Here is a 72,089-nt window from a genome sequence, read left to right on the forward strand (position 1 = left end):
GATGTTGAAGCTGCAGTTAACAAACGTCTGAGTAGAAGGGGAGCAAGAGAATAACTACCTGAGAAAAGTAACTTGAACCACCTACTCAGAGCACTTGAATTGCATTTCCTGTATTTTCCAGATGTGTGTCTTTCCTTGTGTGTGTTCACTTCTTCCTAAATCAGAAGTAATTTAATTCAGTGAGAATGTGGGGTTTTTTTGATGACCAAACCCCTATTTAAAACAAGAAGAAAAAACCACAAACCACCCTCTCTGAAAACAAAACTTTAAGTAATTCCAACTCATAAGTGAGTGGAAATATTATCTAGATTAAATCAGGGCAGCACATTAAGCTGAACTCATGGCTTCCTAGCAACATCTAGGAGCCTCAGAAACAGAGACAATAGGAACATTCAGTCTACGAAAAGCAGCTCATGATTCCAAAAGCTGGGAAGGACCTCAAGGCAGCCAAACCTGTTCATATTTGTAGGACAGGGAAGGTCTGAGGACGTTTTCTCTGTGCTCCATGTGCCACAGACTCCTCATTCAACCTCTGTCCATCTGCAGAGCAGATCCAGGTTTCAGAATAAGATTGTGAGGAGGGAAGAGGAGCAGGGATCTGCTGATTTGGGAAATGACACCACAGAGAGCTGATAGCTCCCAAGGAGACCTTTGAGCTCCTGTGGGTGTCTGGTTCTCTGCAAAGAGAGTGGCAAAGTCTAAGCAGGCCTGTGGCAAGGGGTGACCTGCTAGTATAAAATGATCAGTGCAAAATTAGCTGTTATAGAACAAATGTCAGTGAAAATCACCAAACAAATTTCTCCTCATTTGAGATTCCTCGGTGTCTCAAATTCACGTGGAGTTTCTCTGGAAGGAGACCCAAGGAGAATGTCAGTCACAGCCTGATTAGCATGAACTCCTTAAACCAAGGCTTCATCTTTGACAACTGTGATATAAACTTATTCTTCCAAGAGTAACCAGAGGACAGGTACCTACAGATGTCATCCATCACCTTCAGATCTACTGACTTCCTTGCAACCTGCCTTCATAGACTCACTTTGTATTCCTTGACCTTGGCTAGAAATGTTTTTTTAGAGTTTGAACTCTGCTGGACAAGTTCTGGCCTGAATATGAATTTTCTTCTCTTCACAGGAAGCTGTGGAGACCTTATAATTGAGATGAAAGCTTCAGCCAGATGTGTAGTTTGTGTACATTTAAAAAAAGGCAATAAAAATGTAGTGCTGATAATTTTTTCCATGCTTTGACTAAGGTAGCAGCTTTTCAGAGCTAAACTGAGGATGTGAGAAGGAAAACAATTCTGAAAGCAAGGAGCTTTGTGAAATAGCATCTCACAATGTCACTCCGTTTCTCCTTGGGACCACTCATTTCATAAAATTTTGAAGTCAGTCATCTTCATCCACAGTCTGAGTAAATATCTGATGATAATCTTGTCTTGGGACAGGAGTTTGCTGTCATTTTTGCAGATGGGAAACATCCAGACAGTGTCGTAAAAGCCTGGTTTGTGGGGTTTGTTTGCCTGGTGTTCAGCCACTTGGGTTTTGTTTTAGACTGCCTTTAGTTAAGTCTTTAGTTTTAAGAGCACCAGGAACTTCTGAAGTTCTGGCAATCCTCACATGATCTAATCCATTAAAATTCAGGGCACCCCAGAACACTGATGTTGTGGAAATTTGAGCTTGCGTGATTAATCTAAACCTCCAGATTGGGTAGAACCCAGAAACAGAGTTGCAGTTCTGGGATTTCATGTTTTCTCTGTTCAGGGCCTTGTTCTAACCAAAGTGATGAGTGGAAAAATTCATGCCTCTTTTGTGGAGGGCTGAGACAAGTTGTTGCACTGTGTAGAACACAACACAGCTCTCAGCACCCTGCTCTCCAAAATTGCCTTCTAGCATAAGATGTCTGGCATTAAATCCGTCATAACGTTATTCATTCTTTCAGCATTTCCACAAGTTATCATGTGACACAGTTGTGACAGGGGGATGCTGCCAGGGTGTGGATTTTGGCTGCTTCCTGCCCCAAACTCATCCAGCATTTGGTGTGATTGGTGCTCTGTCCAGCTGTACATGCTCATCTGAATTTCATAAATTGTTTATCCCATTGACAAAATAAATGTGCAGTCAAAATTAAAATTATTTATTAACAGGGGGAGCTGAAAGTGCCCTGCACTAGGATGTGGTGAAATCCAAGCTCTCTCAGCTGCTCAGGTGACTGAATCCTACAGACTCTCCCTGGGTGTGTAAATAGGACTAGGCACTTTGATTTTCTTTTTGAACAGCAAATTGCTGCCTTTGCAAAAGTTTATTCCGCATACACTCCACATAATTCTTCCCAAGACCTCACCCTTTTTAGTTTCCTTCACCTCTCACCCCCCTTCTACTTTAAACACTGCCAAAAGAAGGCTGGATAGGGAAGGAAAAATTAGTTGGAAAACAAGCATCTGTACACAATCATATACTCCATCAGTGCAAATACAAGGCACTCGAGCCTTATACAATGCTGTGAACATTATGTGCCAAATTTGTTGCAGATGTAGGCAGAAGCTAGAAAATATTGAAAAACAGAAAAGACAGTTAAAAGAGGCATACCAACTTTTACGAAGAAAATACTTATGAACATGGTCCTTAGTATTAAATTCGACAGAGCTCTTTTTTTTTCTGTCTGCTTATGAAATATTGTGCAGCCATTATTTAGGGGAAAAGTAAAGCCACAAGAGGTGGACCAGGTGCCTCCAGTGGTATGGGTTTTATCCAGATGTAATTTTTAAAAATGTATCTTTGCAGGCATCAAAACTCCTGTGGGCTCATTTTTAGAGAAGTGAGTTTCTCAACATATTCCAGCTTGTTGTGAGCAGTGAGAGTGGTGAGCTTGATTTTCTTTCTGTGGTTAACGTGAGCCTGTTGTGTTATTTTATCACACAACCTAATCTAGATATAATTTCTGTACATTAGAATAATTCCTTAGAGGATCTGCTGATTTTAACAAAGAGAAGATTTAATATTTGTGTCTGCAGACTTCCTAAATTACTCTCTTTTTCTAACCTAATTTTATTTGAAAATTACTTTTACGTGCACCTTAATCCAATGAAAACAAAACAGAAAAACAAGAGGCTTCCCTCTACCTTTTTTTTTTTAATTAGACATTTCTTATTTTAATGAAGACCTTATTAAGGAGAGTTGAGCAGCAGAGTGTAGCCATAAGGTCCAGCTCCTCTGGTTGACTTTTTGTAACAGATTTGGACATGTAATCTGAAGGAGGCAAACTCTGGAAGAGCTTAAAATAAAACACCATCCGTATGTACAAATGGCAAAAAGTGGTTTCAATCGTTTTTATCTTTAATGGAGATATTGACTAACACTTCCTTTTTTAAAACAAACAAAACAAAACAGTTTGGGGAGAGAAGAGAGAGCTGCTTTTGCCATGGGAAAAGTGAAATATTTTGCCTAACATGGTATGGCTTATGTCCAAAAACATTTTAATTTTTTAGTGCATGATGGGATTTTTATTTTGGTACTTCAGGAATTCATCCTCCTCTCTGCATCAGGCTTCTTGTGTCTTCACCTAGCTCAGCAAGAAGGGATGTGATCTTGGTGCAGCCTGGGGAGTGCTGTCTGACTCAGAATCCTAATATTTAAGGGAAAATGAAAACTCTTCAGACCCTGAATTACACAAATTTCCATGCCAGTGTTCACTAAACCAACTTTGAGAACTGATCAGTTCTGTCAAAATGCCAACATTGGAACTTGGCATCTTAATTTTAGACATTTAGGTGGAATTTTTTGGATTATATAGCTATAAAATAGATGGAAGCACTTATGGGGTGGCAAGAATAGAGTGTCCTGGCAAATAGACTTTGCCCTTCAGTTTTGAGCTTGTAAAAATTACCAGAATGAGTTCCAGGACAATCCATAAATATATTTAGGGGTGCAACCTGTGTCACTTGAGCCAGGTGCAGTTTGAGGAACTTGCACTTTTTCTGTTGACAAAATTCCAGTGGGCTGCAACCTGAGTTAAATCTGTGAAAGGGATATCTACAGACTCATGGAATTCTCAGTGTGATCTAGAAGGTGAAAATGGGAAAGGGTGGGATTGGCTGGTCTATCCTCTATATACTTAGTGCAAAGTCCACCTAAAAATATAGAGCATGTTAGCAAAATATTTCATGTGGTTGCTGTGGCTTTGGAAGGGCAGGTGTTTCGTATTTCCTCCTGTATATCAAACTCACCAAAGTTGGAGTCACTCTAAGTTCTGGAACCTCCAAACAGTCATTCAAACCATCATGGGAAAAAATTCATTGGTGCTGGGGTTTTGGTGCTTAGAACTTTAGGCAGGACGCACATCACATGCTGCAAAAGCAGCTCCCACTCTGTCCAGTGGAAGTTCAGTAATTCAGAGTCTTTTCACATTAAATTGCATGAAGAGGACAGAAAAACAATCATCATTTGTGCAAGGTGAAGCAAGGATTTCCCTAGGTGCATTTGATTCTCCTCCAACACCCATTATCACCTTCCCATTTAATTAACTTAAAATTAATGGCCTTGAGTCCATTAGAAATGACAAAATTTACTAATTTACGATTTTCTTCACTTTCAGTAGGTTTGAACTTGCATCTCTAATTAATTTTTAAAATTTTTTTGCAAATCTTACTTCCAAGGTTTTCTAATGCTTCTGTTCCCATGTGGGCTTCTAAGGGAGTGGTTGGGACCTACTGTGTCACCCAGTACTAGAGGAGAGAGGCTGTGGTCTCTTTTTAGGGATTTCACTTGAGTTCCTTGACAGGAACAGCACTCAGAATCAAGTTGAGACCCAGCACAAACCTCAGGATTTTGGAGCTGCAGCTGGCAGCTCCATGTGAAAATAATTCAGTGTATTTGTCTGCATATGCAGAACACGTGTATGTATATACATACAAACACTTATATATCCTCATTTGTATGTTTTTTTTTCAAGAACTCTTTTCCTGTTCTGTATTTCAGTGTTTCCACACTCAAGAGTGACATAGTTTGGCAAAAAAATTATGATTCTCAAAGCTCTGCTGCGTAACAGTTTTGTAAGAACCACCTTAATAGAAACATCAGGCCTCTGTGTTCCAAATAATTTTATTGCAGTTAACAGCTCAGCCAGTTGTCAAGTGTGTTGTCACCATGGCCCTCTCTCTCCCTGCCAATAATGACACCAGTGAGTGTTGGATTTTTGTAGCATCTTAAACATTTAGGCACTGTCTTACAGCTGCACAGAAGCTTTTCTCTACCACTTTGGGAGGGGTGGTAGCTAAAAAGCCCTCTGTTATTTTAGCAAAAGCTATTTAGGGATGATACGGTTTCACAGGCATCAAATTAGTTGACCTGCATCAATTTGCATGAAAAATATGCCAAAACCACTTCCTGGATATTGTCTGGATGGGATTTTATTTTTCTAAACTAAATACGGGATTTTTGATAGTTGTGAGTTCCCTTCAAGAATCATTTGTGGCCTTGACCTCTCCAATGCCTCCTCCATTCCTTGTGCTTGCAGGGGTGTCTTACCAGGAACAACCTCCTTGACGTTAATACTTCCTAAATATAAGGAGAATTTATAGGTACTTTCATTTGCCTCACGTATAATCCTTAAATTTATAAACTGTGCTCATGTGAGGTTTGTAGTGTTTCAGTTATTTCTTTTTTTCTTTTAAATGTTGATTGCAATTTATCCACTTGTAAATCTCTGCTTGAACTGTACTGCATTTTTATTGCCTTTTTTTTTTTTTATGAATATGCCACAGAAATATTCTCTGTGTTTCAGCTGAATATGGAAAGGGTATTATCTCAGTCAGCCTTCAGTAGTATGCCTAAATTGTCCTCTACTTTTATTAAAAAACAGCACTTCGGGAAAAAGTTTTACATCTAAAAAATGTAGAACTGGGAATTGTGACTTAGGAGTGATATGGAGAACTTTGTAACAAACTGATCCCCAAATTTTATCCTCTTTTTTATGATGTTAAATAATATCTTGGTTCTGTGGAAATTTACCTTTAGGAAACACAACTGGGTGTGATTCATTGTGGGAAGCAGGGAATAGAAATGTTGAGTTTTTGGAAAATTTAGTCTCAGTGATAATTTTTTTTTTCCTTTATTTTCCCTCTGTTTCCCAAAACATGTTCAGCATGGTAAAGTATATTTTTTCAGAGAACAGATGTGATAATTAAGAACTGGAATAAATATCAAAAATCCACGAAAAAATAGATGTTGAGTTGGCCATGAATTGTCTACCTAGACCCTTATTCTTTTCAACCCATGATATAATATTGCTTTTTTATAAACATACATATATACGCACATATCCCCACATTTCACCCATACAGCTCTAGTATTGCTTTCTACACTAACTGATCAAATATTATGAGCTGGAAGATTATTTTGTTGATGAAAAAAGGTGTAAATCAAGTATAATAATTTTTTGTGGGGGTGCTATAAGGTTTTCGTTGCCTGCACCATAGGTAGTGCTTTTGTTGAGGACAATTAGAGCTTGAAACTCAATTTCTTAGGTGAGGAGTGATTTATGATTGCAAACATACATTCAAAATAATAAATATTTGGTAATTTTGCACATTCCTCCCATTGCTGTATATAATTATTTCCTGTGTGTAGCATTAGTGTCTCGTGAGTAAAAAGCTTCTCATAACCTGTCCTCCTGCAGCGTTGCTAAGCTCAGCTATTGAATGCAATTTTTTGTGCGGTATTAGGTAAAAAGAAAGAAAAAGTTCTTTATCTAAAAGTCTCTACAGTCTTTCTACTATGGGCAGGGGAGTTTACAAGTTGCCATTGTTTTTCAGTGCAGTAAAAATATATTGAGAATCACCAGTGTACATATAATGCGTTTAACATGGATCCACAAAAACCAGTTCCCCAGCTTGCTCTTGGTGAATTAAAAATTACTTGAATATACAGTTATGCTGTTTTTTAGCTTTTTTCAGATCTAGGAAGATGATGCTGAACCCTTAGGCACAGAGTCCTTCACAGGAGTGTCTACTCAGCTCTTTATGGTGATGATCAAGTTCTCTGTAGCTGATGTAAAGTAGTTGTAGTAACTCACAGTACAATACAGTGTTAATGATGTGCTTTGTTTCTAAATCTAAAAAAAATATATATGTATATATATTTATATAGATATTTATGAAGTGACTCCACTCCTGCAGAGCTCACACCAAGCACTTCGAAAAGACTCTAGAAAAGAAAAACAGATCCTGGTCTGATGCTTTGATGCTCTAGGAGGATTCCTAAAATCTTTATTTCTAATACTGGTGCCTTGATAAGACCAAAAGACAGGGAGATGTACAGGAAAACTTGACAAGTATTAGGAATTTCGGTTTCTGGTGGTTTAACATTCACAGATTGTCATGAAAACAGTCACCAACTAAGAGAAGAGATATCCTAAGAACATATACAAAGAATACAAATATACATATACAAGGAATAAAAGTAAATCATTGTTTTACAAGATGGCAAAGTTTAATGGGGCACCACAGTGCTCTGTTCTAAGAAATTGTTCTTTATATTAGTGTGAGGTTTGGAAAACAGGATAAAAACTGAAGTGTCCAAATTTTCAGTTATGAGAACAATTACTTTCATATATTGGCATTAAATAAAATTCTCTACTGGGAAGTGCAAAATAAAGCATCTGGGAGAAGAATCTCCTGAACTAGGTGACCCATACAGATCCAGAGAACCATTGGTCACTTTAGCACAGGAGCTTTTCCCTTCCCCAGATGCTCTTAAAGGGAAAAAAGAACGTGGGATGGTAGAATGGACAGGAGTTGGAAGCAAATGTCATGAAAAGGTGAATGCAAACCTGAAGTTTCTGATTCAGGCTGTGGATAAAGGGTGGATTATGACTTTAAATGAGAAATCACTAAGTTGCAGTGTTGGTATTCCAGCTGTTCACCTCCTGATACTCCAGGTCAGGAGTTCCTCGGGGTTTCCTAGACTTTGCCTGTCCTCAGAAGTACCCCAAACCCACGGTGTCTCTCCATTCTGTTATGAGACTGCTTTGTGCTCATGGAGTGAACCTGGTCCCCTGCTGCATCTTCCTCAGACCACCTGCAACTCCTTTAGATTCTAGTTCAGCACCACCTCAGTTTCTTTTGCCAGCAAAAATACTGAGTTCAGCTGCAGCTGCATCAATTAGCTCCTCAAGCCTGCAAAGAGTGACACCAGTGACACTTTTTTGGGTGACTGAGGGACCCACTGGCGAGTGCATAAATGTAATGATCAATCCTTCCTTTCATGTTGCTGTGTTTAAACATTCTTTTTCCACCAAGTGCTTTGCAGGTGACAATCCCCTGCTCTTCACTCATAAAACACACAAAAAATATTGTGCATCTGTCACAACCGAGCTTCACAGGTGTGCAGCAGCACAGATGCTGGTTAAAAATGACCTCTATAAATATAGATATACTTTTATATATATTTATATATTCTTGTTGCTCAGAGATAATTCGGATTTTTGGCCCTTCATGACAAGACAGACATTGAGGTGCTGGAATGAGTCTTATGAGGAGCAGCTGAGTGAGTTAGGGGTTGTTTAAGCTGGAGAAAAAGAGGTTCAGAGGAGACCATATCACCCTCTCCCTGGAGAGGAGGGTGTGGTGAGGTGGGGATCAGTGTCTTCTTTCAGGTAAGATGAGAGGAAACATCCTCAAGCTGCACTAGTGGAGGTTAGGATGGGATATTAGGTTAAAATTCCACCACCAAAAAGGTTTTCAAGCATTGGAACAGGCTGTCTTGTCGGGAAAACATCACTGAAGGTATTCAAAAATCAGGAGATGCAGTGCTTGCAGACATGGCATAGTGGTGAACTTGGAATTATTAAGTTTAGGGCTGGACTTGATGACCTTGAAGGTCCGTTCCAACCTAAAATATTCTCTGATCCTACATAACAGGTGTCTTGTGGTCACTGAATTTCACTGTGTTAGTGTTTTCCTGTGCTTGTTCCAGATAATGTTTCTCATCCCGTGTCAAGTATGTGAGCTCCCCTAGGGGGGCTGTCTTCATCCTCCCAGGATACGGACAGGACCTGCTTTTATTTGGAGTGGTTTGCTGAGGCACTATTACTTTATAAAATATCAAAACCTGCTTACTTGGCTCTTTGGCTGTACACCAGCCTGTGTTATCCTGAAAGTGGAGGTGAATTTTTGATTTCAGGGTCTAAGACTCCTGCTAATTTGCAATTTACCCAGACCAGGCTTGTCTTTCCACAGAGATTCAAGAGTTTTAACCCTCAATGTATCTTTAGAATGATGAACCCCTCTGCCTATGTTGTTGCAGCTTTTGTTTGGGTTTTGGTTTTGGGTTTTTTTAACTACTAGGATATGTTTGGCTAAAGATTTTTGAATTAAGAGTGTCTTTTGAACAAACTATTGAAGCTACTTGAACTCTTCCAGCAAGAATTAGGGTTTCATTCAGGTGCTGCAATGAGCAGTTGAGGACACTTAACTGTGCTGAGAGGGACTCAAGGACTGTAGGGGATTATTGGGATGATGGGGAGCACACCCATCAGTGAGATGATGAAAAATGGACCTCTGGAGCCCAGAGAAATGGGAGTCATTTCAAGGGCTGAGCGGATGGGTTAGGGCTGCAGCAGCAGCAAGCACCAGAGGTTTATTACTGACCTCATGGGCCACTCACTGGGGCAGGGCTGACAAGTGGAAAGAACCTGTTTTCAGTGGTTTCCAGGGGTTTGATATGTTTCTTTTCAGGCTGACAATGAAAGGAAGCAAAATTTTTCATTGTTTTTCTCCAGCTCTGGGAGATGGAAGAGTGCACATCAGGTATCTACTTTATCTTGCTGATTTCAGGCAATAATTTGTGATGGAAGAAGTGCAGACATTAAGTCCTGCTCAGCTTGACTCAGAAAAGAGGTTTTTAGTTGAGATCACTTTTGGGCAGAGCTGGTACTTGACATTCTCATTAAAAGTAACCACATGCAGTACTACTTGTTGCAGGAGTTGCAAACTCCTTTGCTCGTTTTATTTTAGTTTCAGTGGGAGGAACATCTCTTTGGCCCTCAGAGTGCCTAAACGCAGAGGAATGCTGCCTGCCAGTGTATCCACATGCCTCTCCTTACATTTAGAAATCATAATGGGGGATATACCCTGAAGTGGAAACACCAGAGGACTTATTTGTGACCCTGCAGTGATACAACTCTATCAGTGTCACAGAAATGGTGCTGATTTATACCAGAGAGCAGACCCTTGGCATCCAGAGCAACAGGGATGGTAAAAAGCCAGCCTGAGGCTTTTCTCCTTTGCTGCTTTGCTGCTTCAGGTCTCTGCCATGGATTACTTCTCACTTCTCCCTCTTCTTCCAGCAGGATGTGGATGCAGCCACTGAGGCTTTGCATAAGTGGAAAAGGTGAGCAGCTCTGTGGAGGGCCCGTGCTGACAGCAAACACATCCAACAAAACACAAGTCAGGATGGATCCCTTCCCATAATCTCCTTTCTCTCATGCAACTTGACAGAAAAGCACAGCAGAGGCAGCTGGGTTTGCTGCTGATCTCTTGCCTTTCACCTGGATTTTTGTTTCCTCTGTCCTAATGTCTCCTGTCAGCTTTTGCTGTGTCCAGCCTTCCTTTTTGCTGAGCAGCAGGCAGAAGAGAGGGGATCTAATTTAGGGGACAGCCATCAACACACTGTAAATTTGGCAGCATGTCACGAGCAGACGTCAATATGCTGTGTAATTTATAAGGCAATGCGTCCATTTTTGAGGCCAGCCCTGAATCTCAGTATATCAAAAAGCAGAAGAATAGACTGCTGCTGCCACTTATAATAACATGTCCAGAAATACACTGTGTGAAGGGTCTTGTATCTATCAATGAAAGTGTTTTAATTCTCCTTTTAGTGGCTATGTGTTTAGTAGAAGTTATGGCTAGGATGACTTCATTGGTAAAGCTCCACTTTATGCAGCAGGAAGGGAGAACAAAAGATGTAATAATCTCTGGTGTGTCATGTGGATTCTCATTGTGTGGCATCGACTTCAGTGGACTGAAAATTCTCTAGTTAGGTTTTTTTATCTGCTCCAGAGTTCCTGGCTAAATAAGAGTTCAAAAGTCAAGATTACAGCCTGATGTTTGTTGAACATGTTTGATAAAATTGAAGGGATAGAGAAGTTCTGGAGGCAGCTTTAAAACGCACCCATTGCTTTCATTGCTATTTTATCGAGGAGATTCTTCACTCTGGGCAGAACAAACCCACCCTGTGGCCTGCTTGTGCATCCCAGCCCACATCCCACAGGGATAAGCTTACCCTTTCCTCTATGAGGGAGGTGGACAGGGAATTTTTTCTCTGGCCATGGGGAGGGGAAGGAGGGTGATCTGTGCATTTCCATTCCTTTCCTGTTCTAGTCTGATGGCAAGTGCTGAAGGGCAGGGCATGACATGAATTCTACTGCTATAAAACCTTGGGTTTGTTAATTTATTTATTGTTTATCTAATTATTTATTTGCCCAGGAAGTCCAGACTATCCAGAGGATACAGAGGATATTTTGAACTGAGGAACTACCAGGACTGAATTAGCTGATGGGCCTAATCTTGAAGCCAGGCATAATTTGGTCTGGCTATTCACCTGAGTGGAGAAAAAACATTTTAAGACAAAGTATACCTTGTCGAGACTCACAAAAACCCCTAAGAACATGAAGTACATACCAAAATAACTGAACTCATAAGACAGAAGATGACTCCTCTCTCTCTCTGCCTCACTGCCTGCAGAGGAATGTCAGATTAGTGCAGAAGCCAACACAGACATGGAAAGTGCCATAGTGCAGCAGAGATTTAACACCAAATCAGTGCTGAGGGGCATCTGAGCCATCTCATTCACTGCAAAGCAGGTGGCAGAAAGCAGCCGTGTCCAGAATCCAGAGGAAGGGTTTTCAGGGCTAGAGCTAAACATGCCTTGGTATCAGACCTGGGACTTGCACGCCAGGCTAGAGGACCAGTGTCAAGGTCAGCTCAAAGCTGCTGCACTGGTGGGCTAGCACTGGAACCTTGGTACCAGTAAACTGCATGGAAACTAGAAAAATCTCCAGATATTCTGGCAGTTATTGTCTAGGAGCTTTACCCTGAACTGGTCCTGCTTACTCAGACAAGGTCAGGGAAGGTTTTCCACAAGGAAGGGTTTCATGAACTCCAGGGTCCTATCAGCCTCCTCAGGACCAGCACACAGATGCAAGCCCTGATTCATAGCTGTTGAGGAAGGGCCACTTGAGGTGCATTCATGCTCTTTTCCAACAGCTCTTTTGGACTTCTGGGAATCCAGGGGTCTGTCTCCAGGGGGAGAACAAGTCAGGTACCAAGTCTGTGGCTATTGACTCCCTCGCTTTCAGCAGGACGCTGCTGTGTTTGCCATATGACATTGCTGCAGAGGCAGACAGTCCAGGGCCAGTGAGGGATGGAGAGGTATCTGGTGGACAATGATTCCTTCGGGATTGTACTGTCTAGAAGATGGAAGAGGGCCAGGAAAGATCAAAGGCACAGCCTCTGCTAAAAAATAGTGATTACAGCTGTGTGCATGTATGGTTGTGGGGGGCATTCTGTTTTCTGTTTTGATTTAATTATTAAGCTGTTAGGAAATATAATTTCAGTTCAATTTCAAAGCAGGTTTTTTTTTTTGTGAATTAAAATTTTTTTGCTCAGAAGTCAATGTGTGCATGTATGTAATTGCAGCTTCACAAGCTGTCATTGTGGCATTGTAAAGGTAAGCTCAGTTTCTTATGCAGTAGCATTATAAAACTGTGTGTAAAACTGAAATGGTTCACTGAAAAGGAAACCATAAAACTGTATAAAGATTCATGATCCCTTACTGGTCTTATTTTAACAAGAAACTATAAAAGGAAACATTTTTTTTCTGTGCTAAAAGTAAAGGTCACTCAGTAGCTTTCAGTTTTCTTTCCTTCTTTCCCCCTTCTTGGCACTCATGTCAGTTTCTGAAAATATTTCATTCGTTTTTCTTTCATTTCTCCCCTTTCAAGCTCACCATCTTTCACTCTAACAGCTTCTTTCTTCTCTATCGTTATTTCCCAGCAAACCAATATCCTTAGGGGTTCTCCTGCCTTTTATTACAAAGAGTTCATCTCATCCAGCCCTGTGAACTGCAGGGCAGATAAGGAGCTATTTTCAGCACTGTAATGTTCTAGAGGTAGTCTGCACACCACTTCAAAAAGACTCATTCTTTAGTCATTCCTAAACTTTCTTTTCCTCAGAGCCTCTGTAGCATCTCAGAACAATGGTAGAGAACCAGTGGTCATTTGTAAAAAATGGCAAGGAAACACTGAAAATTGTGTGCTAGACTCCAAACACAGAAGTTACTGACATTTCACTCTTGTGAGGAGATACTGGGTCAGTCAATTCTTATTTTTAAGGAGTCAGATACTCTGATTATTGAATATTCAGAGATTTTATGGACTAGAACTGTCATTTCTCTAATCTCTGGGTTCTCTCCTGGGTCTTAACACTCCAGAAGTATAACATGAATGTTTGCATTTGAAGAGTGGCTTCTGCCTCTCTGGCCAAATTCTGTGCAGCCAGGTCCTGGATTTACCAAATAATTTTACCTTTTAAGGTACCAAATTTCTGATGAATGGAGGTCATGGCACCTGCAGGACCCTCTCATGGACTTTATTGCAGATGCGTGTCCAAAGCCGTGTATATTTTTAACAGGTTCTGTGCCATTCAGTAGTATAGATGTTCTCATGGGGTTTTCACCACTAAAATTTTTACTTTTCCATGGGCTGAAGAAGTCAGTGAATTACTGATTAATTATGCATTACAAAAATCTTGAAAATCTACCATTAGCATGAGATTTTTGTTTCCTTCCTCTCTTAAGATATGCTTGCTTTTATCTGGCTTTCTATTTATGTATTTGTTGTTCCTACATAGCCTCTGTAAATAAAAAAGTCTTTCTAATGTTTCCCAGTCCAGTGATTTTTTTTTTCTGTTTATTTTTTTGGCAAGAAATCTTTATTTTAAGGCAACAGCATATTGACTTTTCTAATTTTCCTTCCCTGCTCTAGTAACTCTAGTTGAGTTTTAGTGGCAGCTACTTCAGAAACCAGAGTCTTGTGACAGCTTCATAGATTTTACTCAGTAATTTATGTTGTGCTTTGTAAAGCTGCAGACCACTGGAGCTACTGCAGGTGCATGTTCTTTTCTTCTTTCTCCATTTGGAATTGAAAAGCTCTTCCTTATTTTTAGTTTATTTTTGTTAATTTTATTCAAGCTCCCTCTGGTTAATATTCTCATCATCTCTTTCTGTTTGCAAGTACCCAAGAATAAAAATAATCTTCTATTTATTCCACTATTTGTTTTTCTTTAATCACTTACTTCTATAAGAGAAATGTTTGGCTGGTAATATAGCAAAAAGGAAAGCCTTTTTTTTCTCCCTGAAAGGACTACCACAAAATTCAGGGTTATTTTAAAATCAGATATTTCAACCATCTCTAGAAAACCTTAAAATAGTGTAATTTTTTCCTTTAATTAGCTTAAATGTTATGTTTAAAAATGTGATGTGAGATAGAAATGCAACTCTAGCAGAATTCTATCTAGGGCAAAGTGGCAGCTGATAAATCTGAATTTCCAGGCAGATTTTCTCCTGAGTGCTTGCAAAGCAGTTGTTGGATGTTCTTCAGTGAGAGGGGTTTCAACAGTGTAAGACTGGGACACTTTAAAATGTGTTTTACCTGTGGAAGGTGATCTGCAGGGTTTGGCAGGGCATGGAGCACTCCCCTGGCACTGCCCTCTTGTCTTGCCCAGCCTGTTTGCCCTCTCCCAGACACACTCCCAGAGGATGCTTTGGGAAGGAGTAACCTTGGCTGTGGCTCTGCTGAGGCCCTGGCAGGGGGCTGGGGTTGCCCTTTTGAGTACAAAAGAGGAATGTCACTGCTGGTACATGCTGCTGCTGGGGGATGTCCATGTATTGGACCTGGCTCCTGTTCTGAATAGAAAATTGCATCTGCTCCCAGAGCTCATTAGGTGTTCAGGGTAACTGTGTGCATACTGAAGGAGACTCCACTAAATTATTAGTCTTGATTAATAGAATTATTATAAAAGAAAAGTTATTTCAGTGAAATTAGCCCATCATTTGTTTGATAAGAAAGCCTGTTCTATGCACGTAACTTTAAATATTGCAGGGCTAGAGGTGAATCTTCCAGGCTAACTTTACATGAAAGGTTGAACACCAGCATGGCAATGGATGAGATTTCTCCAGATGGGGAGTGTGGGGTGGTCCAAGAGGAGGGCCAGGTTCACATGCTCTTCTCATGCTGCACTTTGTGCTTCTCCTGCATTGGATGGGGCATTGATGGGATCTGTTACATGTAAGCCACTCCTCAAAGGCTCTAGTCTTAAGTTCAAGACTAGTTAAACACTTGAAAAAGTTTTGAAGGACTGGACTTACTATAACACAGCTTAGTGCACAGTACAAAATATAGTGCTTTTTATAGCTCAGACCTTTATAATTCTTCCAAAGAGGCCCAGTAGAAATCTATGAGCAATAGTAACCCAAGGAATATGCTCCTTAGTACTCGTATGGACTAAATCCAGGAGAACTGCAGCTCCAAACACTTGAGGAAATTGGGTAGCTGTGCTGAAGCAGAAAGCACCAACAATTTTGGCAACTCCTAAAATGCCACTGAGTTCAGCAGAAGAGAGCAGAGCCGCTTTCTTTTCAGCCAGCATGTCTTCTGTCTCTCTCTTTCTCACAGCTGCCTTTGTCTACTGTCTATGCAAATACCTACGCTACAAGCCTTGTGAGTTTTCTGGCCTTCTGTGTTTTTCCCAGATACTTCATTATTCCAGGGAGGTTGTGGAAGTGTTTGTGCCTGTTTGTGTGCACAGTGGACAATGCCATGGACTGTTCACTGGAGTGATAAATTGTGCTCACTCCGATGTCAGGTACCTCTCATTGACTTCAGTTTCTTCCCTATTGGATGTGTTTTAGATTAAGCAGGCATTAGGCATTAATCAAGGAGGTATCTACAAATAAATTTTTCATCATAATGAGCTGTGCAGCTGAATTAATAGTATTTGCACTCTCATTATTTGTCATGATGTATGGGTGGGGTAGCAGTGCAGTGCACCCAGCTTGGCTGTTGGTGTTGCTGTGATCCCAACTTTTAGTTCAGCAACAAATAAAATGCTCATGTAATGATAGGTCAGGACATCTTTTTCTGCCTGCAGAATATATTTCTAATGTTTTAGACACGGCATTAGAGTTTTCTCATAGCAGATACATATTTTTAGCTATTTTCATGTCTGGTATTGATAACAAAGTGGTAGGTCAAGGTACCAATGGGACAAAAACAGGGTTTTGGAGCTGGTTATGATATAGATCTTGCAAAATATCTCAGCAATAAGTGCAGGTGTTGTATTACACACATGCAGTTTTAAAATTTCACTGTACTCTGACTCTGCAAACTCTATTTGTAACAAGGAATAAAAAAAACCCTTTTTGTAGGAGCTAAGTTTTTAAAACTTAGAGTGGCTTTCACTTTGAACCAGTAACTGGTTCAAGACATTTTCATTTGTATTTTTTCTGCCTAAGAACAGGTAAGAGAACTGATGTTCTTCCTGAGATGACAACTAGTGTCCTTTGAAAGAGAATGTAATTTCTCTAATGACTGACAGAATTCTGGAAAAGAAGGATGCGTGTAAAGAACTGGTAAATGCAGACCATAGAATAAATTTTTTGTGGATAGAAGTATTTTTTACATGTTTAATATTAATTTTAATAATGTATACCCTTCCATTGAAAACAAAATTACTGTGAGAATTAACCCAAATATTTAAATCTGTTTGGTCTCAGAGTGCCCTCATAGATACACAAGAAATTTTTATTATTTTTTCACACTACTTTCATTGAAGCCTTATAGGTAGTAAAAGGTAACCTCTGAAAAGGGATGTTTGTTGAATCCTGGAATGGTTTGGATTGGAAGGGACCTTTAAAAGTAATCTAGTTTCAAACCCTCTGCAATGAGCAGGGACACCTTCCACTAGACCAGGTTGCTCAAAAAAATCCTGGGGTGGAATATGTCTGGCAAAGTTTATTCTTCCAGCAGGAAGAGTGGAGACATTTGGAAAAGTGAATCCTAATTTCAGAGGTGCAGAGCATAAACTGTAATGCTCTGTTCCTATGGAGTTGTGTGGCCTCATGACCCATTTCAGAGTTTAAACATTTGCAGCAGCCAGACAACGGTGACCATCTTCATCCTCCTCAAAAACGACATTTATCCCAGCACAGTCAGCATGGCTGTCTTTATGGATATATAAAAGAGTGATGTGATTGAGGAGAGCTTGTCCCAGGGCACATTTACGGCAGGATTTCAGTCCTATTGTGGCAATGAAAGATCACTGGGCTGTTGCAGATGAGTCAGGAATTCCTAGCATCAGGCATGGCTGTTTGAGGTGCTCTTTGAAAAATAACCAGGCTCTGGATGCATTCAGCAGAAACTGATGCTGACCTGTGGCACAGGATGAGATTAGTTTGCATTTCTGATGCATATCCTGAAGCAGCTGGGCTTCCCAGAGCAATGTATGGACTTTACAGGATATCACCAACTTTTCTTTGAAAGGCAAGTTCTATCTATGGGTGTATAAAGATTAAATGCACAGAAAAGTGCTGAGTGATCAAGTTAGCTCAGCAAACACAGCTATATGTTTTGGGGTGGAAATTAATCTCAACTTTCAGAGAGAGTAATATGGCCCCTTAAAATTCAGTGAATTAATTATCTGACAAATCTTTAACTAAACACACAGAATGTACTATGCAGATCAGAGATCCCTCCTTCTCCTTGATTACAGCCCAAAGTGGGAATGCCCTGTATGTGATGTCTGTGATCCTTCTGCAGTCATTCTCTGAGTCCCACAGCTGGTAATTTTTTTGCAGCACTTGGCAATTGATGGCTCTGGTGGTGTTGAAACCTCCCTGCTCATGGTCTGTTTTCATTCTGTGTGTGCTTGGGCTCTTTTCCTGGTGCACTGCATCTCCCGTGCTCTCCTGCAGCAGAAGTCCCAAATTTGCTGTGCCAGATCTGCTTGATGTGGAATGTGGAGCTCTGGAACAGCAGGTATGTTCCTGGAATTCTGCTTACAGGAGTAAAAGCCACAGCTTAGCAGAAGGAGTAATAGCCCCTGTTGTCACTGAAGTGTTTTGACACGTGTTCGTAAGGCTCCTTCAGAACGTACACAGAATGGATCATTTATTTTAATGAAATTCTGTCTAACCCAGGCTATTACTCACTCACCCTCCTCTGATTTCTGTGAAGTGCCAGCTCAGAGGATGCTCTTAATGATGAGCCTGAAGAGGCTTCCTGGGATTTGCAGCTATGAGCTTCTCCCAGCACGTTTGTGTTTTGAGAGAGAGATATTACTGAAGTGGCAGAAAATTCAGAGTATGGAAGTTCACCATAGAAGAGTGAGACTCCCCCAAGGGTATCCTTGTAGTTTGGTTTAGTTTTTTTTTCAGGGAAAAACTGAAAAAGAGAGGTTTATCTAATATGTACATCAAGTTTGGGTGGGAGAAAGAATGTGGAGAAGTCATTCTGCATCCTTTGAATCCCCTTGGCTTTGGGACAGAGCCTGTATCTCTGTTTTGCTCTGAGCTGCAGTGTGCAGGCAAGTCAAAGTATGATAAATACTTTTATGGCTCAGTCACCACAGCAGCCTGCAGACTTCTATCCACACAAGAACTCCTGCCCTAACAAAAGTTGTGTGCTGTGGTCATGCATGCCAAGCAATTCCTCTGTCTGGTACCATGGGTAATAAATATTTGGCTGTGCTGGAAAAACCCCGAGCACAAAAAACGCGTCCTCCCTCTTTTGCCAGGGCATCTGGTCCCCGAAAAAAAAAGTCACCTTGCTGAACAGGGTTTAAATTGAAGTGAAGTTGGGATTCCAGCTCTGATTCAGATATTTATAAACCTGTCATCTGCACTTCTGTGGAAGGAATGGGTTGACTAATAGCCAAATTGCTCCAGGAAATGCAGAGGAAGACCATTTGGAGGTCAGATAATATTTAATCAGGAAATTTTTCAGCACATCTTTGATGTCCCTATTAATTTTATCTTTTCTCCGATTCATAAATAATATCCATCTGGAGAAACTTAGATGCATTTAGTTATGTTTTATTAAGCAGGAAGTAATCCACTGGTCACACATTTTTAGGAAACCACACTTGGCTTTATCTTCTCTTTCCGTGGGGAGTAGAATACACACATGGTGAAACTCCCTCCCAGCAATGTCTCTGCTACTACCACAGATTTTTCCTGTATTTCTCTCTTGTTGGATCACCCGAGAATAAACCCAAGCACCAACAAAATTTTCTGTTTACCCTGGATGTCTTAAAATACCACGGCTCTCAGGAATTACTTTGTTGTTTTATTTAAAGGGTAGGTACTACAATTGATTCCAGCGCATCGTGACATTTACAAAAGTGCTTTTTGCAAGAAGGCCACTAATCTAGGTGAGAAAAGAAAGCATTCAGAATTTAAGGTGATTCTTGCTGTTCTGCAGGAAAATTGTGTGTGTCAAAGGAGGGAGATCTGGAAAGCACAGGGGAGAGGCAGAGCAGAGGAACCACGGTCAAGCTCATGACCTCCCCTTTGGGACAGAGGGACACACAGATCCCAGAGGTGACCCCATGCCACCCATCCTTGGAGGTGACAATGCTGTTGCTGACCTCTGTTCCCCCTGTGAGCTCATGCCTGCCACATGCACAGAGGGAGGACTCTGAACATCCTCCCGGGGTGTTGCTTTGTGTGGGCAGTGGCATGGGGTGACTTTGAGGAATTCTGCTATGGGATGTGAGGGAACCAACATTTTGCTTCCCTCACCAAAGTTCCTGTGGGAAATGATGCTGTGATGTCCCATCATAGCTGAATTTTTAAATTATTCTGGCCTCTGTAGTTGTTCATCACTTACTTTGCTAAGATATTCAAACCAAAAAAGGTAGGAAGTAAATGAAGAGAAGCTGTGGTAATTCTCAAAAATATATCTGAATAGGGGTTTTGTGCTTTGGTCTGACATCTTATGCAAGGCATTTTCCTCTTTCTGGTTGGTAGCAAAGGGAAGAAAGAAGAGAGCTTTTTAGCTTTTACATAAATGCCAGTCAGAGATCCAGAGCCTGAGGCTGAACTGAGCTCCTTTTGAAACAAGGATGATCCACTGGATCAAATAACCTGAAGTTTTCTTTTTCTGACTTTCCAGTTTAACTATTGTAAAATAAAGATAAATTTCAGATAGGTTCCTAAAGTATTTTGCAACCCACAATCATAATTTTTACTTTGTACAATTGCAAATTCTGTTTCAATTTCAAAGCAGTAGGCCCTTAAATATTCCTATCTTGTAAAAATCTTGTGCAGGTTATACTGGGAAACTTACATGCATGATTTTTAAAAATAACTTTCACAGAGTACAGATCAGGACCTGTACAATAATCCCCTGCTGAAGACTTGTAAAAATACCTGCCCTTTTTTAGATTGCTTTGTTAAAGTAGCAGGATTTATCGGCTTTTAATTTGTGATTCTCTTCTTCCTTCCACCCTCTTCTTCCTAAAAGCTGCAACACCTTTGGACTGGTTTTGGTCTGATATTACAAGAGATATGTCCAGGATATTATGTTTATTTCTGGGAGAAATAGCTGAACAAATGGAGAGATCCTATTAATGTCCCAGGAAGCAGCATGAGCTCAACCTTTACAGACCCCAGAAAGTCCACACAGGAGTTAACAGTGAGAACTGTAGGTACTGTAAAATCACAGACAAACATAATCATTTAGACAATTTGCAATTATGTTGGAATGCTGCATCTGTAAAAATTTAAACATAACTGATTTGTGGGGTTAGAGCTGTGAGTGCACAGCGTGCTTTAAATTTACTGATGAACAGCCAACAGTTTTCTGTCGGAAAATTGCTCTATAAAATTGAAATTTAAGCAGTGAGGTTTTTTCTGACCTCATCCACTGAAGCACATTTTCCATTTTTTTCTTTTTTTATTGGTAGGTGGTTTGCCTGTATTCCCTTTCAGCTTTTCCAGATAATAATTCCCTGCTTCCACCTGGCTCTAGGAGTCATTAGTGGGTGACAGCTCTCTGAGGCATCCACAGAGCTCCTCTGCCCTGCCTGTTTGAACTGCCATGTTTCAGATGTGTTATCAAGACATTGCTATTGTGCAGATACAGATTAGTTCTTGAGACTGATTTTTCTGCTTCACCAGTTCTTTTGTAGCTGCCAGAACTAATTGCTTACATTACATTACCAGTCTGGGCCTCTATCACTCCCTGGATGATGGCATCCATTGGAATACAGCTGCATACTTAAATGCACTTTTTAACTATATTTTACCGTTTCTGCCCATGTTTACAATTGACACAATTGTCCCTGATTTTTTTCCTCTGACCTCCACTACACGCCAGAAATTGTGTAACAGCTGAACTGATTCACTTGTCTTTTCTACCTCTAAAATTTCCAGATCTTTCTGGTTTAATGGCTGTTAAACGACGCTATGTATAAATTCTTTGTACAACTAACATTTCCTTGCTGAGACTGGGTGAAGAAGCAACTCAGAAGCAACATTCTAGAGACCACCGATACTTAGAAGACCTAAGGTGCAGAAAGGCAGGATGAAAATCTGGAAATGCATCAAAGCCTATCCTGCCTACATAATAAAAGGGGGCCCAGCTCTATTACATCTTCATTCCAAAATGTAAGACCCTATATCCACTCACTGTGCTATGCTGCGACACCAGCACTGGCTGTCATTATAAACTCCTGGATGATGCCTGAACACATTCAACTAATTATTTTAATTTTAGTTAAAAGTTTTCTTATAACTCAAGAGACATATTTTGTACAATACTTACCATTCCTTTCTAATGTGCATTTAGAAGGAAAGTTGTAGTCATGCTGAGCAGAAGTAAATGAATGTGTGTGTGTGTGTGTGTACTTGCATTTAGGAAAAAAACAATCCAATATTTTAATTTATCTTTTTAGATCTACAGGATCTTCAGGAATATGAAGACATTAATTTTAATCTGTTCTTTATATCACAGTTGCTCAAATGCTGAAGATTAGCTATTATTAATATTATTAATAATAATAGTTATGATGCACTTTGACACAATGTGAATAAAGTAAAGGTTTATAAATGGCATAAAAGTAAGATCATGCTATGTCTGGTGACTGCAGTTTTAAACCCTGCATACTCAAATCCAAAGTACAAAGGTGTAACTGGTGTGAAGATTCTCTCTAGGAACTGTTTGAATATCATTCATTTTTTGAGGGGTAACATTTTTGACACCAAGCAGAACAACACTTTTTCATGAAAATTGAAAAAGAATAGCTTTTAAATGTTAGGTATGAAATTTCTTAATAATCACAGTTTTCATCACTGCAGGTTATGTGGACATCAGCTGACCTTTTATTTTGAAGACAGAACGGCACTGTCCTACATGCTACCCAATACTTGTTAAACAACCTTAAAAGGCCCTCAAGGTAACTTGTTCTAGCACTGGCTTCCTTTGGACACATGATGCAGACCAATCAGTGACTGGGGACACACAGCTGGAGGCATTTCACTGGTTTATTTGCTCTCTGTCTGAATTATCAAACTTACAAGCAGGTATATGCCACAGGGAACTGAATTTGTACTTGAGTAAGGACTGAGTCCAAAGTGACAATTTTGGGTAACCCACTTTTGTTCTTGATATGTTCAGTTCCAAAGACTTTTAACTTTCTTCATCATTCCTTCAGCTTCTTCCCATCTATCCCTTTCCCTGTTCTGGTTTATTAGTTGCTAATGTATGAAATCTGATGCTTTTCCTAAATAGCATCACTCTTCTCCAAGCTGAACAATTTTTACAGAGCTGTGAGTTGAGGCACAACCTAAACTGTTCAGAATGTTTTGCTGCCTGGTTCTACATCTCACCTTGTATGAGGAGTGTTCCCAAACCTGCATGCAGGGAAGTACAACTTTCAGCGTGGGATGTTGGAAACAGGGTCCCACACAAAAAGGGAAATTGGCAGTTTTATCCCTGCTACAGAGAATATGGGACAAAGGCAGAGGAGGAGAGAGGCTGAGCAGAAGGGAATCTGCTGAAGTCATAAACCAAAATAAGCATCACAAACAAATTGTACTGTCATTTCCTACAGAATACATCTGCCCTCAGATCATTGCAGCTATTTCCTTGTGGGAGGGGGGCAGTAGAATTCATTTCAGTGGTTTCAGAATTACATTTCTCAAAGGGAGAGAGGAGTGGCGAGAAACACAAACCACTGTGGCTGTATCAGATGCTGATTTAATTTACATTTGTGGTGATTGGATTGCAGCAATTTCCCTGGGGAGCAGCTTCTGAGATAATAATTTCCAAAGAGAAGCTTAGCCATGGCAAGCTGAGGACTTCCTGAAACAGGATGGCCTACTGAGAAAAATGTCTTTTTAAACTGGTGTGGGTTCAACCAAATTTAATAGGAATTCAAAGGATAAGAGAGCATGGAGAGAACTGTCTTGCAGGCACAGCAAGTTCTTTTGTGGAAAAATTCTGTGTTGGTAAAATTGTCTGCTATAAAATGATATTTCAGGGAATTGCATTCAATATTCTTAAAAAAGAACTGTGGGGAATTTGGGAGAGATTAATAAAGGACTTTGTATGTTTTCAGTTATCCGTGACAAGTATTCAAAAATCTGCACACCCATAAAGTCCTTAGAGCACAAGAGTGGACAGGGTTTATCCATAATCACATGGTGTCACAGGAGAAAAATCTCAAGTTCTGATACTGGTTTTGGTTTCTCTCCCACTTTTGTGTCAATGTTGTCACCTGTCCCCCTACAGAGAGGGAGTTTCAGTCCTCTTCTTTACCTGGAGGGGTTCAGTCCAGTCCACCATGGTCCATCTCAGCAGTTATTAGTCATTTTTTATGAGTGAAAAGAAGGAAAGAGTGCAAACAATGAGTTCTGATTGTATGCTAGGATAAACAAAGAGTGAAACCAAACAAATCAAGAAAACTTTTATTTTCTGTCTCAGATCAGGGTAAGAGCCAGAGCCAGGTAAGGGCCAGGGTATGGGCCAAATTTGGGGGATATTTGGGCTGCTTTTTCTGGTTGCGTAACACAAGAGAGCTGAAGAATCTGCCTGATCTGAAGGCCCAGCATAGTGGGAATTCTGGCTCGGTTGCAAAATCACCTTTGGTGTCTCTCTTAATTAGGCAGCAGGGCTGTCATGCTTCCTTAGCTACGATCCATTTGTTCAACTCACTTTGATGCTAAAAATACTCTCTTCTTGTTATCTCTGGCTTCCATAGGACACCTCTTGTTTGATTTGTGGTGCTGTGTGAATAGGCAGAAAGGAGCTGCTGGACAGGCTGGTAAAAAATCAAGCCAGAAGTACTTGTAGCAAGAAAGGTGGGGGAAATTTGTGTCACACAAGAGAAAACCCTCAGGGAGACCTTGCTTCTCCTCTCCCAAGCTGTTTGCTTCTCTTCCATCCACTGCAGAATGATTGCTATCAGCAAACATCAACACTTGTCATACCCTTATCCATCAAAAGATGCCTCCAATTCACTCTGTACAAAAAGCATTTTTGTTGCTGTACACAAATAAACAGCTCCATTTCAAGGATGTCCACTTTAAAATTACCCACTTAAGATGAAAAACATCATATGAAATCCCTTCTTTTTGCATTCTTCCAGAACTTTTTTAAAACAAATGATTAATTTTTAAAAAATGAACCTATAAAATATTTCTGTGCTGTTGAATCCATTCTTTTCAAACTCATACCCAAAAGCAAAACAAATGAAAGTCTTCATATATAAAATTTCCCATTAGGCTGTGGGTGAGACCTCATGAGTTCACAGGGTCCTGGTGCAGAAAAGTGGGCATCCAGAAAAGATTGTCTGATGGGCCATCATCCAGAACTGGGTTTTCTTGGGATCTTTGCATCTTGTAAGTGCTGAAAACCCAAGCTATTTTGCCTTTATGAAAATGAGGAAGAATTGGTGTGAAAATTCTTGAAAGATTGGAAGAGGGTTATTTGACTAGGGAAGATAGTTTCAAGGTTTTAAATGTCTCAACAATACATTTGAATCCTTTGGTAACTCAGATAAAACAAGGACAAATGTTGTCCTTCATCCCAGCCTGGACTAAGACAGAGTTTGTTAGTGGGGCAAACCCTCAGCCTTCCCCAAACATGACCCAGTGGTACCAGAAAAGCATCAGCCCTTTGCTCTATTTTTGCTCCTGCAGTTTAGAGTTTGAGTCAGGCTGATTTTTAAGGCAACTGATTTCAAGCACAGACTGCACTGGTATGTGGTGAGGAGTGGCCTTTACAGCATTTCCAGATTGTTTTGCCCAGGAGAGCACGGCCATGTGCAGTCGCCAAAAACCTGTAAGAAAAAATAATAGTTTGGTTCCCAGTGAAGTCAGATTCTTTGTTAAGGGCTGACAATTTTACCTTGTTTTGCTGTCACAAAGGCAAAGCCAACACCAACTGGTAGCTCTCCTGAAGGAATCTCCTGATGGTGCCAAACAAATGACAGTGGGATCTCCAACAAAACCAAGAGCACTGGCCATGAGAGCAGAGTTTGAACAGATTTATCCTCCAGAGCAGCTCTTTGGAGGATCAGGCCATGTAAAAGGCCATGAACTGATTTAAGTGTTGCAACAGATGTAACTGAACCCCAGAGAACAGATTCATCCCTTTGGTTTTGCTTGCAGGATCCATGAGCAAATCAGTTTGGAGAGATCACAGTAATGACATTTTCTGTGTTGCATTTCTGATGGCTGGGGAAAGTACTGACACTGGGACAAGAGAGAAGAAAGGCAGAAAAAGGGAGGTGTTAGAATTAAAAAGTGACACAATGCACTGCTCTATTTTGGAGTAGATTTCTCAGAATTGTTTCCTTACCCTAATCCTAACCTTTGGAAAGAGTCCCCTCAATTTCATCTGGCTGCTCTAAGGAATTTTTACCAGGAAAAACACAACTTTGCTTTAACTAACCTCTGTTTTGTCAACGCATTTGTCATGAGGTGTTTCCTGGCCCTAGCATGGAAGTGATATATTTAATTTAAAGGATTTATTTCATCAAAGCTTTATTTTTCTTATTGATGTAGGTGCACCCAGACAGCCTGATCTGTCTAGGTTGTTGGAGAGCGATGCTTAACAATTTAAAAAACCTGGTTATAAAGAAGAAAAAACCACATGCAATCAATCTCTCTGTGCCATCCTGCTGTCTTTTATGCTCTTGCTGTCACTTAAATATCTTAAGATGGAGGTGTGACCCTTACTAATACATTCCCATACGTGTCTAACACTTCTTCTTAACAGCCCCAGACTTCCTCATGCACAGCCGTCCCTGGAAGTGTGGATTTATTCTTTTATGAAATCTTAGAAAAAGGTGCAAACTGAAGTGTAAATAGCATTCATCTCACCAAATCGGTTGGAATGAGACTGCTGCTTTTAAGGTGGATTAGAGCTTAGGGGAAAGTTGAAATTTTCTCACTAATGTTATGTAAGGGAATGCTAAAGTACATGGGCCCCATGTTGGCAGAGACTGATTTGTCTCAGCTTTTTCTGTTGTGTGGTGAATATTATTTGAAACACTTGGCTGTGTGCAAGAATATTTTGTATTATAGATGTAAAGTGTGCTACTTGTATGACCCTGTTGCTTTTTGTTACTAATCAATTGTCATACACACAAAAGGAAAGCCATTTGGTGAGAGATGAGCGAGAAACACAAACACTAAAATGAGAAACCCACTCTGACAGCTCAGAGATAATTTCCTGACATGGCAGAGAATGAAGCAATGGTATCTCTTTGCCACAGTGGCCTATCAGTCTTTGAATTTATTTTCAGATGGTTTCAGAGCATCTCTCTAGCTGCCAACACATCAAGCCTGTTCCAGAGCCCATTGATGTCAATATGAGCCTTTCCATTCACTCCTCTCAGCTTTGATCATACCCTTGAAAAGTTCAAACCTCCTAAGTGCATTTGGGAGCTTTTTATGTGTGGGGCTGGATCCCTTCTATTTCCATGTTTATTAGTGCTGTGCCATAGAGATCCATCTAGAAATATATATCTTATCATGGGGTGGGGGTTAAATATAAAAATACTTGGTATCCATTGGAGCTTAGGCTCAGCCCACCCAGAGTTGCTGGAGTTTTTGCCAGAATTTATGACATAGTCCTAAATATCTCCCTGTAATTTGTCACTGCAGAATGATGTGCCACTGACTAAAAATGAACTGGGTGTGAAAATCTGTTGATTGGCAATTTCCAATAGGAAATCTGAAACCCCAGTGACACTGTCTGAGTGATCTGCTGTGGAGAGATGCATCCCACGCTGCAGGCATGTTCAGCTGAATGGGAAATAGGCCAGTATTTATAGAAACGAAACCTTCCTTTGTGGCACTGAAAGTCTGCCTTTTCTTCCGCATGAAGACGCTTTGCCATTTCGTTTTTGAAAATGGAATTTCCAAGCTGTTGAATAGCAGAGACCCAGGCAATTGCAAGTAAATCTGGGGGAAATTCAGAAGTCCGAAGCAATTTCAGATAAAAGTTAGAACACAATAATTAGACTTCAGATGGTTCTAAAAATAGAGGGAAAAAAAATCATCTGCATAGCAAATCAGGTTATCTTCACAAGCAAGATGCATTCTTTAATTTTATTACTGAGCTGTGGGACACATTTCTGCTGAACTTTCTGCCCTCCTGACCTTTATTTTACAAATATACACACCTGAACCTCATGCACACACTGTTTCAGCCTTGTAACACTTTTTGCTGACTACTCCAACCTGGAGTCATAACCTCACCCTGTTAATGAGGCTGATAATTGAAGTCCTTGTCAGCAACTTAGTTTTAAGTCAGTTAATTATTCTACTCTGAACAGAGCCCTTTTCCCTAAAAAATCCAAATCCTCTCATTCACTGCTTAATGAGGATAATTTGGAGATAGGTCCCCATATATACATACACATAAATTATTGGCATTATCTTGTTCTAATAAATTAACATTTCAGATTAAAAAACTGGTTAAGGAGTTTGTTTAGAAAGATACAACATATTTAGTGGGTTTGGCTTTTCTTATAGGCCAAACCCACCTAAATATATGATATTTTCCAAACAAACTCTTCAGGCACTTAGAGCTGAAACATCTTTGACTGTGGACAGCATAAATGTATTATTTAAAGTTATAAGAGTAGCAAAACCAGGTCATACTAAGATTAGAGAGCATAGTAAAAAACCTCTGTGTGGACTTAAGGTTCAATTAGAATTCATTAGCTGGAGGTGACAGGAAGGGAAAGAGACTAAAAGTGTGTTGACTGATCTGATCATTTGGAGAATGACAGAGCTGCAGAATGGAGCTGCAAAATTTCAAGGACAAATCATGTGGTTTTCACAGTGTTCAAGATACATAAGTGCAATTGTATAATATCTAGGAAAATATAGAAAGAAATACAAACACAAATAATTCTGGTCATGGTTTCTGAAGAAGAAAAAATGAAAGGAAAACTGATACAGAACAAAACTTCCTGGGATGATGAAATGAATGGATTATCTCTCTTATGAAAAGAGAACTTGGTTCTGAAAATAGCCAGAAGAAAGCTGAGTGAACAGGTGTTGGTAAATGCATCTAAGGCTGAGGGATAATTATCACTGAAGAGGAAGAGACAGTTAAAACATAACTATTTATCAAGGAATAATGAATAAATTTAGACCCAAAATTAGAAGGTTACTAATCATCAGAAGAAGGAAGTTTCTGTTTAGAAGAATATGAGCCATTTTAAGATGGAGTTCTTGAGACTGGGAGAAAAAATTCTGTTGTTAGAAGGGTTTGAAACTGTTGGGCTTGCTCTTTGCATGCTGTTTGTTTGGTAATATCCCATCTTCCAAGGTTTCCAGTATTTTCGTCCCTCATTGCTTCTCCCTCCCTTATATCCTTGGAACATTTCTCTCCCTATTCTCCTCTGAGCCCCTGCAAGAGGCCACAGAGAGATGAAAAAAGGATGGAGCTCCCCAGTACTCCCAAAACTTTAACATTTCATGCACTGGCTGTTATTTTTTACCCAGTTCACACCATAGAACTCTCAAATTTGGGGCTGGAGAAGAATTTTTCCTTCAGACTGGTAGGCTTTTGATTCTGCTCATTTTTGGCTTCTTTTTGTGGGATGGACACAGTAGCCTGCTTAGATCTAGCTGGGGCTTTTATTGATTTTTTTTCCTTCTATGTCAGGAAAGTGGCGTATTGGTTTCTTGGCAAAAATTCTAGTTTTGGAGATTTTATTGTAGTTTTTAAGTTTGTTAAGGAAGTTAGGAAAGTTTTATGGCTTCTGTCAAGCGAAATAGATGTTGTAAAGTGTTCTGCAACTAAACATCTACGGCTTAGTAGCCAAGGACAGAAACAAGACCAGATTTTTTCTGCTTAAATAAATTGAATTGGAGGATTTTAGAGAAATAAAAAAAACCTTTTATTTTCAGCCAGACCACCTAATATCCCCCTCTTTCACTATTCCTTTTATTTGCAGAGCTTTGAGCTGGACCGCTTTCAGATTTCTTTGCATTATTCTGTCTGATACAAAGGTTTTCGACATGGCTCCATTCCAATCTCCTGTACGTGTCTGACAAACTGGCTGGAAGATCTACATTTGGCAATAGAGGTCACGAAACATAAAAAATTAGTGAGAGGTAAGAATTTTTCAGTTTTGTTTTGTTATGACAAAGCTTTGTTTCCTATTCTCTGCGACACTTGTGACACTTGTTAAGGACAGGGTGAAATTTCTTGTTGACAAAGGTACTTTTTTACTAATAGGTGCAAGGAATCTAAAAACAGAAAGAAGGGAAAAAGGCCAAAGTGTGAAGATTTTAGTGGTTAACAATTATCTCAATATTTCCTGTGGATAGGATGTGAGATTTTCCATCAGTTTTTAAGATGGGAAGGCAGGTGCAAGACTCAAATTTGGGTGGAAGCAGTGGAGGTCTCAGGGCAGGAGATTCACACATTTGTGCTGCCTAGAAATCTGCCTATAAAACTTGTGAACAAGGTTGCTGGAATGTTAACAATTTTCTTTTGGAAAATACTAAAATTTTTAACCTGTCACATCCACAGTGGGATTTTTCTCTGCTTAGCTGAAGGACAAGGAAGCAGAATGTCTTTAATTGGAAAGATCACTTGTCCTTTCAGAACGCAGGACACAGATTGGGGCTACTAGGAATAACAAAACAGCCTCTTCCTTTAATGTTCTTCTTGTTAGACTTTTATGGGAAAGTAGCTGGAGACTTTGGTACTGATGTCAAGCAAAATAAATGAATTTTCTACCCAACGCCAATGAAAGTGGAAGGCCTTGCAGTAGATCCTAGAGAGTACCCTTAAATTCTTTTTTAGGGAAACAAGCTGCGTTCTTTGGTACGTGCTAGCTCAGAGTAGAAATGCAGTAAAAAATGGAAAGCACTTCTCAAACACAGGTGTTACATTAAGACAGTACAGCCAGAAGGTAACAGGCCCATGAATTACCAAGGTGAGATCAACACCCTGGCTATTTGAGCATGTTAGAAAGCACCACCATGAGGTGTCTTTCTTGAAAGCTTTGACCAGAAAGAGTCCAAAAGACCCTAAAGTTGAGCTGACCAACAGTGAATTTCACAAACACTGCCTCTATTCTGGCTGAATTCAGCTGCCAGCTCCTCCTCACCCAAGGACTTGGTCTGTATTTGTGGTTACATTTGTTGGGTGTATTGATATTTTCTGACTAGATACCACACCTAGGTGGCTCAAGGAAATAAAATAGATCTTTTCTTCTTCCACATCAGTAGTGAAGTGTGGGAAGCTGCATCTTTTGAGGAGGAAACCACATTTGTCTCCGTTCTGTAAGACAGCAGCAAATCGCGTTCAGCAGAGCTGAGTGTTGGAGAGGTCCAGGAGTAGGGGAAAGCACAGATCTTTCCTTCATTATCACAAAGAATATTTCTTTTTCAATTCCTCATCCTGGTCTAAATCCAGATTGTGCCTAAACCAGAAGGTTACCAATTAGCTATATTTTTCTAAATTTTCTGCAGGTTTCCTTCAGGAAAGAGAATTTGGATGTTGAGGTAGTGTTTGGCTGGGACTGCTGCATCCTGGCCAGGCTTTCAGATCCAGCCAGAGCAGCCTGTATTTAGAAGATGAAAGGAAGAATCCTTCTGCCAATACAGATCTGGCACTTACCATTTGTCCTTTTTTACAAGCAAGAGAGACTTTCACAAGTCTAGTAGTAAGACTCCATTAAAATAACTGAAACTCCTTGCTGAGTGAGTGTACCAAATTTTTGAACGCAAGGAATTAATCTTGACCTAATTAATTTATTCATTTTAATTGACCATTTGTTTTTCTCTTTAATTTTGAAATTTCTATTTTGGAAATATTTAGCTGCTGCTTTTAATAAAAATACAATTTTAATGGCATTTATTTGAGCAGTTGTATTTCTTTCTGCTTGAGGATATCTGTTTTTATTCAAAACCAAACTTTTGGTATATGCTGCATACTTTAAGGAAAAAAAAGGGTATATATACAGAGTTGCTTGGAAAATTATTGATAATTCCAAAAAATAATTGATCTTTTAACATTTTGGGAAAATTCATGGCATTGGTTTCCAGGTTTTTATTCTTTTAAAAGCTTTAAGGGAATTGTTTTTGTAACCTTCAGCTAGATCTTGTTCACTTCAGCTAGATCTTGTGGTTGCTAACAGGGAAACTAAAATAATATAATGTTACTTGAGAGGTTAAAGGATCTTATTTCTTAAAAGATCAGATAGTTAAAAGCATTGTGTCATTAATATCAGAGAAAGGTGTCTCCCTAAGATATTTTGCAGACAGTAAGAGTATAATCAGTTTTGATTTAGGGTTTTTTTAGATTAAAAAGGCACTACATAAACAGTAATGATCAAATCAACAGCTTGATGTCCTGGACAACTTTTACTTTGATCCACGACAGTGGAACATAACCTGGTGTTGCATTGTTCATCTGCACTGTGGTTACATCTTCATTTTGCAATGCAGAAATTAATTGAGCTAAAATCAGCCATTATCTGCTCAGCCCTCAATTCCTGTGGTAAAACTATAAAATCTCAACAGAGGGATGCATTTTCTTAGACAGGAGACCACAGAATCATTTCAGCCAGACCTCTAAATTGCTGAGGAAACAGATTCCCACCCCCATGACCTGGATAGCGTGTGAAGAGCCCAAATTGATGAGCAGCCTACGTAACACTTCTGTGTCTCTCCCTTGCTGCACTCACAAACTGCCTTAAAACAGGGTTTTTAAAAAAGAAAAGAGGAGCAAAGAAGACAAAACAGTTGTGTCTCCACAAAATGAACCCCGACTGTCCACCTCAGGAATAATCAGGCTTTTTACCCAGGCTGGTGGTTTGTTTTTTTTTCCTAGCTGGAGATATGATTTTATTGTATTAATCCATGTAAACAAGTATTAATCTCACAGAACATGGCTGGAACAAAGGCTGAAACAGAGACAACACCCAGTCAGGATAGGTTTCCTTTAGAGAAGCTCTAATTAATAGTCTCATTACTTCTTGGTCTGGGCTTCTCTGCCTCTCGGAGGGGGAGCAGTGAAGAAGGGAAGGTCTCAGACAGTACAAAGACAAAAACGTGCTGAAAAGGAGAGGTTTGGCTGTCATGTGTGTTAGTGATGCATCAGTGTGCCTCAAAATTGATGTTGATGTAGCTAGGAACAGAACCAAAGGCTGGTGCCAGAGGTGGCATATTTATAATGAGACTAAATGAAGGGGCTCATTAGTCTCACAAATGGTGAAGAGCTGCCTGTTCCCTCTCTGATTATCTCTCCTCCATCTCCATTAGGAGGGTGTGCATGCAAAGGGGCGGGGAAGAAAAGCAAATGTTCTCAGGTTTAGGCTGTGAACTGCTCTGCATGGCCCTGCTGGGAAATTAATGAACATCCTGGTGACTCCTTCTCCAGGTTCCACTCTCAGCTAAACACCCAGTTCCATTCCAAACCTAATGGAAACAAAATATTATGAATTAAGCCTTTATATGTGTCTTCGATTGGGAAGAAAAAAAAAGGGGAAAACCCAACAAAATATGCAAGAGCTCTGCAGGAAAAAAGAAAAATAAATAAAAGTCTCTATGGAGTTTGTGCTATTTAATTCATATGTTTGATGATCTGGGGATGTGGGGCAGGTCATAACATGCAACAAAGCCATCCTGGGTGTGATTTACCAAAGCAGAAATGAGGTTTGACCCAGAGTGATTGGAAGACTGTACAAATGACCCTTGGATATGTCAGGATGGCGCTCAATAAGCAATTGCAAACTTTTTTTTTTTTCTTTCTTTTACAGTTTTTGTTCAGAGACAAGTCAGGCAAATACTCCATCCTAATCCCAACACTGAACAAATAGTAAGAGCAGCCCTTGCTGCTGGTGCTGGGAGAAAACATTCAATTAAGTTGCTGCAGTGGCTTAGTGACAACAGCCTTTCACCTTTGGAAACCCAGCCTCTGGTTATCTGTCTCGGGTCACTAAAGAAAATGAGTTGATGTTCTCAGGCTAAGCCCCAGGGCACATTTTGCTCAGAATCACCAAACCACAGGATAATTTGGAGCTTTTGTCCATGTGTACTTAGGAAAGGTCTAGGCCTGAAAAAAAAAGCTGAAATTCAAGATTAGAATGTGTTGAGAAGCAAGCAGCTTCCCAGGAAATTAAAATGCTGACATTTCCAGCAGTTTAATTGACATTAGATTCACTAACATGTCAAAGCCTAAAGAAAACTACAGGCAACGCAATGATGTATGAGTTTGAAACCCAGATGCTGGGAACAGAGGAAGGGTTCATAAATGGAGGAAAAATTGTGTAGACAGGTATTTTAAGCAGCTGGAGAAGCAAAGTCTGACTGCTCTCAGGGCCAGAGTGGTGATGTTTGCAGCACCTGCATTGGGTCTGGAATCTTTACATCAGTCTGTATGATACAGGGACAGCCCCTAATCATCCAATTATTCCTACCTGAGTGGAGAAAAGTGTCAAATTCAGGACTGGGAGGGAAGGAAGAGTTATATCCATCAGTTATAACCATCCCCATGCCTCAAGCCCTTCCAGACTGAGACAAGGGTTGGATGGGCTGCAGGGATGGCACCCTCAGGCTGCCACTGCTCACAGGGAGCAGCTGGGACTGCTGATACAAACACCCAGCATAGTCTGAGAAGTGTTTATGATCCCCTGAAGTCCTGGTGGGAGTCTTTTCTTCAAAGTGAGCTCATCAAGAGCGATCAGCAACTTTCCAGCTTTGAAGTCATATTTAGAGCAAACAAAATGCCAAATGAGAACAAGGAAACCTTGTTCAAAGGGCAGGAGCTCAGAGTTGCTGGGGTGAGGTACAGCCAGCTGGAGAGAAAATATTCCCAAATTCCTGGGCGTTTCTTTCCTCTGTGCTCACTTTTTGCCTCAGCAGCTTTCAGCATCTTTCTGACTTCCACAAACACAGGCACAAATCCTGTGGGTGTCTGCAAAAGCCATCTTGCTTTGTCACCTCTGACTCTTGGCTCTCTGCCTGCTCCCTGCAGCTGGCCCCACCACCCTGCACCTGCCAGAAACTTCATCAGGTGTTACCTTTAAAAGGAGGGGAAGAGAAAAGTCCTCTTTTCCTCCACAGGGTTGCAAGTAATCCAATCAGCAGCCAGACCTTTTCTAGCTTGGAGCCTTTTTTTCTCCTATTTCTTCATACACCAGTAAGTGCTCGGTGGGCAGGGGGAGTGGCCGACCATGGCTTTGGCTGCATCCAAAGCTGATCAAGGTTCCTCTAACTCATCCTGGGTCCTGCTCTGTGTTTAATTGTTTCTCCTGTCATTTTAGATGCAGAATGTTCTCATTTTCTCTGCTGATAAGCCACAGAGAGGCAGCCAGGTAGAGCCAGAAGACTGTTAAAATGACAGGACCGTGTCCCGTGTCTCAATTTACTCATAGAATTGAAGTTTAGCAATCTTTTCTCACTGTAGAATGTCCTTTGAGTGTCTCTGTTTCGTTTATTTGATTTTTCAATAGTAGAAGAAAAATCACTTTATATGTTGGTATATTACAGTGTGCAGATATAAGCTGGAAAGCAATATAAAACAATCTTGGGATTGCTTTTTATGACATTAAGATTCCCAAATCTTTGTAATTCAATTTTTTTCCCCAGGATGTCTGAAAATGTTCTGGTGTTTCCCTTTCCTAGGGGAGCGCAGCCCTCCCTCCCCATGCCATATACTGCTTTTATGGAAATTAAAGGCCACAGCAGCTTATTACTCTTAGGGTTGAATTTGAGTGGAATTTTGAAATGAGACACCAGTGTTTTCCAGCCACTCTAGTGGCTGAATTTACCCTTTCCTCTGAATGTAAGGTGTGGGAGAAACAGGCTATTAATGCAGTTCCTCATTAAGCAATTGTAATGGCAAGCTTTTAAAACTTGCCAGCTACACTCACATCACACCCCGCCTTCCAAAGATCTGATTTTGATGTACAGTAATTTGTGCAAAGGAAGCACTTTGGCAGAAACTGGCCCTGTAGGAAGGAGGGGACCTGACTTGAGCATCATTATCATCTTCCCTTATATTTTGACCACAGGTTGTCAGCAAACAGTCCTTAGAGTTTAATTGTAGGATGGAGTTTGCCGAGAAGTGTGAAAGACAAAAGAACAAATAAGTGATGGAAAGCAATTCTTCCCCCCTCTGCTTTACTCTGGGGCTGCCATAATTAAAGTGCTGCTGCTTTGCTGGAAACGAAGTTAGGGAGGTGAATTGTAATTGCAAACACTGTTTGCTCAGTCACTCCTGGCAACAGCACCACGTTAACTCCGCCTTTCTGTCTCCAGTGAATCCTCCACATTGACAAAAACATCTCTTCTTATCCAATTTGTTATCACTGACTTCAGAAAGTCATTAAAGAATATCAGTGGAGCAGATTGGGATCTGGATTAAGAAATCAATTATTGCCAGGAAGTACCTCTGCAGACACTAATTATGCCTTGACTGACATTTACGGGATTCCTTTAATGGGACGTATGGTCAGTTTTTAAAGGCACAGGGCAGACATCAGTGCTGTGTGTGACACCCCCTTGATTCCTTCTGTCTGTGTGCCCCTCCATGCTAGAACAGATGTGTGCTGCCATAACCACAAAGTATGAAATATCTACAAATTGTGCATTTTCATACATGTAAAAATAGTCATTGTCTTGTTGGTTTATCCAGGAATTAAATGTTACCCTGGCCCCAGATAGCCAGGACAAACCACATTTAGCAGGATGGCTCCTGCCTCTCATGGCTGTTGTGCAGATTGCCAGTGACAGATAGATTAGGTCTCCCCAGGAAGGAGCTGATAGAAATCTGACAGGTGTATATGGGTGTAGACATCTGTGAAAGAGAGAAAGGCCACAGGACAAGTAATCTTGCTCAGAAAGATGGGAGCTGCTCCAGAGATCTGTGACAGAAGCAGCCTAGACAAGTATAATTTAATAGGGGGAGCACAGAAATGGGGCAGTGTCAGAGGACTGTCTCAGGTAGGTGGGGACAGGGCTTGTTGGCACTTTTTGCTTTGTCTCTGTCTGATTGCAAAGCTCTGTCAGTGTGATTCTCCATGGGGACAAACACTGGGTCTTTCTGCTTTATGTGGCCTCCACTAGGAACTTTATTAAAGCTTAAGTTAAACTGTATCCCATTCCCAACCCCCTCTCTGTTAAATCCTACTCAGGTAAATATTGATGGGTGTATTCCTGTTTCATGTGCCCTTCACACCCTTAAAATGCATAATAACTTAATAACTGCCCTTACTGTAGGCAAAAGCTCTTTGAAGAGAATGCTCAGCAGCTCCCCTGCCCCATGCAACCCTTCCCTCCCAAAAAAAAGCCACCAAAACCCCCAAAATGGCAAAAAAAAATATCCCAAACCAACAAAACACCCAAAGCAAAGATTGTGAAATAATGGTACAAAGTGTAAGTAACTGGAGAGGAGAGCTCAGTAAAGAAAGAAAGAAAGGAATTATGGATTATGTCAGAGTAGAGGCAATCAGTACAATTTGTGTAAGAACCAAGGAATTTCAGCATTCTTTATGTGGCCAACATTGAAATGACCTACAGTACTTGTTTGGGAGACTTAGATAGAAAAATTGAATAATTTCTAGCTCTTTAGGACTCAAACCTTGAGGTTTTGTGTTTGCTTTAGTTGCATTGCTGGTAGCTAACTCTAAAAGCATTTATGGCATAAATTTTTATATTCATATTTCTTATGGTGCATGTAAACCATCCTGAAAAGTCATGTCATACATCTTATTTATTTGGAACCAGTTTCTAACACTGTGCACTAAAGTGCACATTTAGTAGTCTATGAATGAAAATCAGGCTCTCAAGTAATCAACATAGAGACAGAAATGCTGCTTAGAGCAGTTTGGAATATTGAATTTAAGGTCTGTCTCTATTAAAAAGATATGGACCTTAAATTTAGCTGTCTGAAGATAGACTATCCTTCATTTAAACACCAAATAAAGAGAAAGAGGCCTCATTTTATTTCTGTAAAATTCTGATGAAATGAATAGAACACACGTGACTTGTTTCCTCTGTGTAGTGGCTCCCCTAACCAGGCATGGTGAAGGGCTGCTTAATGAAAATTCCCAGCTTTCTCAGCTTGTCTTTGTAGGGAAGTTCTATGTCCATACTTTCCCAGCAATGATTGAAGATTTAACTGTGGAGGGGCTCTTCAAACCTCTTTATCTCCAGTGAGTTATGATCAGTTTTACATATCCTTCAGTACTGAAGGATATGTAAAACCCTCCTGGATTTGTAAGTGGAAATTATACTCAAGCTCTGAATCTAATCAAATTAACCCTCACATTTCTCTAATCCCAGTCTATCAGCATAAGTTATATTTTTCCCCAAAGCCACAAGTACAATCAGGGATGCAGGACCATTCCTCATCATCAAGAAATCCAGCATCTTGCCTTTGGGATAAATTTTTAATTCAGTGCCTGCCCTTCATTGCGTGATTCTGAGACCTCTAATATATGGATAGAGCACATAACCTCAGTGATGTGCTGCAAAGCTCACGGTGCCAACCCATGTAGGTATAAATGTACCTTTACAAAGACACAAGTGAGAAAGAATTGTACAATCAAAAGGAGAAAATAAGTCCCAGCCTGTGTGTCCAACGCAGAGCAGTAGCAAAAGCTGAAATTGCCAGAGTTATAAGATACAAGATTAATGCAGGGTTTGTTTCTCAGGTTTTAATGATCTCATTGAAAAGGAGTCACGTGGATGAACAGTAAGTTAAAAATCCAAAAAAAAGTGGGAATTTGGATAGTTTTTTCTCTCCAGGGTGTTTTAGACTATCTTGTCCCATCTTGCAGGACCACTTGCTTGGTGGTGCAAAGGCACAGCTTTGCCAGGCATCAGCACCTCAGATATTTCAAGAGAGCAAGCAGAAAATAAATATTTGAGACCTTCAGCAGCAAATCCCACGTAACTGCCACATCTCAAAAGATAAGAAATTTCTGTTGAAGGTGTGATGGGAGGAGAGCACAAATATCCCTCTGCCTGGGAGGAGAATGCTACAGCTGTAGTTACTGTTCCAATGGTAACCACAGCAGGGGCTCTAACAACGGTGATTAAATGGTTGTGGCAGAGCAGAGGAGCACAGTGGTTCAGGATGCTTGTGGGCCCTGCCAGGGATGCAGGGCTGTCAAGGTAAGGCTGCTGAGATGGATCCAGGTTCCCTTCTGTGCCAGCAGAGAGGAGGTGAACGAGGGGAATACATGCAGCTTCCTGAACTGCATTAGGTTCATCTATTGAGAGGTGTTTTTTCATGTATTAAAAAAAATGTTTGGGGCTCTGCTACAATTTGAGCAGCTAAAATTTTTCAAGAGAAACTAACAAATAGGAGCAGTTCTAAAGAGGTATGGTATTTCCATTGCCTCCACAAGTAGCTGAAAATAGCAGGTATGGCAATTCCCAGTGTCAGGAAAATCCACCAGGGCCTGGGGTTTCTGTCCAAAAAGGAGACAGAGGAGCACTGCAACTTTATTCGAGTCAAGGGAGAGAGGCCACCAGGGCACAGCCCGCGGGGTTTCTCTCTCCAGGTACCAGAGGACGCAGCCTCCCTTTATCCCAAACTCCCGGCCGCACGGTGCCCTCTTCCCTTCCCCACTGCTGAGGTACCAGGAAGGTGCAGCCTTCCCGAGCTGCCTAGCCCACATTCCCCTTGAACCTGGCATTTTCCCCCACAGTTCAGGCTCGTGCAGACCCCCTGTGTGTTTCAGGAGCCAGGCTCCCTGGGCTCTGCACCAAAGGCAGTGCAGACAGTCAGACCCATTGCAAAGACGTTCACCACCCTCGGCTTCACCCCTCGAATTGTTTGTTGAGGACATCAGCCACCCCATCTTTCCTCTCAACCCCTCCTCTTCTCATTTCTCCATTTGTCTTCACAAGCCCTCGTTATTGTTGCCTTAGCCCTTTTTAAACAAGCTGGAACAGTGGGGAACAGCCCTCCTGGCTGTTCCAGGGCTGCTCCCTGCAGCAGGGGCAGCAAGGGAACACAGACAATAAAGCAGGCACAGGTGGCTCATGTTAGCCCAGCAATCCCTTTCTTCCAGCTGGGAAGGCCAAATCTCCAGGCTTGGAGACCTCCACACCAGTGTGCTGGTCCACGTGTGCCCCAGCTGTCCTGGCTGCTGCCTCTGCTGTCTCTGCAGTCCTGGTGGATGTTCTGGACAGCAAAGTCCAAAGGCAGCGCCTTGCTAACTGGGGCTTCCTGACCAAGTCAGCCAAGGAACCCTCAAGCAACCCCTGGATGTATTTAAAAAGCCTCCAATGATCTCAAACACCCTTGTAACCTCAAGTAATGCTGCTAAAGGCCTCAAATGGCCTCAAATAATCCCATGATCAATAAAAAATACTCCAATGACCTCAAGTGACCCCTGTGACCTCAAGTAACCCCTAGAGTAATTAGGAAAGACTCAAATGACCTCAAGTGACCCCAATGACCTCAAGTAACCCCAGTCAGGGCCTCAAATGACCTCAAGTGACCCCAATGACCTCAAGTAACCCCTGAATCAGGGCCTCAAACGACCTCAAGTAACCCCGGATCAAACGAAAAATTCTCAAATGACCTCAAGTAACCCCTGTGACCTCAAGTGACCCCAATGACCTCAAGTAACCCCGGTCAGGGCCTCAAATGACCTCAAGTGACCCCAATGACCTCAAGTAACCCCAGTCAGGGCCTCAAATGACCTCAAGTGACCCCAATGACCTCAAGTAACCCCTGAATCAGGGCCTCAAATGACCTCAAGTAACCCTGGATCAAATGAAAAATTCTCAAATGACCCCAAGTAACCCCTGTGACCTCAAGTGACCCCAATGACCTCAAGTAACCCCGGTCAGGGCCTCAAATGACCTCAAGTGACCCCAATGACCTCAAGTAACCCCTGAATCAGGGCCTCAAACGACCTCAAGTAACCCCAGATCAAATGAAAAATTCTCAAATGACCCCAAGTAACCCCTGTGACCTCAAGTGACCCCAATGACCTCAAGTAACCCCAGTCAGGGCCTCAAATGACCTCAAGTGACCCCAATGACCTCAAGTAACCCCTGAATCAGGGCCTCAAACGACCTCAAGTAACCCCGGATCAAACGAAAAATTCTCAAATGACCTCAAGTAACCCCTGTGACCTCAAGTGAACCCAATGACCTCAAGTAACCCCAGTCAGGGCCTCAAATGACCTCAAGTGACCCCAATGACCTCAAGTAACCCCTGGATCAGGGCCTCAAATGACCTCAAGTAACCCTGGATCAAACGAAAAATTCTCAAATGACCCCAAGTAACCCCTGTGACCTCAAGTGACCCCAATGACCTCAAGTAACCCCAGTCAGGGACACCAGTGACCACAAGTAACCCCAAATGGCCTCAAGCAACCCCTGGATCAATTAAAAAAGACTCCAATGACCTCGAGAAACACCAAATGACCTAAAGTAATCCCGGTCAGGGACACCAATGATCACAAGTAAGCCCAAATGACCTCAAGTAAACCTGGTCAGGGACTCCAGTGACCTCAAATAATCCCTAGCAGGGACTCCAATGACCTCGAGAAACACCAAAAGAAGTCCTCAAGTTACCCCTACCAGGGACTCCAGTGTGACCTCAAGCAGCCCCCGAGGTTCTGCACCCTCTTCTCTCAGGGAGGAGCAGCGTGCAGCACCCCGCAGCAGCACATCATAATCAGGCTGGCAGGGGCAGGGATGCGGAGCAGACTCTCCCCCAGCTTCCCTCCCAGCCTGGTCCATCCATCCATCCTCTTCTCAAGGCGCTGGCTTCTCAGCAGCAGGATCTGAGCAAGCCAGAGAACTCACCTGGCTCATGGTAGCCCTTCAGTTTCGCTGCACACAGTCAGTGCAGAATCTTAAACTGAGTTTAAAAACCCCAAAAGTGATGAATACTGCTAAACAGAGAAAAAGCATAAAACAGCTCAGTGGGCACAAGCCAACTGAGTGCCCATGTCTCATTGTTCCTGGCCTCTCCCAGCCCTGTGCAATGTGTTTGGAGGGAATGGGCAAAGGCAGCTGTGAAGGTAACGCCCACGGTGGGAATTCCCATCCACACACACACAGTCACCAGCAGTGGCTGAATAAAATGCACCTGCTCGTCTTTCCCACTTAGCAAAAGAGCATCTGGACAACTGCTCCCCCTTTGGCATAAAATTCCAATCAGACAGACAAGTTCCCGTGCCTGCTAGGAAACACACTTCAGGGTTCAGCAAGGGCTGCAGTGTGGTGAGCCCTGGTACAACAGCAGATCCCGACACCCTTCACAATCCATTTCCAGTGCTCTTTTTTACAAACGGCACACTGATGCCTTCCCAATCGCTGTCCTGGCGGCCGCCCCCTTCCCTTTGCTCCTGGGGCTCCCTGTGCTTTTCCCGTCAGGGGTTGTAAAATCTGTGCCGTAATCCTTGCCTGTACCTTTACCTTGTTCTCATCCCTCCTTTCATATCTTTCATATCCCTGAGGTACCTTTCTAGCCAATTCCTGCAAGGGCCCACTCGGCCACCTCTCCAGCCCCTGCTCCCGCTGCCTGTGGGCTCTCACCCTCCCACAGCCACCAAATTCTTTGCAAAATCACTCATCTCCCCGGTGACCCAAACAAAATCCCTTCTTACATCGGGCCAGCCTTTGGTGACACTTTTGGCACACCAAAGCCGCTCCCTGTCCAGCCGCAGTGCCCAGAACTCCCCAGCACACCCGTCCTGGCCCCCGGGCCGCTCTCCCAGCACCACAACCTCTGTAAAGCGCCAGGTCCCGACAGGCGGGCACAGCCACGGTGCCACAGGGATGCGCAGGTGAACGGAATATCCCGCAGCCTCGTGGGGCCGGGGGACACTGCAGCCCCTGCCCGGGGGGTGCTGGGGTCAGGCACCGCCCGGCGCTGGGCCCCGGCCGCCCCACAGCCTCAGCTCGGTCCTGCGCCTCCCCACAGGCCCCAGCCCGTGCTACCAATCCCACCTTCCACACCTGGCCTCACACTCCTCACCATAGAGAAACCCCCTTAAGTCCTGAGTAAAAAGTGGGCAAACCCAAATCCTCCACCCTGGCTCCATAAGGGCCCAGGGAGGGGTGGGGCTGTAGCAACAATGCCTCCCTGTTTTCCTTATCCTGGCAGCTGGGAATACAAAACGCTTGCAGCTGGCCTTGTATCAGACTGCATGTGCTGAAGACAAGGCAGAGAACTTGCGAGTCCTCACTGTTCTCTCCTTGCCACACAGCCTCCCACTGCTATGTGCCTGAGCCAGATTTCTCCACACTCCCCTTTGGCCAGTCCTTTCCCAAACCAACGCCACACTGCCCGCTCTGGGGGCGGGTTGCCGAGACCCTTTCTCAGTGCCTCTTATTGCCCCCTCTGGGCGTCCATGTCCTGAGCTGCCTCTGGGACAATGTGCAAACCATCTCCACATTCTCCCTTCAGAGGTATTTTGGGATTGCCATGCCTGTGGCCGACACCCTTTTTCGACTTGCCTTTGCTGCCCACCCAGGGCGCCCTGCCATGTTTTACTCCCTGAAGTTGTACTCACCGGTGGGATTTGCCAGGACCCTTCTTGACTTTCCCTTACTGCTCCCTCTGGGCATCCATGTCCAGTGGTCCTTCCCTGTGGACTTTTCACAGATCCCCCTGGGCCACCTCTCATCTCTCTCCTGGACAGTCTCGGGTACCAATCAATGCCCGGTGTCGGCCAGCGCCGAAGGGAGCTGCTCACCGAAACTGGGTGAGGCGCCTCCAGCTCCTCTCGCCATGTGCCGGACGGTGGAAGGATCCCGGACGAGCTCCCAGTTGTCAGGAAAATCCACCAGTGCCTGGGGTTTCTGTCCAAAAAGGAGACAGAGGAGCCCTGCAACTTTATTCGAGTCAAGGGAGAGAGGCCACCAGGGCACAGCCCGCGGGGTTTCTCTCTCCAGGTACCAGAGGGCGCAGCCTCCCTTTATCCCAAACTCCCGGCCGCACGGTGCCCTCTTCCCTTCCCCACTGCTGAGGTACCAGGAAGGTGCAGCCTTCCCGAGCTGCCTAGCCCACATTCCCCCTTGAACCTGGCCTTTTCCCCCAAAGTTCAGGCTCGTGCACACCCCTGTGTGTTTCAGGGGCCAGGCTCCCTGGGCTCTGCACCAAAGGCAGTGCAGACAGTCAGACCCATTGCAAAGACGTTCATACCTGTGGCTTCACCCCTCGAATTGTTTGTGAAGACATCAGCTTTCCTCTCACCAGCAAGCAGCTTCTGGAGTTTACTGTGGAAATCCTTATTTATTTGTGAGTTTACTACAGTGTGTGTGGGCTGGAAAGTTAAATGACAATCAGTCCTTCAACCAAATACATTCATCTTCATGGCACGAATCTCCTTATCCTTTTGTTTTCATTTATTTTTCTGAGTTTAAGGTTTCTCCAAGCCACCAAATGTACAGCTGGGGCTGAGGCAGTGAGCTGCCGTTCCTGGCAGTGCAGGAATGCTCCTGACTGTACTGTGTGTCTCTACAGAATACATTAGAGCTGCCCTGCACAAAAGGAGGCACCTCCTGAAATAGCAGCCCTGTTAATTACCCTGCTACTTTCCATGGCATTCATTCCCCTGGCGTGTGAGGAAGACAAGGAGGCAATGACAGATGGGCAAGCACAAAAGCTGTGAAAAGTCAGTGATGCTCAGAGGTTTTGCAAGTGTGATAATGACCTTGAGATGATCTGATTTTAGTAAAGAGAGGCTTGTTCTGCAATCGTCATCACCATAGTCTCACAACAGAAAAGGCCTGGGTCTTTTATTTATGCATCTCCTCTGCCTTTCTTGTGTTCTGCCAGTCACTTTTCCCATACTTCTACACAACAGAAAGTGCAAACACTAATTCTAATTCCCAGTGTGTCCAACAATCCAAGTAGGATGAGTTGGGAACCAGATTTAGTCCAGAGTTTTCTGCTATCTGTGTGAAATGTAATTTCTATTTCTCTTCTGTAAAACAGGACAGATTCATCATTGCAGATTATTTTTAAATGAATGGTGATGTACTGGTTGGCAACAGAAATAATATTTGTTTATCATGAAAGGTGAAGTTTGTACTTTGAAGTGTTGCCCTCTAATGTGAATGGCATGATTTTGTAGGCTTAGATAGTACTCAAAAAACCCCATCCTTTTTTCATGCAAATTTATGTAATACATCTGAGTCAGTGCAGAATATCTTTAAGAAAGATTTAACTCTTCCAGTTTGACTTTTTTTTGTCTGAAAATAATTTAAAAACTACTATTAGCTGGCATTTTGTGTTCATTTTACTTGAAAACAAACAAGCCTTAAACAAATATGTAAACCAAATAACCAGTTCAAGTAACTGAATAAGCCACCAAAACCCTTTTAAAATCTGCTGCCAATTTTGGCTGTTTATTTAGCAGTTGGGATGAACATGGAGGAAATATTTGGTGTAAGGAGTTACCTGTGGTTTGTCTTAGGTACAGCCTCTACTGTATTTCAAATTAAGCCCTTTTCCTTTATCCCAGCCACATTAGGCCAGGTTCCTAAACATTTCCTTGCTGGAGCCCACATTAATTTTCTGCTGTTTTACTTCCCAGCTTAATACCTGTAATTTCTTGATGGCTACTCAAAGACTAAAAAACTTCATCTGAAGCTGAAGAAATATCTTAGAAACTATTTTAGGCTTTCATTTTCTTCTATCATCCTGATTTATGCACGCTGAATAGAGTTCAGAATATGAAATACTCATATCGATAGAGTAGTAGTGAGAAAAATAAGTATAAAGAAAAAAGAAAGCATACCTGTGTTCTGAAGCAAAGATTTGCAGTATTTGAGATTTATCAATAATTACCTTCACTGAATAATTTAAGCCTTATCTCCCAACATATTACAGTCAGTGTGGATGCTTAATTTTATGTGAAGTGAACACAGCACCCTTGTCTTCTGCTCTAGGAGAGATTTTTCATGGCATTGTCAGCGTTAGAGCAGTGGAGACCACAGAATCCCAGAATGAGTCAAGTTGGAAGGGACCGCTATGGGGCATCTGCTCCAGCAGGGCCGTCCCAGAGCACAGGGCACAGGATTATGTCCAGAAAGCTCTGGAATATCTCCAGTGAGGGAGAATCATCGCCTCTCGGGTCAACCTGTCCCAATGCTCAGTCACAGCACTGGAAAGTTCTTCCTCATGTCCAGGTGGAAGTTTTGGATCAGTTTCTACCTTTTCCACTTGGCTCCATCCTCCTGACAACCTCCCTTCTGATCGTCATGGACACTGAAGAGGTCCCTCTCCGTCACCTTGATGTCCTGAGCTCTGAGCGGAGCTTTCAATCCTAACTGCTTGCATCATCCCACCAGGATGTGTGTTCCATGCTTTAGGGAATAATCCAACACACTGCGTGTAAAAGCACATGGTCTTGGCCACTTTCACTGGCCTTAGGGTTATGCTGTCATTCCTACAGAAGGCTGGAAATGGTATTTAGCAGTCAGAGCTTCCAAAAATCATTAAAATTTAATTTGCTTTTGGGGAGGGAGGCGTAAAGCACAGGAGATTATGTTCAGTTTATGAGCCCTGACCTTTCCTGCTTAGCCATTTCTCCAGTTTAATTTTGGTTCATGAAGTGCATATTTCATATGGCTCTGGTTATTATTACCTACTTCTTATTTTATTATTACTTGAATGTATATGGGAGGCTATCATTTCCTTTATTGCTGTGGGAGACTGCATCCTGTATCAGGCAGGAAGTGCAAGGGGGAAACAGTTAAACGTTCTCCGTGCTGAGACTGCAGCCAGGTTCAGGAATGGGAACAGAACAGATGCTCTACACCTTCAGACGTGTTCCTGCCATCAGTGCTGAGAGGACATCAAGGTTTTTAATAGCAAAATGTCTGGGCTCCCTCAAGCCCTGCTGATTTCCCAACCATCTGAGCGGATGTTCAGCTGCCATAGGACCAGTCACTTAAAGACTCTATTGCAGCTGAGAGATGTTTCCCTTTTTCCCAGTGCTTTTGTAGCTGCTCAGTAATGATCATCATGGGTCACTGTTTATTATCCCAGCTTCACAGCAATGTTTTTTTTCACAGCCCCCCACATGACTGTTTTCATTCCATTCTCTCTTTCCTTTTTGGCTTTGAACCCTTCTCAACACAGGACAGAAAAAAAGGGGCAAACAATCCAAAAATGCAACCTTCCCAGGCCAAAACAGTGTGTCTGGCTAGTAGTCAGAGCCTTAAAACCGAGTGGAAAAATGAGGGAGGAACAGGCAGCAACAGAAAGATGTGCCTCTCTGCCTTAATGTATCCAATTTCTTCCAAACTCTCTCCCCCAGCTGCCCCTAACCAGAGCTGAGCAAGCAGACAAAGATAAACCACCTGATTAAAGGAGCTTTAAGGTGTGAAATCCTTGTACCTGCAGCCGTGGTCAAATCTCCCAAGATAAAAAGAGCCAGAGAGGGGTCAAGACCAGTCAGCTGGTCTAACACTTGCAGCTGGAAGAACACTGAGTAAATATATCTTGGTGTTAAAAAATACGTAGATAGTGCCACGAGTGCCCTGTTCGTTGTGCACAGTGTGTGTATGTGTGGGGGGGAAGGTCTCAGTTAAGCAGGAAAGTAGAGAGGAAGAGTATCAGAATCAACAGTGCTTACAACAACATCTCATCTTTAGCCAACAGGCTCCCATCTCTCCATTTAGCACTTCCCAGCAAATTAATGAAGGGGGAAAAGGTGAAAGGAACTCAGTAAATAAGTCTGAAATAAACTCTCACAGTGCCTTGTGGAGCTGTGGGCAGGTGATTAAAGGCCTCCTTTCATTAATATTTGATTTACACCAGCAGTTCTTTATTTTATGTCATTTCTCCCTGTGTCTTGACAGGTGCGTTGGCTGCACAGCAGCCATCAGCACACAACCCTTCAGTGTTGAAATTGTGCTTGGCAAACTGCATCCCTGCACACGGATTTGTGCTGGGTTTGACCACCTTCACTCACAACACAACACACAAAGCTCTACAGAGCAGCAGCACTTATAGAGGTGCAGATATTTGGAGTTGCAACAGAGTAAGGGATGCAATTCCTCCTTCTGTGCCAAAATCCCTTGGAAAACCTGCTTCTTTGGGAACTGCTGTTATGATGTGCTAAGAAACATCAGGCAAAACCTGTCTGGTAAATTTCTATGTGCCTGAGCTAGCCAAGGATGGTGAGAGTGCAGAGCTTAAATAGCTTGGTCGAAAGGATTTTAATCAGGAATAAACACAACAGACAAATAGTTGGTGCCCTGTGAGCTCTGCAGCCTCTTGGATCCAACATTTTTTTCTTAAAATCTCCCTGTTTCAAATGTGTCAGGAGTTCATTCTCACTCAGAAAAAAAAAAATTAAGTGCTGTGTAAAACAGGAGTGGTTTATAGTTCATAAGCAAATGTCACAATTGGGACCTGACAGTGGAAAATTTGTAAGGAGCTAGAAGGCTTTGCTTTTCTAATCCAGTTCAGTAAATTCCATATCACATTATAACAATGTTTCTGGACATTTTATTGACATCTAGTTGCTATGCAGAGGTTCTGATGATGAAGCTTGAAGCAGCAGTGCCTTATTAACAGGAGCTCTTTTGGAGAAACTCAGAAATTGGGGAGGCTACACAGGACTGTAAATTAGCCACTGATCACCATTTATTTGTGAGAATATTACAGGTGAACCCAAGGATGATTCTTTCCCACTGCTTTTGGCTGGGGCTCTCTTGGAGTAGGAGGAGAGCATGAACTTGTTTAATTCACTCAATGTTGTTTGGTTTGAGCTGAGAGACTCCGTGAGGGGCACAGGACAGAGAACAAAGCATTCCTCTTCCCGTGACACTGAGAATGCGCTGCTTGCCTCTGCAGCCAAGTTCAACTTCAGCACAGATGTCCTCTGTAAGTATATCCAAGTGTTCTTCTGCCTCTTACTCCCTGAGCGGCTATGACCACTGTGTTCACCATTTCTGATGTAGAAATCTCTTTGTATAAGCAAGCAGTGGAAATAAATGTCTGGAAGTCAGCAGAGACCCCATCAGTGAAACTTCTCAGCTAAGTTCAAACAAACTTCTGTGAGGAATGGCACAGCTCAGTTTGATTTTGCAGATTTCTCTGATTTCATGGAAGGGATTCTTTCAACCGATGCAACTGAGCAAGCAGTCAGTGTCAAAATTTGTGGTTGCTATGATCATCAGGGTGTAAACAACCCAGCTATTCAGGATTTAAAATTACCCTTAACTCTATCAATTGCAGCAGCATTGACACAGCAATGCAAAGCAAGCAAATAAACTAAACTCTGCTACCTTAATTTTGCCTTAATTGAAACTAAATTTTTAACATTGGTTTTCAAAATGGTTCTCATCCTCCACTGCCAGTGTGCTGAGCAGCCTCAGAGACTGAGTCAAAGGAGGGGCCCATTGTGTATCTTCAAAAGAGATCAGTTGCAATCCCTTGAAGACTGGGCTGCATTACTGTTACAGAAGATCACTAATCAGCAGCAACTTGCTATCCTGCGCTGGACATGTGTAACTTATCTCCTTGCAGTAGTCCCTCTTTCAAAAATCCCACCAATCTCCAGCTAGCTACGTGCAGGATTGAATCAGATTTTGATTTTACCCTGCTGAACCTGGGGTAAATGGTGACCCAGACACTGGGGGATGCTGGAGTTACCCTGACTGCCTGAAATAAGCAATTATTTTTCTCTTTTTTTCTTATTTTGCAAGGGAAACAGAAGTTGTGAGAAGTAAACTGCTTTTATTAGGTGCAGAAATTCATTTGAGTGATAAAGTTTATCTGCATTCGAGGTGTTCATATTAATATTAGAAAGAGAACATTTTCAGGCATATGGGTACTATAACTACTATGTACTTATTTGACTTTTAGTTTAGTTATTAGATGCCCACTTGTGGTGGTGTTTTGCTACCTGCTTGCTAAATACCTTGACATTCAGCCATTTCTTTTTTAAACAAGACGAGAGAAAAATGGGAGGAGTACAAAGCACATCGACTTTTCAAGATCACTGGACTTAAAATACAAATTTTATTAATCAGATGATTTGTTGCAGTCACCACAGGGACAACTGCACTTCCAGCTCACCCTGGCATCCTCTGGAATAAATAACCCCCAGCATCCATCACCCCTCAGCTGACTCACACTCTGTTCCCACCAGGCACATGTGATTTATCACAGTTGCCTTAGCAGCCCTAAGTCAGCCTCTAGCCCTAGAAACAATGATAACTAACTACTAAATTACCTCCATGAAGTAAAACATGGATGTAGAAAGGAGCTACAAAGAAGCAGATACAATTCCAGCCCAGGAATGGTCTGTATTCATGCCAGCTTTGTTCCCTCTCTGGTTTACCACTTCTTTTTAATGGCTTGTTGTCTCTTGTCCCTGTGGTTTGCCTTCTTGGTTAGACTGCCTCTGCAAAAACTGCTGCCTGTGTCCACCTGGAGAGCCCATAAGGTTTAACCCCCTCCCTTTCCACGGCCTCATCTCCCCCACCACCTCTGAAACAGCTTTTAATTAATCTAGGGAACCTTTCCATCCCTGAGGTACCACTCTGAAAAAAAGGGAAACCCTGAAAGCGCGTTCCCCTAACAGCAGCATGGAAACAAGATCACCTGCACTACCAGACCTGCACATATTCATAAAATAGTTAAAAAGCAATGCTGCACTGAACCCAAGATCAATAATGTTTCTCTTAGCAGACTCCTTGATCAAAAGAATAAATAGTTTCAGGTACAGCACTGATTCAAAATTCTATTTTCATCTCTGTACTTGGATACGTGTATTGTGTTCTACAGTGGATAAATGCAATGTTGCACTGCTGGGACCAGCAGAAATACTGTTTGTCTGCCGTGATGATGATACCAGCAGATACTAAGTGGTTACCAGTATGCAAAGTCCATAAGTACTAATCTGTCATCTTGCAGCAAATGTAGCCTCAATACCATATGTAAAGATTGCATTATAATCATTTCCTCAGCTTTCCCAGGTGTACGAGTGATTTTAATAACACTTGTTCTAAATGTTAGGGATTTTGCTAATAAAAAGTCATCTTTATGAATTTATTCATGAGTCAAATATGGCACAGAAATTTGAGTTCTATAGGAAAAAAATGTTTCTAGCAAAAGATAATAATGAATAAAAGAAACCACAGTTATATCATTTTCTCAGTGAAGAAAGTGTGTTTGAAAGTCGAAAGCTTGCTTCTGCAAGTTGGAAATTGATACCAATTGTCTTCCTACCACCACTGCCCTTAGGCTGTGGGAAGTCATAACCTGCTTAAAGTAGATGATTTTGAGAAAAGGTTTGGTTAGCCTCTTTAAGACCCCATTGATCTTCTGGGCTGAAGTTTATGAGTTAAGGAATGGATGTAGTGATCTCTTTTATACAAAGACGAGGTGTTCTGTCTTGGGTAGAGTGTATTTTTTTAAATTTTATTTTAAGTATAGAATCCTTTTTTAAACTCAGGATTTAAGATGACTTTGACAAAGCAAATGTTCTGGGGTTTTTTCATCCTGCCCTAGTAGCCACTGTTCTTTGCACATAGAACTTTCTGCTGTGCACAGCTGGGAACTGTGTCCTGTTTCTTGATTCTGTCTCACTTTACTCTGCCTTGTTGAAATGAGGGGTTTGTATTTTGTTACTATTTATGGAAGATACAAATTCTAATTGATTTGCAATTAGAATGGCAATAGGGAAGCTATAAATATATGAATATCCACCAATTAATTTTTACAAACATGATCTATTCCAATATCCCACATAGCAAAGGCGCACAGCTGCGCTGCTGTTTTCATGGCTGTTAAAATCGAGGCTGTGCTGTATCTGATGTGGTCAGGGCAGGTTTGGTGTGCAGTGTCTGGACAAAGGGAAGGCCCAAAGCAGACATAAAACAGGTTGAAAGCTCGGTAACACCTGAACTCTGAATTCCTGCCCCTAGTTCCCATTTTTATATTTGGCACAAGCTGCCGTGACCTTTGCTGCTATCCTTTAACGGGATAACTTTATAGCAGTGGGGCTGATTTGGCCTCAGATGTCTCAAACTTCTACTGAATTCCACTTGCACCATATGTGCCTGTAATTGTGTGTGTTGATTTAGTGCTGTGGGCTGTAATCCCACTCTCTCCACCTTCCCATCCCAAAAGAGCTCACAGAGTTCACTTGCACTACTTAATTAAAGACTTTATTACTCATAGCTGGCTGTAACCAAGGTTGTTATAGCCTCACTCCCTTCCGCCTCACCCTGATTTTTATACCAGTAAAATGTCCAGAAGTTTCTGGTGCAAGTGCCTAGAATAATTAATACTAGCTTGAGCTTTCCAGACTAAAGAAATATACACCTTAAAATCAGATATTTAGCTTTAGGGACATGTGGGCTTAAGCCTAGCAGCAAGTGGCTTGGAAAAGCAACCATATTTTACAGGGCTCAGTACACAGAAGTGCCTTTTTTCACTGAAATATTATTAGGGATCTGCAAGTTTTAAAACCTGAAAGCCACTGAACTAAAGACAGATTTCACAAGAGTACAAGGAAATATTTTGTTTCTCTGTTTTTCTGTTTGAGATGATGATGGACCTCTCCTTCCCCACTTCATTCCCACATTGCTGTAAACACAGACCCTGAACCTTAAAATTTCATTTTAAAACAAATACTTTTGTCAGAGAAATACCCCCATCATTACCCATCTTCATATTTTACTTGTTTGAGGTGCACACAAATATTCCCTTTCCTTTCAGTGAAGAGGAAAAATGTTACTTCTACATTTGGTATTCTGGCACCTCCAAAACACACTCATCAGAATTAATCTCTGTATAATTACCAGTTGCATTTTAAGCTCTAGAAATGTCTTGTCACTACAAATTCTGCAATACAAAATTTTAATCCATTAAATATTAACTTTATCAAGGAATGGATGGAGCCCAGCTCTCCCAACCAACCAAAATTAACCAGTTGTCTGTAAAAACTCTGTTTATTTCTTTGTTCTTTCACTCTTTATTGCTCGTTGCCTCTTTTGCTGCCTTAATCATTTATCCATTTGTAAACTTTCACTGTCATAAGAGCATCGTTAATGTTGAGACAAAATAACCCTAATAACCAGTGAGGTTATTTCCCTGAAACAACCAAACAAAAAGGTGTTCAATCCACAAGATGCAGCTTTTTATGGATCCTTTGCCATAAAACAAAACAAAAAAAGAGAACTATTTTAAACACTGGCTGTGCTGAATCTTTCAGTTGTATACATTTTCAGTTGTTGACATATTCTTGAGGTACATCATCAGTCATGGTTTTCTGTATGAAAAATTTGAGATAGTGGCATATTTTCTGCATGTAAACACCTTCAATAGATTACCATTAATAGGGGAATCTATTTACAGAGAAAAAGTGTCTGCTGGTATGTAAAAGAAAGGGTTAAACACAGAGAAGGTTGGTTTGTTCTCTAATGCTACATGTGGTCTCTGAAAATCAAAGCAGGAAGCATCATGGAGCTCGGAAAATGACGAAACCACAAGTCATTTTTAACTAATTCCTCCATTCCATGTCACAGAATTTTACAAGATACAGCAGAAAAAAGCCACCATGTGGTTTCATTTAAACACATGTTGGCTCTCCTAGGGGAATCCCACTAAACAAATGAGTGCAAAGAGGAGAGGGTTTGGAGTCTTGCTTGGTACTGAAGTATCCCATGTCCCTTTCTGTGCTGGAACCCAAAATCCAGTAGTTCAGAGGGACCCACAGAGGCTGCAGGGAGATGGAAATATAATTCCATGCCAATAAAAATATGTAGGAAGAATTGGTATTCTCTTTACTTTCCTGCCCCTACAGTTACCTCTGGCTGCTGTCAGGACCTAGATCTAGGTTAGAAGGTACCCTGGAGGTCTTGGCTAATAATTCTATTTTTACTCCCTTAAATTAAAATATCTGTCTGCCTTCCTACACTTGTTTCATATCTCTGTGATGAAAATATGAACTTTTTCACAACACTTATCACATAGATAAGCAGGTAATTTATATCAAGATAATGACAGCTTCTGAAGTTGTTTGTGTACAGAGCCTTTTGCAGGGCAGTTCTCATTTCTGGGTGGGCCTTTGTGTGTGGTAATGATTTTGAAAACTGGAGCACAACTCTGAATTATTTTTTGGTTTTTTTTGTGGTATATGTCCATTTTCGTTTTACTGGCTGTTGAACCATTCAGGAATTGAGTCTTTTTTTTTCAGTTCCTTGTGCAGTATTTTGCACAATAATTAACCTTCTAAATTTCTGAGGGTAAAAGTTCGACAGCAGACAACATTTGAATAGTAATTTTTGAGTAAAAATAGAGCTGAGATAGAGTACGAATTAGGAATTTCTATTTTCCATAATATACGTAGTCCCACTACTTGTTATGCCATTATTTTTTTCTAAGAAATTAGCACAACAATCTAAGAACAGTTATGAGAAGTAAAATGCAAAACTATGTTCTTGACAATGATGCAAATGTTAATGACAACAATAAAGTCCTTCATTGGTTCTTAAAGATCACTTATAACATTTTCCTTCTTCCTGTGTTAAATGACTTTGCAGACTTATGGCACGGGCATCCAACTACTCTGCTGAGAAAAAAACCTGCTTCCTTTTTAAAAATTGCTGTTTCAAAGCTACTGAAAGTAGCACTGAAGTTAGTTAAAAAATTCTGAAACAAGAGTTTGGGCAGTTCTAGAAGAATTGTTTCAGTTGTCTCTATAGGACTATGGTACAGGCATTCCCAAGTATGTTCAGTCCTAAGATCTTACTCATTTAGAAATCATGATATTGCCTTTCCATCACCAACACTTGTAAGATTTTTACACTGAAATATTTTCTAAGGGAAATATTAAACAAAACTTCATTTGTTACTTTGAAGCTTTAGTGATTCAAGTGTTCTCCTTACCCTTAAAATAGCACAAAATATGAATATCTTTGTCAATATGAATAGTTCTGAATGTAACAAACAGAACTTACAGAACAACAAAAGCCACTTGCAGCCTTTCCTGTCATAAATGAGGCTCTCCTTTCTAGATTTTGCTCAACTCCAGTTTAAATTATGTAGGACTGATGCAGTCTGAACACCCTCTAACAGCAAGAATTAAACTGTTGTAGAGCAAGGCTGTCAGGGTGGAAAAGGATGGAGCACACCCTGATAAATGTGTGCCCTGGTTCATTTCCAATAATTCCAGGGGCTGATGAATTCTATTGCCAAGGGATTTCGCTATGTAAATCTGCCTGACTAAAGCTTTGCTGAATTTTATAAGAACAGAGCGTTGTCTTTGTGTTGCTAAACGCAATAGTTAGTGGGTCTTGTGACCTTGCTCTCCAGGGACTGGATCTTTAAAATAAAAACCCACGGTGAAGAAAAGCTCCACAATGCACTGTGGAGCATAAATGACACCCTAAACCAATCTAGGAGTTCACAATAAAAAATTTGCAAATGCAAGAGGAATTTTGACAGAGCATGAATAGCTGATGGCTGGCTGTGGGTATAAAAGGAGCAGGGTTTGCTAGTGAAGGTTCCATTCATGGGGCAGAGTGCTGGAGGTGACAGTTCAGCAGCTACAAGCTGTCCTACCAGAGATTGCCTGGCCCTTAATGGAGTAGTCAGGGCAGGGCAGGGGACAGCAAGAGCTGAGAGCTTAAAGGAGTTAATGCACCAAACGAGAGAGGTCACCCAGGCATGCTGCAGGGTTATTTCTAAAGCAAGGCATAGAATGAATCACCAATTTCTTTGTGCAGCTCTTCCCCTTCCCCTCGTGGTGGGAGCTGGTTCATTCCTGAACAAATATCGTGGGTTTGGTGTGAATTAATCTCCCTGTGGCTGCTCAGATGATGGCCATGGGTCCTCCTTTAGGTTTCCCTTTCCCAACAACAGCAAGTCTAAGTCTTGCAGAGACCAAACCTTCAAAGTTGAAGCTGAGCTTTTAAATTTGAAAGCTGAAGGTGGCTCACTTTGTAAAAATCTGGATTAAATGGTAAAAATTGTGCAGTTACTATAAGCTAAAATTTCTTATTTAACATTGGAAAACTTGTGGTGCTTTTGCAGAATAATTAAAGCTTGCCCAGCTTTTATTTTTCTTCTTCTTCTTCTTTTTTTTTCTTTTTTCCTTTTTCCCCTGTGTGTTTTTCCAACTAGATGAATTTTGGAGACTGGCAGAACTGGTGAACTCTTTGATGGGAGAAGGGAAAGTCCTAGACAGAAGGAGATGCTGCTGGAGAATGTGTTTGCAGTCAATTTTTAACTCACAGTTTGAGAGGTATCTGCTTCTGTTAACTCCTGTCTCACTTCTTACAGGTGTTGATTTTAAAAGATGAAAACAACACCTTTTTTCCTGCAGCCTAGGACAGAAGAAGAAGTTGTGACCTAAACTCCTTTCCAGCCCAAGAACTACTCTGAAGTCTGTACTGGGTTAAACATAAATCAAATTACTCTCATACATTTGCATAAAGCAAATGTATATTCTCCAAAAGTGTTGCAAAGTTTTGGGGTTTTTTGCTTTTTTTCCCTCTTAAAAGTCTGTCATTGGCTGAGTATAAGTAGAAGGAAGGGATTTTTCAGTCTAGAAGGTTGTCTCCCAAATAACCGTATGCAAAGAGATGAAAAATTGCTTTACAATTTTGTTTCTGTAAAGAATGATAAAAGCAGCAGCTCAGATGTTCCACAACAAAAATAATAAAAAACATTATCCAAAAAATCACTAAAACAAAATCAAACCCTTTGTTTTCTTTTTCTTTGAAATTTGTTTCCTCATGAAAAAAAGAATTATAGGAATATTACGTATGATGGTTTATATGGTAATTTCAAACAAGCTGAAGAGAGATTTTTGAATTCATAGGGACATTCAACTCAGCCTGTGTCTCCTCAGCCCATTTTTTCCTCTGAAGTTTCAGCCCCTTTTTCTGAAGCCTTCAGTTAAACGCACAGAAGCGATTTGCCTTTTATTTTTATCCCCATTTATAGCAATGTTTGCTGAAGAGGCATTAGTATTTATCATGACAGGTTCAGCCATCAGAGTAAATATCTGCTGTCTGCCTCATTCTGGTTTTGACTTGATTTATGATGTTGTGGAAACACTAATATTAGTCTTTTAAGGATTAAAACAATGCTTAGACAGAATGGACAGTAATCACCTTTGAAAAGGTTGAATACTGTGATTTATAGGATTCCTTCAATATAAAGATTTAATCTTTCAATGTTTTTATCCAGATGCCATGTCTTATGAATGGCCAAAATTAAGTTGACAATATTAGCATATGACTGGCATCACGAAGAAATTAAGTATATTACAGACAGAGATACATTAAGCTCTCCTGCACATGAATATGTTATAGGAACAGGTTCATTCTTCACAGCACCTCTTGAATTTTCTTCATCCAAGGTATTGTACACCGAGTCTTTCTTTTCCTTTATTGCAGTGTGAATTTAGTATTCGTGAATTGTGCCAGATTAACAGAAAAATAGCTTCTCACTGCCCATTCTGCAAAAGTCCTGCATAATTTAATGCAGAGGAAACCAATATGGCCATAGATAAATTTATCTATGCAATTTTTTCTATAGGTTTTATGAACCAGTGTGTATAATTCAGTAGTTCTAAGTGCTGGAATGAAGGTTATTATCTACCTAGTTCATTGAAACTTTTTCTTCAGAGGGCCCACATCTAACCTAGGGAGTATTTCTGAAAATGGACTGAAAATAAATTGCTGCCTGAAGTTACTGTGATAACTAATTCATGGTTGGTGCCCCCCATGGTGTGCCAACCCTTGCCAGTTGTCACGGTGCCTTTGATGGAATAGACAAATTTGGCCAGATCCCTTTGGCTGCTCATAACCTGAACAAATCCAAGAGGGTTCATGGTTCAGTACAGCTTTGCTCCCACAGTTGTGACCTTACAGGCTGCTGATTATGAATTGGGATTGAAGCCTTTTTTTAGCAGCCTGATAAAACTCTATCAGAAGGTAACAATTTTCAGTCTCGCATTCGTAATGGCCTTAACTTTACTTTTTGATTTGACAACTACTTTTTAAAATGACATTTTGTGAAGAGTTTCTCTGTAGGGTGAAGGGCTTCATCTGCCATCCCTGTCTTATTTCTGTATTAGCGACTTGCCTGTACTGGAACTGTTATTTCTACTATTAATTATCTGTATCACAATGGTATCTAAAGACCCTGGTGAGGACTGAGCCTGTGCAGCAGTAAATGCAGTGCAAATGCCTGCAAGGTCTCTACCCTTGCCCTGGAGATAATAGCTCTAATTTATTTTTGTATCTGAGATGTTATCACCACGTTATCTGAACAAATGTTTATCTCTCGGCACCTCTGTGAAGCAGTGGGATATAATCCCCAATTCAGAGATAAGGAACTGAAAGATTGTGACTTGTCCAAGGTCACATGAAAAAAAAAACCTGTGGCAGAGCTAAGAGAACATAAATGTCTCGTTGTGTTGAGTACATGACTCCTTTCTGGTTTCAATAAAAAATAGATTATCTCATACTGGCTTTAAATTAGGCAATCTTTAAATTGCAGAGCAGTGAATAAAGTGACCTGGGCATTTGTCTATTACAATTAGCTACTAATTTCTACTTTTCATGGACGCTTGGGTCCTTTCCCTTGTCTTGACAGCTACTTTCCTTCCCACCATGTTGTTAGCTGGTTTCAATTAGTGTAACTCCACCCATCTCAGCATCCTCCCCTTGACTTTCATTTTTCTGAGCAGTCTGAAGCCCCCCAAAGTTTACCAAATCCACTCACTTTGAATTGTGACTCATCACACCTCCAGTGCCTCATCTTTATTATACATATGTGGGCCAGATATTCTTGGAAGAATTCAACATTATTAATTTGCTCAAGATATCTTTATTTTAATTTTTTTTTTGACTATGGAATGTCTGTTTTCATTAGAGATAATCCAGGGGTTTTTTCATTTTTTATTGGACTGCTTTTTAGTAATTTTTTTTTTTTACCCTCCTGTTTTGACTACTCCAAAAATATTTTGAAAACCATGCAGCAGTCCTGGCAATATTTTTCATCTGAGTTTTTTTTTTAAAGCAGGAGTAAGACTTGATGAGCTCAGAGTGATGGCACACACAGCAATGTGGGGCACACTATGTCATTGACAGAATTGTATTCTTTCAGAATAAGAACTTCCATTGAAAGCCACGAGTTTCAAGTGAAGCCCAAATGTGCATATGGACATATCTGAGAGAAAAGTGTAAAAAGCTCTGCCTTTGAGGCAGTGAAGTGTGGGAGGTACAGAGTGAGGCTAAAGGCTCAAAGAGCAGGATGCTATTCCTGCTGCTGTGCCTGACCTGGCCTATGACATTAGAAAAGTCACTTCTCTTTGCTCCTGTTCACCTTTGATGTGTTCTCTATTCAGCTGGAACTTTTGGGCAACCTAACCCACATTCATACCACAATAACTGTCTTGATCATTCTCTAGCCAATTATACAGAAAGTATAAGCAGAGTGAAACACAAAAAAAAACCCCCAAAAAAAACCAGCCAAAAAAACCCCGAAGAGTTTTCAATTTAACAGCAAATAAACCCAACAAATTCTTGCTCACTTTTAGCAGAAGCAATTGTTGCAATTACAGACTTAGAGAAAGGATCATAAATGTGGAGCGACTGATTTCTTTTATCACCTCAAACATATATTTGCAAATTATTTGGGCTTATATTTGTCTCTAGAGACAGGCATACTTGGACCAGCATCATTCTTACCTTGTCTTTTTTTTAACATCTGTCCCCCAAATACCATTTCCAAAATATGGATATGTGTTTTACAGGATGAACTTTAACCCAGGCCTATTGGATTTTCCTGCAGATGATTATGTTCTACTGTTTTGGGTTTTTTTCCCACAGAATGATGCAGTCCCCTCTGTAAACCATAATATTTATGCTGTGGAATTTTTAATTTTTTTTTATTTTTTAGCAGAATACTTCATGCATTTATCAGAATCCAAGAGACAGTTTGAAGAAACAGGATCCTCTCAAAGTAAGAATTGAACATGTGTAATTTTATGCTGTTTGCCTCAAGTGCTGATGCATCCAAGCTACCCATCTCCTCTGTAACTTCTCCTCTTTAGCTGTGTTGCACTTTGTAGCAATTTTATTAGTTTTTCTACTTTTTTATTAATTTTTCCACTTGTGCCATAAATACAGCAGCCATCTTTTCCAATACTCATTTGCTCTTTGCCTCATGGCCATCAGAAAGCTCCTGCAAGCAACGGGCAGGGCAGACTTTTTGGGGTTGGCCTTATAAAAATGTAAATATTCTTCCCTTTTTTTTTTTTTAAATTTTTTACAAATACTGCCTCTTGTAACTTTGTACTTAGGTTTGGGGTTTGTACCTTTAATAGGAACTTTTCTCACAGCAGTAAACCCTGACTTGCATCCATTTACCTTTGTTTGCTTCAAAATTAACAACATTGTCTTGCCTTCTCACATCAAACAGCATGAAAGACATGCTTTAGCACACCCCACTTCTCCTAAGAATTCCTCTGGGCTGATTCTGCTGTTCTCATTCCCTCTGCTGTACATTGCAAGCTCTTCCAAAGATGTAATTCTTATATCTTATTCAAAATGTTGGCATTGCCTTGATTTCCTGTGATTCCTGCGACATATGCTGTTCCCTGTAATATAACTTATTCTTTCCAACTTAGACCATCACAGAATTTTTTTCAAATCCCAGCTCTTTCTGGAAATCATTAAAGTTCTCTGTCACATCACAGTGCTGGATTAGCACGAGAAGAAACATCCTTTGTTTAGATAAATTAATATGAATATTTTGAAACAAATTTTGTCTCTTTCAATGGAGTTTGAGTGTTTTCGCTGTTCCTCTAAATCTTTGTCATTTCCTTTTTAACAGTTAACTTCCACAAATTGCTTTCATCCTTAGATTACCCCATAGTGTTTAGAAACATTGTCCACTTTACCTTCCGTTAATAGAAATGTGTCTTTTATATTCAATGCCACATGTTAATCACTACCAAAGAGATGACAGAGATGCCTTTTATTTGGTGTCTGAGATTTAAAGGGGTTGCTATTCTGTGAAAAGAGGTTTATGGCTCATACCAAAGTCTATTTCTCTGCAGTATTATAAAAGTGGCTTCTTCTCATCCTTTCCCTCCACAAGACTTTTCTCTCAATTGTTGGCTGACACTGCAATGGAAAAGAAACAATGAGCATCTTCTGCTGTGCTGTAATATAGAATAGTAAAAAGAATCCTAATATCTGTCAGCACCTGCTCTGCCTAGAAATTGTATCCCAATCCACAGATGGTTGGTTACAAGGCTTTGTAATCTGAATCCATAATTTTATGTTTCCCAGAAAAACAAGGACACCCTGTACCTTTCCCTTGTACTTTTATCCTATGTTTGGCAATTTTTGGAATGAATGTGATCTGTTGTTGTTATGGAGCCTTTCCCCCAGTGCAGGGCATTGTTTTACTTTGTGTTTTTCAGAAGCGTTATCCCATTTCTTCTTGATTTCTCTGCTTATTTGATGCTGACCTTGCCAATTTATTTCATCTTGTGTGTCAGTTACCCTTTGTGTACTGAAAAACACATTCCACCTAAATTGCTTATAGGTTAATCCCTTCCTTATAACTTCAGTCACTGACATGTTGCTTTTGAATTAGTTACTATCATTTTGTTGCCCTTATCAATCTCAACAGTGTCCTTCCTTCTTCTAAACCAGCAACCAGAATTGAACACTCCAGCCTCACTAGAATCTCAAATGCACCTCAAAACCTAATGATAATCATTCTGTTTTCTCTCCAGACTCCAAAATAAATGTCTGTGATGCTTAAGGCTTTCTTCCTGTGCTGCATAGCAAACTGCACATGCCAATTAATTAATCATGAATACTTGAGAGATTTTGAGAGGCAGGACTAGAGGGCTGTAAGTCATCCATGTCTTGGTTATACTATTAAAGTCCCACCCTCCTATTGCAGAGCCACAGAATATAAGAGGAAACAATTTCCAGGTCCCAGACACCCCTTTACTGGGTTGTTGAGGTCTGTGAATGTTATACAAGCAGTTCACTTAACATTTGGGAGGAGGACTGTCTTCTGGTACTTTCCAGTGTGTGATTTCATGAGCAGAATTTGTTTATAGGATCTGAAAAAGCAATTTGCTCTTCAGCCTGTGATAAGGGGTTCAAAAGCAAAAAAATAAAAAAGAAGGCACCTACAGATCCCTACAGGGTTTCCAGAGATAAGGCACAGACCTCTCCTTCTAGAAGTCAAAACAAGGCATGTTACAGCTCATGGCTATCACTTCTGCACGAGTCTCTCGGTATTACCAAACCCCAGCCCTGGGCTTCCTGTCTTCAGATTTACATTGCTCTGTTAATTTTTTTACTTAAAAAAATTAGAAGTTAGCTTTATAGTTGTAGAGAATAAATTCTATTGCTAGAAAACAATTTTATTTTAGAAGTCTCAACAATATTTAACTTCCCCGTCAAAAACTTTACTCAGTCAAAAGGGGCCCATCTCAGATGCTTATATTTGTGTGTAGGTAGCAGCTGACAGTACTGCAGGTTATCTTACAGTATTCTGTGCTAGGTTCCATATCCACCAAAATCAGTGTGAAAGCTGTGACCCTCCTCCCACAGCAATAGCACTAACCTGAAAATTTCAGTCCAATGATTGCTGTCTCCCAAATTTTAACACCTGCAAAGCACTGAAGGTGTGACAGTAACAGTCACAGTGCTACCTGATGATTATCAGGGGCATTATAAGGGAGGTGTTGGCAAAATTTCAAAGCACCAGTGAAAGCAACCCTGTTCACAAGATGAAGTTGCATGTGTTTATAAAATCAGACTGATAAAATCCTAAATTACAGAGGAGGCAGAAGAGGACAGGGACTAAAACTGAAACACTTGTTCCAAACGCTCCTAAATTTTCAGTGCTATATACATGCACTTCCAATAACATTTCTATCATCTCATGGTTGTGAACACCCTTTAGAAAGTTTCAAATATAAAAGAGTCACTGTATTATGTGGAATTTTTAAGCAGGTCTTTCACTGAACTCTTCTGAGTTGAAATCTATCTAAAATCTGGAAGCATTCAATAATTTTTATGGCAGACTATTGCAGGAACTCCTGTCTTCTGATCAATGAATCAATCTGATTACACAGAAGCATCTTGTTGTTTAAAATACCCCTGTGCTCACACATCTCACAACTTTGATATCATACCCTACTTACACATTCTACCTACTTATACATTTCACTTGCTTATCTTATACTACATATATATATCACTCTACTTATACATTTTCTCACTTAAACTTTTTACAACTTCTATATAACACAGTACTTATGCATTTTACTTACTTACACACTGTACCTACTTTTACATCCTACAACCTTTACATGATACAGTCCATATACATTTTGCAACTGCTGTGCCTGAGATCTCATAGTGCTTGATTGGTTTCTCTGTTCTGTCCATGAGTTCCACACACACTTTTCTGATAATATGATTGGTTTTAATGCAGTGCAGCACAGTCCCTTTTATCTGTTCCTTGCTGCCTTGGTATTTAGTTTTTCAGCCTCTCCTTTCCCAATTCTTTCCCAGTTCAGCACAGTTTACCTTTCAGTCCTTGATGAATTCCTGAGGGCTCTAACAGGTGGGGCTCCTGATGCAGGCAAGCAGCATCGAGATGATGGCAGCAACAAACCCATCCAGTGCTCTGCAGCCAAGTTAGTCCAGGAAATCCAAACAACAAGAGAGCAAAGGCCAGGGAGCAGAAATAAACCTGTCCCACCTCTCCCCCTGAACCTTCAGACTGGAGCTGAAACCCCTCTTGGGGCTGATGTGCTGCAGCTGAAGGTGGAAAGGCCAAGTGAAGCCAGTGAGGGTAATTCCAGCCTGGTCCCACTCTGAGGGCTCTGGTAAAAATACCCAAAAATGGTTTGTGTGGGGCACACTATCAAGGTTCAAATACTTTTCAACAGATTATATTCACTATTCAGCACACTTATAATACTGTGTTAAATAAATGGTAGAGAGAAAAATAATTCAATGGTCCAGTGACCTAAAACTGAAGTTCATACCCTTCTATGTTTGCAGACTTCATCTCTCCTTTGTAAAACATTACTTTGTCTATCCATGCTGCTATCTCTTCTCTAGATAACAGGGAACAACACTCCCTTTCCCACCTCAGGTATGTTGTAATGATAAAATTTTTTATAGCATGTGGTGTTGATTGTGATAGGAATTGATGAGTACAGGAGATCGATAGTTTATATGGAGATGGTGAGACAATGAGAAATGCAAAGAAAAAAAATAACATAGAAAAGGACACTTTAAGTTTGTTGAGTGAAAAATATGTTTGCCATTGGCTTAACCCAATACTAAAAGAGTCTTTTTTGGTGGAAAGAGTGGGACAAACTCTTTTTACCAGTTAAAGCAAACAACCAGATTACATCCCATTTGCTCCAGTACTTCCCATGAAAGTCCTAGTACTTCAGAGACTTCTTTCTCCAAATCAGAGGTCCCTGCCAATAACAAGTATGAGAAAATATCTTTTGAGTGCATGATTACAGCCTCCTTCCCAGTATGACAAGATAAAAGGATATTCTCAGATATTATGATATATCCGAGGTGACGAATGTTTAATTCTGGGGAATTCCATCTTCTGTGAAGAATCATATGTGAAGAACTCTGGAAAATCTACTATGATAGATAGGGAAGATAGGGAAGGTCCTGCCAACATTAAATATTCCTTAGAGGCTGGTAAGGGACAGGAAGCCCAGAGTCCATGCAGACAAAATAATGCTTTGCAAGAGTCTCTGGCTATATGACCCTATCCCTGGGAAAGCTGTAAAAAATGAGCCTCCTAATATACTTAGGCTATTGTTTTCAGACAGCTTTAAATGAATAATTGCCTCGTGATACAAACCTACTTACCAAATTGTGCGGCATCCTGCGTATCTGTTCAGCGTGGGCCCCCTTGTGTGCTCAGCCTCATCAAGGACTCGCTCACCTTTCACCACAGTTGCTTTGGGATAATGAAAGAACATCATCAACACGGCTTCCTGGAGGCAGAGATAAGGATGCTGGAAAAGTGCTAACATGATGGATACAGAGTACATGAGATCCTGCTGGTGATTGTTTTGTTCAGAGGACAAAATACCACTCAGCAGCCAGACACCGGCTGAACTCTGACCTTAACATCTGACATTAGGGGGCTGGCAAGGCACACAATGGGGCTGAAAGCATGAGCATCAATGAACTCTATGTGCATTGTGGTTGAAAACTTGCAAAGTGGTCAAATGACGCAAAATCTGTGCCACGAGGATAAAAAAATATTTCCCTCAGGATGAGAAGAAAAAAGCTCAGAGGACAGTATTTGTGTTACAGGTTTTGCACTGGAGGTGCTATTTTGTCAAGAACACAAGATACCAAAAATCAAAGTGTGTGATTATAAGACACCCTACACCCCACACCAAAGGTACTGTAGAACAAACTCAGATGTAAACCACTAGGAAGTTTTACACATTTTGGCCACACACCTCATTTGTGAAATTTAGCACCAGCAAATGCAGGACTTGAGAGCAAACTCCACTGCTGGGCAGCATGAAATGGAAAAGCTGGATTTTTGGGGAATATTTGTTTTGAAAGATGAATTTTATCTCAGTATATAATACTTGATAAATTGCCTAAAAGAGAGAAGACTGGAAAGAAAAAAAGGCAGGCATTAACAGTGTTAATAAATTTTTCAAAATGAAATGCTGCAGACCAAGATGTTCTAATCCAAGCCGAAATTTGGATTGAATAAGATGTATAACAGTTGTCCAGTAACGAAAATGAACAATATTTTCTACTTAGCTGGACAAGGAGTCGCCATGGTTTTGTCCACAAGCTGTAGATTTCCACCTTGTGGCATCCAGAGTAGGATGCCAGCCTGCAGAACGGGCATGGCACAGATCAAGACTCAGCTGTAATAAAAGTCAAGATATCTATTTTTCATTAGTGATGCCCTAGGTTATAATATGAAAAGGTAAAAACTGAAAATCTGCATGTTGTAGCCATGTAAAGTCCAGAATAACTCAGATACTTTGTTTCTTTTTCACCAATTTGCTGCCTTCTTTACAGTAATGACTTTGACACGTTCCACGCACAGTGAAAGAGCACCTTTGAAATCTGATGATGAATGTGCTATCTGTGTCTGGGATGAGAATTCCACTGGGCTGAGTGCATACCAAATTTCTGTGGAATGGTAACCCTGCTCCTTAAATTGCTGGTACTCTCTGCTTCATACTCTGCCCCCACCCATCTTGTGTATTTAAACAGATTTAAATTGCTCCTTTATCTTCTCAGCCTACAGACAAAATAAATCTCATGTCTTGAGCATGATACCTTTGCATTCTACAGAGCTACAAACTGGGGGGAGTTACTTTTTTAGTACAACAGAAGGTTTTAGGAACTACTTTGGAGCTGCTGTCTGGGACTATAATTCTTCCCTTGACATCCTTTTGCCTCAGTAACCTTGTCTCTCTTAATCTCTGCATTCTTTAACTTGATATTCTCCTCTTTATTTGTTTTCCAATTGACTCACTTTGTCTAGCAGAATAATCTCTAGCCCCACATAGTCTACAGAATTTAAGAGCCCGGGCAAAACGAATTGGAAAGATAATATAAACACTGCTCAGGAGGGGAGACATGACACATAAATTACCAGATGCCTGCGAGCTTGTGCCGCTCTCAGTCACTGCTTCTTTTTCCTCTCTGTAATCGCTAGCGGGGAATGGATGTAAAGCTGGCAAGACAGAGGTAGTTTACAAATAACTGTGCATAAACATGGAAATCCTCTGATAGGAAAGACCACATGGTTTGTTGTTTAAATATTTTTCTGACAGTAATATTCCTGAACTTTTTTTTGTAAATACTGAAACCTTAAGCAGTTAGGGAATAAGCAACGATTCAGCTGAGAAGTTCTGTGTGAAGTGCTTTCCTGGTAGTGTCAGATGCCTTTCTATTAAAAGAAAAATCTTCATGGTTTTATTTGACAAAGGGGATTAAAACCATGTAAGATGGGCAGCCAGTATCCAGTGTAGCAAACTTAGCAAACATAATTTAATGCACCTTTGGCTTAGACTCTTTGCTAATAAAGGCTTTATAAGGGATTAAGAAATTATTAAAAACTGCTACAGACATGATGAACTTTGACTTGACTCTCAAAATGATAACTTTTTTGCCCAATTGTCTGATAAATTATTAATAGAATTTTCAGTAAGAAATCAGGACTTATCCTGAACAACAAAAATGGACTACATTTTTTAGCTACAAATATGAAAACTTGGGCAACTGGCTCATATTACTGTGAATTTTTTGTGGGCTTAAAGTGGATCTCACCCTCAAGTTGTCAATCTAATGAAAGAATTTAGTGGGCTCAGAAATTCTGTGACTGAAAAGGGAAGCGTTAATTCATAAAGATCAGCAATTGCAAGTTCTTAGTTTGATCAGAGAGGGAGAATTAATTGTGAGTGAAAAGTCACCTCAGGTGCAGGGGAGGAAATTGCAGCTTGATTGGCTGTTTGGTCTTTATTTCTTGAAGGAAAGGTAAAATGGTAGAGAGGTGCTTTCTTCCCAAGAACCTTGAAAAATTGTTTCATTTTGGTCTCTACAGAGTAAGTGTCACTTTTTTACACCTTTGAAAGAATTCTTTCTTTAAAAAATATGTTGGTAGGAGGTTCCCTTTCCTGTTAAAAGAACAGAACTGTTATTCTGGGCAGATATTTTCATTTATTTGAATGAGATATGGCTTGGTCTGGTTCTGAATTCATGGAGCAGAAGGGTAACTTGAACAGGAGGTCCACGGGGAAAATGACTCCTTGCACTCTTGTAGTATTGAGGTAATGGGAAAAGGGAAAAATAGCCCCTGGTGTCTCACTGAAAAGCCAAGAGAAGCAAAGGAGGATGCAACAACTGTGTTTATTTGGCTGTCATGTTACTCAGGTTTTACTACTGATTCTTTAGATACTGCTAAAAATATCTAAGTTCAGACTACTTGTTACCTGTTAGTTGACTGCTAGAAGTGCTGTCACCAGTCAGAAACAGTGATTATTTCATTATCTCGTGTTAAATTACTGCATTTGCAGCTAATCATGAAGTCTTATTGTCAACTGCAACTTGATTTATACGGTGTTAAACAAACCAGGCTAAGCCATCTGTAAACTGTTGGTTTTGCTAGGGGTTTTTTTTGTGGTTTTGGACTTTTAAAGATTTTATTTATTTCATTGTTTTTCTCCCCTCTCTGTGCCTTCTATTGACACCATGAAAAGTCAGTGGGTTAGAGTATATCTGAAGTGGTGTCACCATGATGAAGTGGTGTCATCAGGCCAGGCTTCAGTTCTTTGTTTTGACAAACACTGTGAGATACTTCACTGAAAATAAGCAGTGAGCTGACATTTGCAAGTGGAAAACTACTTTCATTAAACCTTTTCTCTCCTCTTTGAGACTCCCTCACTAATAAATGAAGGTGGCAGGAAATATCTCTGTATATTAGAGCACTATGAGGTGCAATTTGAAAGTGGCACAGATGAAAAATTGTTCCTGTAATAAACTATTGATTTTGTTCACGGTCAGGACCGAAAGAACAGGATATGTAAGAATAAGTGTCTCTGATTCTGAGCAACAGTAAACACAGGGTTTAGTGCTTCAGTAATTATATACATTAGAGAAGACGCAGAGAAGGTGATGGGTGAGGTAGGAAAAAATACAGATGGCTTTTGGAAGGCAAAAAAAATTGGAAGAATATCTTCCAGTCCTTGAAATATATTCACTCCTAGATTAGTAAACAGAGCTGAACATCTGCTCCAAGCAAACCACCTCTGGAGCAATGAGGTGTTACTGTGACAAAAGCGCGTTTTCAAGGCGTTAGAATTAACCTGACTGAAGTAAATGGACCAACCGGTTTTAAATACTAGACAGTTTGTCGCAAAACATGTGAGATCTTGCTCATACAGCAATATTTTAAAACTGTATGGGCAGCAGTTCTTCAGCAAATAATCTGTTTTAGAAAAACATTGCTCAGACCCTCCATCAGGCCCTGTTTTGCTGAAATGTAAATAAATTCTCAATGGATACCTATTTATAAAGTTATTTTATCTGTGTTCCTAGAGGTTCTTAGAGCAAAACATTAAGAGGATTATCTCTTTTCCTTTAAATGAGCTTGCTATCTTAAGAGGGAAAATCAATAATTAGTTTACATGTTGTTCAGAGTCCCCACTCTTAAGCTTCCAATATCTGCTGAAATTCGAAATGTAACTTTTAAAGAGTGCTTTGACAAAAAGGCTTGTAACTTGAAAGTGCAAGACAGTTATTTGGAGTTTGGGGTTAATTTTTGCTTTTGTGTGTATCTGTGACCTTTACTGAATGGTATATGTTCAACATGTACACTTTAGGTTGTCCCCATGTCCCTTAACCTGAGTTCACCCTATCTCCACTCTCAAAAACTCGTCCCAAAGCGCAGAAAAATTTAAATAAATTTAAAATGGAGGAAAGTCACATACTCTCTACAGTCAGCTGTTTTTCTCCCACTACTGCCATTTATTTAAAATGAAAAGCTCAAAATCAGCAGCCTGTATCTTTCAGCTCATTCAGGTGCTACGTTGTATGTGGAAGCATAAAGTAAAAGACTGGGCAGGACAGAAGGGCAGAAAATTCTGGAGCAATGGCATTTTGGGTTGCATGTCTACCTTTGGAGCAAGGGAGTTGTGGTTGTCCCTGCCATAAAGGACTGACCATAAGTTAGACCTCTAGTTAGGGAGGTTTAACTTTTCATGACAGATCTGGTAGTGCTCCTAACACTGCATTTTCACCTTGATTTAACATTTGAGAAATGAAGTATTATGGAGAATGACTCTTTAAGTCAGAATAAAGAATAGGAACTCCTTTTAAATGTTGAAGGAGCCAGGAATATAAATGGAGAGCTGAGGATTACTCCTTTTCATGAGGGACAACAGAATCCATCAGGAGCTAAAGTTGGGTGGTAACAAACCATTCAAAACCTGGGTTTCCCTGGGGAAGAGGAAGCGAGAACTGCTTAATAACTAAATAATGAAAATGTGCAGAAGTATAAAGCTTCACATCTGCTGAACTGTGCATCCCCCAGACTGATCCCACCTACAACTTCTTTATCCTCCTAGGACAAGGAAGGCAGATCCCTGACTCATTACAGGATCTCAGCTGAAGTTGTGTTTATACATGTGTTTTTGGAAGGAAGTGCCTAATGTATTCTAAGTGACAAAAATGTGGCCTGCACTTTGTTTTGTTTCACTTTTTCAGGGTTTCACTTTTTTTTAATACTTCTTTTTTATTATCCTCCAGTTATGTGGTGTCTTGTGATACTTAAAACAATGCATCCCATGATTGTGAACAAGTGGAGGCTGAAAGTTTGGAAAAGTGTTCTAATCATCCAAAGAGTGAGTGAAAGCATGGATGTGTTTTCCAGGTGGGCAGTGGTGATGGGAAACAAAAGGTATTTAAGATAGCAGTTGATAGCCTGTAAGAGTAGTTTGTACAATAAATTAGGAGAGGTTTCAGAGACAAAGCTTGTCTTTGTCCAAAGGGCTGATATAGTTAAGGGGATCTGTTTCCTGGTGTTATAACTATATTCTGTTGATCCCCATGATTTATGTAAAAAGAGAGTTTGTGTCATCCCTCCCTGCCCCTTGATGCATATTTTATCATTTCTTGTGTGTGTGATGCCTTGAGAGGCCGCCTAAAAACAGAGACTAGACAGGAGTAAGGGAGTAAGGTAGGTATTTATTTGAAGGGCCTTCAAAGGTACCCCTGGGGAGCCAGAGGCCACTGCCCAGATGGACCCCAAGGTGGACGGCAGGGCACGAGTTCTTCACACTTTTATAGGTTTGGTTCATTTGCATATCAGGGTTAACTCTCCAATTAAAATTTCAGTTTAATGATGTAATTCCCCTCAGCTTACCCCCCGTTTAGAGGCTTTTGGTTTATACTTTTTGGGCCTAGGAAGGTCTGAGTATCCTTGAAGGACAAGCCTGGAGAGGCTTTGTTATGTCTGCCTGGCATGAGAGAGCAGCAGTGAACAGGCTACAAGAAACTTCAGCGTTACACACTAAGCAGTACCGGATTGGAAAAATATAAAAGTTAAAACCTAAGGCATCATTTCCCCCCTTTAGAGGCTTGACAAGGCCTGTACCTTGTCGAGACTCTATTCTAAATATTCTAAATATCTACTAATAATGTGTGTCTAACAGAAGTATACATTAGCAATAGTATATATATAAACAATAATTATAATTATAACAACTATGAACAATTCTTTAATCCAGGGTCAGTTTGGTAACTATGAATTTAGGGTGTGGAAGATATAATCAGAATTCAGTGTGTTATCTTTGAATGTTATCTAATGTAAGATTTGAGTTAGTTCTCAAATCGTTAAAAAATTTTGCTGATCTTTCCACTTGAGTTCACAAGTCAACTGTTAGTTTTGTACCCAAATGAATGTCTTTGGATACACTTTGAGCTAGAATCATATGCAAATTTTGGTTCCAAACCTGAGTCAGGGTTACCAACTGTGTAGATAATAAGCACAGGAAAAGAATCCTTTAAACTACATCATCTTCATTTGTATCAGGCTCTGTTTTCTCAGTTGTTTCAGGAGCAGAAGCCTTCTTAACTCTGGAGTAGTGAATCCAGGGTGACTTTGACTGCGGTGAGGGTGGTCAGCAAAATCTGGAATGGTCCTCTCCACTTGGCCTGTAGAGGGTCACTGTCCCACCACTTAACATAGACCCAGTCTCCAGGCTGGAAGGGATGTGCAGGAATGTCCAGTCCTCTGGGTCTGGATAACATGATGTAATTCTGGAGCTTCTGCAAAGTGGAACCTAAAGCCATTAGATATCTCTGTGAATCAAGATTCCTCCTCATAGGAATTTCACCTGAAACATGTGGAATTTGATACGGCCTGCCATACAATATTTCATAGGGACTGATGTTATCCCTCACCTCGGTTATATGTGGATCCTCAGCAAAGCTATAGGCAAGGCCTGAACCCATGTCATGGATGTCTCTTGACAAATGTTGCTGATTTGTGCCTTAAGGGTCCCATTCATGTGTTCCACCTTACTGCTTGCTTGGGGTCTGTAAGGTGTGTGCAGATCCCAAGCAATTCCCAAAATCCAGCTAACTTCTTGAATCACATTTGCAACGAAATGGGGTCCCCTGTCTGAGGACATACCCAAAGGAATCCCAAACCTTGGTATTATATGATTAAGCAAAACTTTCACCACCTCCTTGGCTGTGTTAGTGTGACAGGGGTAAGCTTCAGGCCATCCACTGAAGGTGTCAACCAATACCAGTATGTACCTGTATCCTTCTTTGCATGGGAACTCAGCAAAGTCTATTTGTCAGTAATCTCCATGAAGATGCCCTGCCTTTGTTGCTCCCAACACAACTCTTCTCCTTGTATCAGGATTGTTTTTGCAGCGGATTTCACACTTGCTCAAAAAAAAGTTAAAACTTAAGGCATCATTTGTGGCTGTCACTTCTCTCTGAATCTCTGTTAAA

General features: G+C 40.9%; 1 long non-coding RNA gene across 1 annotated transcript; it reads left to right on the plus strand.

Moving 5' to 3' along the window:
- Positions 1 to 22,406: 22,406 nt before the first annotated feature.
- LOC109144572 lies at positions 22,407 to 31,243 on the plus strand. Its single transcript, XR_002045421.3, has 3 exons — positions 22,407 to 22,504; positions 29,531 to 29,690; positions 31,059 to 31,243. It is a non-coding gene; the product is annotated as an uncharacterized LOC109144572 (long non-coding RNA).
- Positions 31,244 to 72,089: the final 40,846 nt, after the last annotated feature.

The sequence above is a fragment of the Corvus cornix genome, chromosome 1 (genome assembly GCF_000738735.6).
Source record: "Corvus cornix cornix isolate S_Up_H32 chromosome 1, ASM73873v5, whole genome shotgun sequence".
In the NCBI taxonomy this organism is placed as follows: Eukaryota; Metazoa; Chordata; class Aves; order Passeriformes; family Corvidae; genus Corvus; species Corvus cornix.